Genomic DNA, 72089 nt, shown 5'->3' with positions numbered 1-72089 from the left:
CATATTTATAATAAGTTCATATGTGTTTAGACGATGTGTAGGTTATAAGTCTTACAATACGTATGTTCCAATCTGCTCAGTTGATATCAAATGAATTAGGTTTTCTATGTACAATTATATGAATTTTGGATGCTTTGTGAACGTAAATTAGTTAGAAAAAAACACAAAATCATCGCGTACCAGCGTGTTCAATACTCATTGAATTGTATCCTGGATTATTTTACGATGAATACAACGTGCATTCAGTCCAAAAAATCGAGATTCCGTTAAATTGGAGGAACCATTGATAATACAAAAAGTACAAACTTACCTCGTTATTGTCATCGCTGAATTTGCGTCTGAGGCAACAATGAAGCTTACATCAATACGTCTATTGAGTGTGGGGTACATACATCAAACACATGAAACAAATTTACCTTGATATTTTTCACGGTGTAAACGTCCGTCTGTCCACAGTTAAATTCGTTGTGAAAACGGGTATAAAGTTTGGTAGGAGGGGTCTCCAGGTCTTCTCCGCTGTGTAGGACAAGATAAACGTTGGCGTCGGTACCTGCTCGCGGACGATCACCCGTCTTCGCTGTTATCCGGTATCTAAAGGGACACAGAATAATGCATTAATATCATAATTATGTTACGTATGAATAAATTGATGTATTTCGCAAAATGTTGCGACTCGACAATGTTATTTATAAAACGTTTATGACACAAAACTTTGCCAAATTCATATTTCATCATATATGCTATTTAAGCTGGATCTAAGTAAAGTAAGACATGTTATGGCGTTGTTCTGACCTGTCAGATATTTGATCACTCCTATCATGTATCATGCATGATCTCAGTAATAGTATTTACAAAGTTTTGCTTAAATTAAAATGTTATACTACGATGAACGTGAAGTTAGCGGCCTAGCGGCCTAGCGGCGTGAAGGTAGCGGCCTAGCGGCCTAGCGGCGTGAAGTTAGCGGCCTGGCGACCTGGCGGCCTAGTGGCGTGAAGTTGGCGGCCTAGCGGCCTAGCGGCCTATTTTATTTTTCTATTTCCAAGCAATTGTTAATGCTTTTTTTAAAACAATGATAAATCAAGGTTTTTTTTATTCATATAGTTACATAGCGGCTTTAAATTGTTTTCTATTCAGAACATTTTTCTTTACCTTTTATGCTAAAACAATGTTAAATTAAATGTTTGAAAAACGCTTCAGAGTGATAATTTGTGCATAAAAACAGTAAATATATCATTGATTTAGAAGAACAGGCATGTTTAATGCTTTGAATTAGCTGACTGCTTTATCGACGTTTTTGAAAAAAAATGTTGATAATCGCTTCAATGTGTTAATGTGTGCATAAAAACAGTTAATATGTCATTGTTTTAGGATAAAATGCATGTATACATGCTTTGAAATAGGATTCAATTTTAGGCCGCTAATTTCACGCCGCTAGGCCGCTGAAGTGCTTGATCGACTTTTTTTTAAAGTTAAAACGCTTCAGAGTGATAACTTGTACATAAAACAGTTAATCATAATTATTTTAAATTAAAACGTATAGAAAAATGTTCTGAATAGAAATCAATTTAAGGCCGCTATGTAACTGTATGAATGTAACTTCACGCCGCTAGGCCGCTAGGCCGCTAACTTCACGCCGCTAGGCCGCTAACTTCACGTACATTATACTACGTAAGTTATTCATGCGTGCCATGTGGTCAGGCAATTTGTTTCTACATGGCCAGGCACATGTTGAATGTTCACCCTAAAAATTCTCAAGCTCCCTTTACCGAATAAGTGGTAGCATTCTTCTCGATAATCAAGCTGGTATTTAAAATAAGATCTCCTAATATTCCTGTTAAAGTCGTTATTGAATAATTAATTAAACAAAGAAACAACTACATATTTTCACGATTTATTATAACATCTATCATCTTAATATTTCTTCAACAATGAAACGTATACATCAGTAAAAGTTCTATGATCTAACAATAATTTATAACAATGTCCGAACTATCATATATAAATGTTTATAAGTTCCTAGATTATATAAAAAATACTTTATAGAATAAATATTTCCTATTAAAGCAATACTCAATTACATTTCTACTATTGAAATAATTTAGAAACAAAAAAATAATCATGGTTAATGAAATATGTCACAGCAAAACAAAAATAAACGCAATTTCCCATTTGATTTAGTGCGTGTAAATCCTTCCGTAGTTAAAATCTGACAAAATGCTGGAAATGAATATCTACTTAAACTTGAGTGTAAATATTCTATTGAATGTATATTACGCATAACTCCTAAATGAAAAAACGGTGCATGAACTATAATTAAATGTTACAGAAGTTTTAGTCATTTGATTTGTTATATGTTATTACATGTGATATTTATTTATAACCTGATTATATTACAGCAAATCATACGTGTGCGTTTTTTTATAAACCTAAAATGTATGCGTGCTCTACGTATTAAATAAGATAACTTCAACGATGCAATAACAAGCAAATATCTTTGCAAACACAACACATATAGAGACTACTAATAATTGTAAGTCAGCAACACGTCTATTTTAACGTTTTTGAAACTGGATTATTTTACTCACTTTTATGAACACACATCAAAAAGCAACTGGAAGATATCTAATGATCATTATTGTTTAAATTTAGGCCTCAAATCGTCGAGATGTTTATTAGCATAAGAATCATCTTTCAGCAATCAAGAGCACTTACAACCCTAGTCGTAATCTTATTAATATTTATGCAAAAATCTACAGAAACAAGCTCAGTAGTAAAAAGTTTAAACATAAACCCGGTTTAGTGGCACTGGGCAAACGCCAAAGACATAGAACCCAAAATCACAAACAAGAAACATAAAAGAACAGAACAAAACTCCACAAACAACACAGTGCATACACACTATATATTAAAAACTAGTTATGTTTATCAAGAATTGTTAGGTACCGCCTTGAAACGGTCAGTAAAATGTAAATTTACTGGGGATTAAACCAGTTAACGTGCACAGACCTCACTCTTATCCCAACAATCCTTAATAAAGATGAAACGCAAAGGTAAATCTTATCAAAGTATGCATACCACACAACACATAACAGGTTATCGAGAACAAGCACCGTGGCATAGAAACTTGCGTTGCAATTATATAGTATTGTGGTATATTATATAATATTTCTGCTATATCTAAATTCTGCAACTATACAGTTTTCCGCTTAACATTATAACTAGTATTCCGACACATAATACACATTCACTTACCGTTCGTCTAACGAAACGGCCGTCGATGGTCGTCTAAAATAAATCTGCAGGGACGAAAAACACTCGGGCATCTTGAATATATAAGCCATAGTTTGCATGGCTCGATGAGCAACCATTTCGTTTCGTAAGACAATTAACCGGATATTTACATCATCTTCAGAAACTAGATTGTTTTCCTCGTTTAATTTTGGGAAAACCGAATCATGTTTTGTATTTTACTTGGAAGGTGCAAGCAGACGACGTTTGTCAATTACACAGATAAAGATTACGCTTTGTAATCATGAGAGCGACGTTCCACGCCCCAAACTCCGAAATTTACACTTGTATAGCAATAATACAAAACACGTTGATAGCAACTCATTTCAACATGCAACATAAGGTAATGCACCAGTCAATTGTGACCACGCCACCCCCCCCCCCCCCCGGGGGGTATACCGGGGATAACCGGGAAAATGGGCCGTGTTTTTACCTTTCATGTGGCCCGACAGTGCTGGGTAAATGCGGTGGTTTTGTCTGTGTAACAAAAGTAGCCGGGAATGGGCCTTACTTAGAATCCCTGGGTTGCGGGGGCATTTGGCAGGGATTTTACCATCAGTTTGTCCCCGCACGACTGGAATCTTACCTGTGATTGGCTGGACCGAAAGTCAAAGTCCCCTATATTCCCCGGACCTGTGGGGCGTGGTTAGAATTGACTGGTGCATAAACGATAGTCTTTGTCTGCTGGCATCTCAGTCAATGTAAAGGTTGTTAGTAGGAATTGTTTATGCTGCTTTCTTTAAATGCGCACTTCGATCAAACTTTTTAAGTTTTATAAAGTCTTTCTTGAAAATGTTATATTTCATATATCATTTAATAGTATACGAAAGTATCTCAAATTAGTGATTTGAATGCTTTTGCGGAATAACGGATGCAGTGGATTTTATTGAATTTATTCATTTTCCAAGTTAAAACTTTAGCCTATCATGCATTCTTGCTCTGTTTTGCAAACATACAAAGTATATAGAAGAAGAAGAAGAAGAAGAAGACTTTATTATGCAAACAAATCTGACAAGATCCATAGCATAGCAGAATTAACAACAACGTATAATAATAATATACTGGTACAGATGTCATCTGGCATAGTAAGTTGACATAATATATTCAAAATAGCAATATGAAACTTCTATACTTGAAGGAAAAAAAATTCATGTCGGGAGAGACAACATATATTCGATTCAATTTGTATTAGGTAAAAGCACGTCAGTCATATACTAAATGGCGTCTTATTTTAAAGGCCTTAAAAGTGAATGTGGCAAGATTTTTTAATTTGACTGAACTTTCACTATTTATCAATTGCATAAACTTGAAGAAACTTGGATTACGCCAAAAGTAGTTGTTTATATATTTTTTTCTGATATCTTTATAACTATCGCATTGCAGAACAAAATGAAATTCATCTTCCAATACCCCGGATTTCATACATTTGCGTTAGTGATATGGTAAACTTTCTGGTCTACGCCACCTTCCAGTTTCCACAGCTAACCTGTGTGACGACAAACGTAATCTAGATAAAGCTTTTCTGTATTTTTGGTATGTTTACAAGGTTGAGGTACTCGCTAAACTTAAAATTGAAAATGTTTCTGTAAAACATTGACCTAGATGATTCATGTATAGTTGCATTTAGATTTTGGACGAAATTGTCTTGCAATCTTTGTTTAACTAGCAGTAAAAATAGTTTAGTACTCCCTACTACTTGATTTAACCAAGCTTCGTAAAACCCTAACTGGGAAAGTAATACTTGCACTTTCGAAGCCCAATTTATTTGGTTAGGATTTACATCAAGTGAATTTTTTAACATATTATACGCGTGTTTAATGTATTTGTTATCTCCGCACATACAAAGTTTTAACCAATACTTAATAATAGTATAATATCTTCCATTTATTACATTTAATCTTCCTGTTTCACCATAAATAAAGTCATTTTGCGTTGATATTTTAACGCCAAGAAACCTTTTGCAAAATGCTAAATGAGTGCGCTCAACCTGAGATCCAGTATCGAATCTCATACTTCACCTGAATAGTTGAGAATTGGAGTTATAAGTTTATCAAAAAGATCAAGAATGTGTTTTGGTGAAATATCGGTGAACTTATATAAGTATTTATTCATTTTAAAAATAGCCTTTAGTGCTTGGCCTCCTAGCATTTTATCAGTTTCATTGAATGAACCTCCTGTGGTGAATAAAATCCCAAGGTATTTGAATTTACTTACAATTTCTATTTCTTCATTCTTATATTTGAAAGACAAATTTTGTGGTAGTCTACCGCCTTTTTGAAAAACCATAACTTTAGTTTTTTTTAATATTTACAGACAGCTTCCATCTATCACAATAATCAGCTAAGATATTTAATGAATTCTGTAGTTCCTGAGCGCTTTTTGCGAACAATATAATATCGTCTGCGTACAATAACACAAATAATTTCAAATCTCCTAGTTCGATACCTTGCACTCCTTGTAGAATAAATGTCTCTTCTATGTCATTAAGATACATACTAAATAAAAAGGGTGAAAGGCTTTCACCTTGACGTACCCCTAAATCACATGTGAAAGAATAACTTAGGTTATCGCACATTTTGACTTTTGACTTAACATTCTTATATATAGATTTGATTACATTCAGTATGTTACCCCTCACCCCATATTTAAGTAATTTAAACCATAACACATCTCTTACCACAAAATCAAAAGCCTTTTGGAAATCAACAAATGTGCAGAACAGCCTACCGTTGTTACTTAAACAATTGCTAATTAAACAGTGCAGTATGAATATGTTGTCCACTGTGCTCATGCCTTTACGGAAACCTGCTTGAGCTTCTACATAAACTGAGTATTTTTCTGCCCATTCATTTAACCTGTTATTTAGAATTCGTGTGAATAATTTTCCTAATGTACTAAGTAATGTTATTCCTCTATAATTGCTTGGATCATTTTCATCACCATTTTTGAGTATCGGGACAATAATACCCTCAGACCAGATTTCTGGGAAATGTCCTCGTTTTAAACACGAATTAAATAAAGCATGAAAATAATGTATTAAATACTTTTCACCATATAAAAACATCTCATTCAAATATAAATCTACCCCGCCGCTAGTTTTTTTTCGTAATTGTTTAAAAGATTTATCTATTTCTTCTAATGTAATTTCTTTGTCTAACTCTGCAAACATAATCTGGAGTTCCCCATCCAAATATCTGTCATTAAAATTTAAAATGTCTTCGTCGGCTTGATAGAAATGATTTTCCGGATTATTAGCCTTGAAATACGCCGCAAAATTGTCTGCACTTAAGTTTGGACTTGACCTCTTAACTGAAGAATCCTTTAACATTTTCCAATATTGCTTAGCGTTCGTTAAACGCGCGTCTACTAATTTTTTGGTAACAGTTTTCCTTCTTTCATACTTTTTTTTCTTTATCAACTTTTTGTATTCTGATCGCGACTCTGATAATCGAATTCGATTTACATCATTTTTATTACGTTTGTAATTTTTCAGATGATCGTTAAATTTATTCCGTTTTGTACGACAATCGGTATCAAACCATGACTGGTTGGAAGAATTCTTCGGAATATACTTTTTGCCGGAACATTTTCTAAACAATGGCTCACACACATTACCCATTATAGAAGAAAACTCTAAAACATTTTGGTCGATAAAAGTGCCGTCCGGCGCACAATTAACTGAATCGATTAAACTATGTAAAGTCCTCTGGAAATCTTCTTGTTCTAACTTTAATTTGTAGTCATCTGCTTTATCATTTTTCCGGACATATTTAAAATCGCGTGTTTTGAAATCATCTTCATGTTTTGAATTATTTGAAGAACGTGTTTGCCCTAACAAGCTAAAATACACCGCGCAATGGTCCGACAATATGTTCGGATCCCCGACAGAAAATGATGAGAACATATTTATTAAAGATTGGCTACAAATGACGTAATCAATTAAACTGCTACCCAATTTTCCAACATAAGTGAATTTACCTATTTCTGCGTCTTGACCTACACGCCCGTTCATTATTCTTAATTGACTCTCTTTGCAAAAATCGATTAAATATCTACCATATTGATTCACATGGCTATCCTGGGATTTCCTTGGCAGTTCAATATCAGAAATGTACTCATCTGGCAAAACATTTACTTTAGGATCTGTAAAATCATATGGCACAAAATCGCTTAAATGCCCGACCCTGCTATTTAAATCCCCGATGACCATGAACGAGCATGTATCGTTTGTTTCGTTTGATATTTGCACCATATGTAATAATATCCGATCATATACACTGGCTTCGACAAAATGTTCTCGACTACTGCCCTGTGGTATAACATAGCAAAGACATACAAATAAATCATGTTCCACATTCAGTAAACGCTTTGAAATTTTAAGCCACAAAATATCATCACTATCAGATAAATACAATTGCACATACTCAGAAATACTATTTTTCACATAACAACAAATACCACCGGATGACCTTTTTGAACCTTTCAATTTTTCCCATCTATGTAAAGAATAAACGGTAAAACCGTTGTAAGTCATGTCAATTAAGTCACTTGACCACGTCTCAGTTAGAAAAACTAAATCGTTTTGGCTAAAAATATTCTGCAATTCTTCTTGCTCTAATTTGTTCACGTTTTTGGATATTAAACACTGTATATTTAACAAAACTAATCGTATAATCCGTCTCTCCCTGTCGTCCTAGTGGTCACTCATGCTTGACTGGTTCCCGTTAACCTGTACGAAGTCGTCTGCTCGCTGCTGATATAAATATATATAAACGAACAAACAACGCGTAAAAAGGAAAACATGGATTTGGCTTTACGTAATTACAAAATAAGTTTCAGCCTCTTCCAATAAGCGTGACGCGGTGTCAGTCAAACTAGCCGGACGATACCCGACTGACCAATCAGCATCCAGATTAGGCGGGGTTTATCAGTTGCCCGTTGCTATCCACCATGACCTCCGACAATCTGCACTTTTTTGACTTTCGTAAAGGAAATTAATACATGTTTTGTTTCCCTAAATTTGAGGTTTACCTAATAAAAATAATTAATTTAAAGATGAAACATTAAATTGTTTCTACCTGAATCAAGCATTGAATTTAATTGATTATAATTATTTAATTTAATGTTATACTAGCTTTTATTGCTATGTTTGACCATGTTCCATGCATTTTTTTATCTGATTGTCAAGTATAAATTCTGTATAATTATCGTCTGCTTCTGTGTTGATGTCGGAAGGCCCTAACTGTGGGGTCACGTGACACTGTATGCGTAGCCTTATCGTAATCGGCATGGTGTCAATTGCGTCATTGTAACATCAATTCCGTCAATTTGAAATATATTAAAGAATACACGTTAAAAGAAAAGTAGTATATGTTGGAATTGGTTTGATACCAGAATATGAAAAGAGTACATACATCTAACATCCCAGACCAATTTATTGAGATCAAAATAGCGGGGAATGGGCCTTACCTAGGGTCCCTGGGGTGCGGGGGCATTTGGCAGGAATTTTACCAGCAGTTCGTCCCCGATATTCCTCGGACTTGTGAAGAATATGATCTGGGAATAATAAGGTCATACAAAGCGAGCTCCTGGCCTCATGCCTCAGTTTCGTCTTAGCTCTCTAAGGTTCTGGTTCCCGGTAATCTCCATTTGATTAATCTACTAGCTGGGTACCAGTACCGAAAGCTAGAAACAATAGTATTAAATTTAGTATCGTTGGTTGAATAAGTAGCAATTCAACATGCTTTTAGCAATTAAGAAGAGCTTGATATTTCAATTTACTTTTTTCTCCGTAAATGATGTTTTCAATATGTTTTACAAAAAGTGACGACCTAATATCATCGGATATTTTCGTTTAGATTTTCATTGTTTAATAGAAGTTGTAAACTTGCCAAAACTTTCGCCCACCTTGTAAGTATTTTTATACTAAAAGAGGGACAAGCTTTTATGTTTACACTTACTAAACCCAGACTTTGTAGTTCCACCATACCGGCGTTTAAAGAAAGTAATTTATAGCACAGGGCTTCTGTCTGATATACAACTCAATGAGTTATTAAAAAAAAATATATTTTTTTTTGTCTTGGTTTTTTGCGAAACCACACCGGCCCTTCCTCGTCTTTGTTCTATGTGTAAGTATGTTCATTATAAGCCAGTTTTAAAAAGAATTTCACATGGCGTATGATGTAGAAGGGCTCTTAAATTATTCAGTTTAGTATTTAAAAAATGTAAGAATATCGCTACTTTAAGCATGCATTAAATACAATCGCAAAACAATACGAATCCTAATTAGATGGTTGAAATGATTTGAGTAGATATCATGTGTAAACAACGCATTAAGTACACAACAGGGTTAATTGTTTTCATGTTTTGGCAATTCAATCAATTTTTTGCCTTAAAAGGTAAAAATCTAGAGTATGCATAGTATCAGTGTTCATACTATACTGAATACATAATATAAAGCGATTGCTATAAATTAATAGAATACAGATCGATTTCGTTTACTAAAAATTTGACACCGGAATATAACTAGCAAAACCAACGGTGTGCACTTTATTACTCCCCGCGCTAAATAATCGACATATTTGTTATCATAAGTCATTGTTTTGCATTCGTGAGAGGTTAAAATCTAGATTAAGAGATCAGATTTTGTCAAAAAATGTCAAGAATTTATTATAAATTTAGGAAATGCAGATGACTTTCATTGACGAAACATTTGAAACCGGGAGATGAATAGCATATCCAACGATATGCAATTCATTCCCATCTGCGCTTAATAATCGACAAATATAATCATTTCTTCGATTGTTTACTCATTTATGCTTGAACTTAACATGTATTTGTTGTTGTTTTTCTAATTTTCCGACGAATTTATATGGTGTCCCGTCGGAACACCTTGCTTTAAGGCTCTGTAAACCCTCGGGAGCTCGTGACACCGTTCGTGTCGAACGCTGTTCTGATATTATGAGTGTATTTTAGGGTTAAACTTTGCTCGACATGTTATAGTTTGATTTATTTTCGTCCAACATAGACTTATACATGTATGCGGGTTTTTATGTAATCATTTTGGTGAAAATTCATTTCATTTAAAATGATCATCATTAAAAAATTAAAATACCCCAAACTAAACATACGCATGTCGCGTTACACTAAAGGTTAATGAATAATTTTATTTTTTTTATTTCATTGTATCATTATGTAACTCATTCAACGTTTATGATAAAAAAAACACCAAAACTATAAGATTTGTGTACAGTTAAAGAAAATAAATATAAGCCTTTATACTTTTTTCACTTAATAGCTACGTGGCCATACATTGTTTTGTTTAAACATCGCCAAGATATATACCAAAGTCAAAATAAGACTGTTTTTTTATTGTTTCCTTAACGACACGCACTGTCTTATCAAATGATTTTGCATTCTGGTTAAAATGCTTTTTTAAAGTAATACTTTAAATAGTCATGATTTTATTCAAAGGAAAACAATATCTTATGAATCTGATAATCTGTATACTCATTTACAATAATCAATGTAGCGTCTTAAATTCTTCTTATCGTTGAGCAAAACTTCCAAATTTATTTAAATTTCAAACAAAATTATTATTAAATAATTATGTGATATCTAGAACCTATCTGTTAACAAAAACAAAGAAAGTGCAAGCAAATACTTTTCAGCGGTACAACTATCATCCCATTCGGAGCTCCTCGGCCATTTTTATCGAAAACAACCTCGGATGTATTTGGACGGTTTACATACTCAAAATGTGGTACGTTTAAGTCCGCTGCAAGTAGATCGCGTAGTAATTTTATTTAGCAGCTAAACTTTACTACTTAACTCTTAAAAATCTTAATCATGCTTGCAATAATACACTTCACCGGAAATCAATTTAAACTTAGATCAATAAATACAACTCTTAAACACTACATTTAATTAATGATATAATTAAAAAAAATTAAAAACTACTTCAACTGATGTATCGGCATACATCCGACTCGGGGGTTGTTTTCGATCAAAATGGCCGAGGAGTTCCGAATGATATTATCCTGTTAGCCATGTTTTACCAGATTTGGAAAATAGCAGTAAAACATTTGTATTTTTTTTAATAATTCTTGTATCGATTTTTTATATATATGCCCCGGTGTCTTTGATATGTTGCCCCGGTGTCTTTGATATGTGGACCCCGGTGACTTTGATATATGACCCCCGGTGACTTGATATGTGGTACCCGGTGTCTTGATATGTGGTCCCCGGTGTCTTTGAAATGTTGCCCCCGGTATCTTTTATACGTACCCCCGGTGTCTTTGATATGTTGCCCCGGTGATTTTGATATGTGGTCCCCGGTTACTTTGATATGTGGTTCCCGGTGACTTTGATATGTGGACCCCGGTGACTTTGATATGTGGCCCCCGGTGACTTTGATATCCGGACCCCGGTGACTTTTATATGTTGCCCTGGTGACTTTGATATGTTGCCCTGGTGACATTGATATGTTGCCAGGGTGACTTTGATATGTTCCCCCGGTGACTTTGATATGTGGTCCCCGATGACTTTTATATGTTGCCCTGGTGACATTGATATGTTGCCAGGATGACTTTGATATGTTCCCCCGGTGTCTTTGATATGTTCCCCCGGTGATTTTGATATGTCGCCCCGGTGATTTTGATATGTTGCACCAGGTGACTTTGATATGTGGACACCGGTGACTTTGATATCTGTCTTCCGGTATCTTATATACGTACCCTCGGTGTTTTTGATACGATGCCCCCGGTGTCTTTGATATATTGCCCCAGGTGTCGTTTATACGTACCCCGGCGTCTTTGATATGTGGCCCCCGGTGTCTTTGATATGTTGCCCCCGGTGTCTCTGATACTTGCCCCCGGTGACTTTTATACGATGCCCCGGGGATTTTGATATATTGCCCCCGGTGACCTTGGTATATTGCCCCCGGTAACTTTAATATCTTGCTCCGGTGAATTTGATATGTTGCCCCCGGTGTCTTTGATACGATGCCCCGGGGACTTTGATATGTTGCCCCCGGTGACTTTGATGTGTGGCCCCGGTGAATTTGATATGTTGCCCTCTTTGTCTTTGATACGATGCCCCGGTGACTTTAATATGTGGCCCCCGGTGAATTTGATATGTTGCCCTCTTTGCCTTTGATATGTTGCCCCGGTGACTTTGATATGTTGCCCCCGGTGACTTTAATTTGGGACCCCGGTGTCTTTGATAAGTTGCCACCGGTTACTTTGATACGATGCCCCGGGGACTTTGAAATGTTGCCCCGGTGTCTTTAATTTGTGGCCCCGGTGTCTTTGATAAGTTGCCCCCGGTTACTTTGTTACGATGCCCCGGGGACTTTGATATGTTGCCCCGGGTGTTTTGATATGTTGCCCCGGTGTCTTTGATATGTGGCCCAGGTGACTTTGATATGTGGCCCCGGTGTCTTTGATATGTGGCTCCTGTGTCTTTGATATGTTAACCCCGGTGATTTGATACGTTGTCATCGTTGCCTTTGATATGTAGCTTATAGTGTGGTCAACGGTGTTTTTGATATTTTTTTATCATTTTAATTTGTCATTTAAAATGACGAATTTGTAATGAATATGAATGGCGCTCCTTGAAAATATGTTTGCATTATATATTTCACTGGTCTTTCTTTTCACATTAATAAACTGAAGACAAGCGTGGTTTGTAACCCAAATCTAAAATTTGATGGAATTACAGCTAGAGGGTTTTAATGAACGTACTTGAGAAACTATCTAGAGAGTTGAGTTAAAAATAACACTGATATGGTTTTGCATTTAATTTGACAACGTTGCATTTTAACTATGTCCGAAGCCGTAGTTGCCATATATTTTGTGTTCGCCTTGACAACAAGCTTAATCACCCTCAGCTGGAACACCTTTCCCTTCATGTGTAAGGCCCGTTACTTCTCCGTCATTAGGAACGGATTGAATACTACCTTGTCCGACAGGCATGTCACCCATGTATCCGTCTTTCACTCCACCATGTCCAATATCAAAGTTCCCGTCCTTCTTTCCTCCTTTAATTATGCTTTGGGGAACGCCATTACCATCTTCCGAAACGTCAATTTTTCCATTCTTACCGACAGGGTTAGCTCCATAATAACCGCCCAAACTACCATCATTTCCAAATGCGTTCAGTCCGCCTTTTAAGCCTCCATATCGTTCGGCTTGAGGAAATGTATATGTTGCACTTTGTCTGCCAAACGTGCCTGCATCATTAAAACCATCTACTCTTCCAACATCTGGAACACTGAAGGCTGTCCTAGAGTGACGTTCATAGTAAGGAATTGTATCCATAGTTCCATAACCGTCACTGTTGATTGCATCATGTACACCGCCTTTATTTGGGCCACTAACAAATATATCAGAATGAGCTGTTTGACCAGCGTAAGCTTTGTCGCGATGAGAACCGTTTTCTTCTTCATGACTGTCAGTTAGCTCATTTCTAAATTCGCTGGGACTGCCAGATGGCTGATTTTCAAAATTGCCAGGACTGCCAGTTGGCTCAGCCTTATCTATACCGCTAGGAACACCAATACTTGCAGCACCATGACGTTCAAATATGCCTCCATCACGATAACCATCACCTGTTGGCAAAGCTTTACCAATAAACGGAGGAAATCCAAATTTTGCTTCTTGACTACCATATTCCCCCAAATCATGAACACCACCAGGTCTTGCTTCATTGCCAAAATCACGATGACCGCCTGTTCGCACTGTATTACCGGGAGGATTATCATTTTCTCCACCATGACTTTCAGTTTTTCCTCTCCAGTGTAATAAACCACCGGTATGACCGATGTCATGAGTTACGTTATCTCTGTCGTCCTGATCAATGTCATTAGCAACGCGACCAAATACATGAGAAGCGCCATTTACCCGATGACCTTTGGCATCAAAACCGCCTTGAACACTATTGTGAATGGTTTCATGAACAGTAGTACCGCCTTCTGCACCACCACCTTGCTGCTCATAATAATTGCTATTGGAGCCATCTGCTTGACCGTAGCCACTGTTTTCAGAACTAGAAGGGTTGTATCCTTGCATATTCATTCTGCTATGTATATGTGCTTCGTCGTCATCGTCATCATTATTAGGAAAAGGTCTTGAATGGTATGCCTTTACTGCTATAACACCAATTATAATAACCAGCGCAATGCTGTGTAACTTCATTTCGATCCAGCACATTGGGAAATAATGCATCATATACCTGCTAGTCTACTTTTATTGGCTTTTGAAATATATGCAAATCATTGGCGAAATACCAATTATTAATTAGATGCGTACATAATATCACGATGGCATACACATTTTAAAATGAAGTGTTATGATAAGCGATAATAACAAGTAAGGTATTTCATGTAAACACAAGTTGTAATCACGATAAAGTAAAAACTTTGAGCTTTATTTCAATCCAATTTATTAGATGTATTTGATTGTTACGAGATAAACATTGATTATGTTTAAATTTGTAATTTCTGAAAATTGTAAATTTACATTGAAAAACATTTGTTTAAACCAAAGGTTGTCCTAAGGTAAGCAACACGATCACTTTTAACCAAAATTGTTCTTTTCAAACATTTTATTAATTGAAAAGTCAATTACAGAAAGCATACCATTAAGAAGAGGCACAATGACACTCTCAATGTCATATAATACGGCGGAAGTATTTTTTAAGCTTTAATTGATTTGATTTTATATATTACGCAAAGCAATGGATGTTTTTAAATTAGTGGAGCCTTTTGAAAATTATATTTTGATAATACGTATCAGTATCGTTCATGTGTTCACTGTCAAGACCGGAGAGTATATAAATAATCCAAAAGGATGCTTTCGGTAAAAGCGTCCACGTATCATTATTGTCCCTGGGTTTGATTTCAAGATTCAGATCGCTAACATATGACGGGTATTGTTTTTTGGAAAAGCTGAAATCGTTTTCAATATCTCACCACAAGGCGAGAGCGTCATTGCTTAGTGATGTAATTAACGAACCGAGCAGTAATTGAATTACCAATTAAAAAAATCCCATAATTATCGGGGTTTTTAATGATTTTTGTGATTGCAAACTCATTATAATGACTTGCAACTGGCAATTTAAAAACATCTATATCCCTGTGAAAGCATTGATCAGGGAGGTAATTGGTTGATCACTTTACACAGTGACAGCGAATATTTCGCACAATGCTTATAGGAAAGAGGAAATAGCAGACTTTAGATTTGTACAAATATTTTACACGAGGTAAATTTAACCGGTGCACCGGATATTGCTACTTCGTAATATAATTTCGCGGTCCTGAAAATCGCATATATCTCCTTCCACTGACTCAATTAAGCAGAATTTTGAGTAAGAAAGTATTGTACATGATACAGGAAGAGGCCTCTCAGTACGTGGGATCAGTGCTAACTACTAACATTGCAGAAAAGGTCAACTCGATGGACTCCAACCAAACACCCAGACACTCCATGCTGTCGTAAACGACCTCTCTCTCTGGTGCCGATGAAGATGAAAGTGAGGAACAAAGTAAGAAAATCAAAACCAAAACTATTCAGTGTGATGCCATAACTGCCGAGTCGTTTGATACCAAAGCACTGTTACTATTACTTTCTAGATATGTGAAGCTAGTTGCAGAAACAATCAATCATAGAATAGACATGTTAGAAGAGAAGATCTCAGACTCAGAAAAACGTATACCTGAACAAAATCACAAAGGTCTTCGATAAGCGTATGAGTTCCGAAATGTCAAGAATGAGAAAAGATATGGATAATAAAATTGGAGATTTACGTAAAGAAATATCAAGTGAAATTGAAGGATTAAATGGAAAAATGGAGGAAATAGCCAAAACCCCTCCAAATAATCCTAATACCGAAGACAATAAATTTGATATAGTCATACGTAACCTTCCATTTAATGAATCAGAAGATATTGACAGAAAGTTATCAGATTTGCTCAGAAATGGGCTGAAATTTCAAGACGAAAATCTAGTCAAGGTGGAGCGGAAAAAAGCGTTGTCAGATAGCACCCCTGGGGTGGTAGTTGCAAAATGCAATAGTCTCGAGGATAAAAATCGTATTATAACGGCGAAAACCCAGCTTGGAAAGACTCTTTTCTACAAAAAAGTATTTATCCACAGCGATCAGACCAAAGAAGAACGGCAGCTTGCATCAAACATGCGTCTTATTGTGAACGCGATCAACAATGGGCATTCCAACCTTAGAGTCCAGGGTACTAGAGTGGTCAACAATAGGAATGAGGGTACGAGAAACCGACAACCTTATAGTAATGGCAATCACGGTGGTTTCCGAGATGAAAATCATAGTGCTAACAGTGAAGGTGCAAATAACTCATGTTCCAGATCCAATGTTAACAATGACCGTAGTGCCAACCGGGGGCGTGGGGCCTGGGAAAATGGTGGATATGCTCGTTTCAACAACCGTGGTGGCAGCAGAGGGCAGAGTCAAGGCAGTAGAGGAAACAGATTTTGATTTAAATTAGGATTTTGGAATGTAAATGGTTTTAATAATGATTGTAATTCTGATAATTATAAGATAAGAGAAGTATGTATTAATAGTCTTAACTTAGATATTGTAGGAGTAGCTGAATCGCATTTGAAATGTAATGAACAAATATTTTTGAATGGCTATAAATGGTTTGGAAATAATAAAGATGACATTTATGTTAATGCCTGGTCAGGATCAGACGGAGTAGGTATATTTGTAAAAGATGACATTTTTGCTGAATATGATGTATCTGTGGTAGATCCCTCTTTCGTCGGTATTTTATGGGTTTGTCTTAAACATAATTTTTCAAAAAAGTGTTTATATTGCTGTGTTTGTTATTTACCTCCAAAAGCATCAACACGATTAATTGCTGCTAACACATTTTATGACAAGCTACTTACAAGTGTGTATGAATACCAGAATGAAGGCGAGATATGCATTTTTGAAGATTTCAATGGTCGTTGTGGTGAATTACCTGATTTTATTGAGGGAGTAGATGTACTCCCACAAAGAGATAAAATAGATTATACTTGCAACAGGTATGGTGAAATGCTTTGAGAATTCTTAATTTATGTAAACTTTGCCATGTTAAATGGAAGGGATTGCCTGAAAGATGATTTTACACGTATTCGGCCCCAGGGATGTTCTGTAGTGCCCTATAATAATTACTAAACATTAATTATGAAGACAAATATCCATCTAATTAAAAGCTAATTTTACCGTAACTAATATCATTATGTTACACAACGAGACATTGTATTCCTATCAAAACTACCACTTCACTGCCAACCAAAGGAAGCATTCTTCTAATGCACAATTTAAACGACTAATGCAACACTGATGTTAAAGTTAGGATAACAATCAAGCTACAATGCCATAACATTTTATTTTATTATCAAAACATGATGAATCCTGGAGAAATTTCCAGTGAGATATGGATTTGATTGAATTTACCATTTTCCCCAATTGTCGATGGCAAAAAGAACAACACACTTGAGCTCTGATTCTCATCCCTGTATCCACAGTATATATTTCTAATAATGAACTTATCTCATATGCCATTTTTCATTTTCCAATTCTTTCCAATGACTTTTCATATTGAAAAGGGAACTACAGGGATTAGCAGTCGTCAAACACCTCATATTACTTGTTAAAATGCACAAGGATCGGAGGATACATTACAAACGGACACACCCAAACAAGGCACGCAAAATACAATAATCACTCACAATGTACTTCGATATCAATTGAAATATCAATATAAGTTCAGTTCATCGCCTAAAAATGGTAAGTTATACGAATCCATGCTCGAATTTTGCACAACAAAAAAAATACGTCTATTCCAGGAAACCTAATTGCAACATTACATTAAATCATATTGTACAATATCCGTTTGTTTTGTTCTGACAAAAACAACCCTATAAATGTTGTAACAATCGCGTGTCTGCTCAGTATAGTTTTTGTAAGAAATCCTATTTGACTGTTGCATAATGAGACGTTCAGACGATGAATAAACAATCTGAAAGAAACAATGCAATAACACCCACAAACTATAACTTCGTGATAGGTTTAGCCAAGAAAGATCTTTACAAAACTCGGTAAAATGGACATTAAATTTGCAATAAAAGGCATCGAGAATTTGGTTCTAACTGGTGCAGGAACATCCTGTCTAACGGTAGTTTCGAATTGGTGGCTGTCAAAATTCTGGAGGTAAATTATGGAATAATCTGTCTCATAAATTGTAGCAATGCGTTCAGTTGAAATGCCAGTTTTCTGCTCAAGTATTACATTGAATCTGCGTCGAGGCTAAAATCCCGTTTTTCTGCATGTTTAAAACATATGAAATAGTTTAAGCCCGGAATTATAGTTATTCGGGTTTTCCCAGCCTAATCCTCCGGTACAAACAAAATTAAACCGTTGTTAAATACACATGTTACTTCGGAGAAAATAGATTTGGCAGTATATTTTACAATTCTCTCATCAGATAAGAGGAAGCAAACCTTTTCAGTACCATTATAGGAGTTAAACATTGAGTTAACACTACTAGCTTTTTGAAGCAGTAACTGACGAATTTCAGCATATGTTGAACAGTTAAGTATCACATGCATTTCATCTTCTATATCAATATTACAAATTGGACAGATCCTATCATTAACATCTAGCCTTTCATATCTACCGGTCTCTTACCTTATTGGCGCAACGCCACTTCTGAACTTTGCAAGTGCTGATCTATGACTATGTGGCATTAATATATTAACATAGTGTTCAGTTTCACAGTCAAGTTTAAATTTCTGGCACAACCTTAATTTGTTTGTACCGTGGCCAGTTTTAGCCATAATACAATTTACTGATACAAGCCACTCATCTACACAGATATCCATTGCGGCATTTAACAGTGTTTTTAATAGTATATTCTTGTTCAAAGGGTTAGTGAAGTCTACATTATCTCCACAATGAAATTTACAGAGAATACTGTTTACTCCAAAATGCCAATTTTTACAATTCCTATTGGCAGATGAAAGACAATATTCAGAAATCTTGAAATTTAGTCTTGACTGATCCATTACTGATAGCCTACACCAAAAAATTGCAACACATTTTAACTGTTTAACAAACACTGGCTCCCAGCCCATATCTCCAGCAACAGCAGAGTTTGGTGTGGATTTTCTTGTTCCTAGAAAGAAACGCATAGCTCGGTTTTCGATGGCTTCAATACATGAAATTGTTTGAGTACCCCAAATGGCTGCCCCATATGCTATTACTGGCCAGACCATGGAGTCATTTAGTTTTTTTTATAAACATGATGAGGCATACCACCAAGGAGTTTGAACTTTGCAATCAATACTCCCAAGGCTCTGCTTGCTGCCTGTGATACAAACTTGGCAGTAACGTTAAAGTCCAGATGTTCATCAAGAACTAGGCCAAGATACACATATATTTCAACAATATCAAGTGACATATAACCACATAAGAAATTAAAGTCTGTTGTACACATATTATTATTTCTAAAGTGTACAATTTTACTTTTCATATCATTCACAACCATGCAAGTTAAATTACACCAATCTGATAAAGCATTTAACATCTGTTGCAGATCATTTTCATTAGAGGCTAATAATACAATATCATCAGCATAAAGCAATATGGAAAAATTTTCTCTGTTGCCAACGTCTATTCCTACGTCTAGGGCTTTTATTTTTCATTGATAAAGCAATTAAATAAAATTGGGGACAAAATACACCCCTGTCATAAACCTAGTTTTATGTTGAACCATTCTGACAGCATGCCATTGACCTTGACGCAGCAAGTCACATTCTTATAAACTGCCTATATTGCGCGATACATGTTTTCATTAATATCCAAGGTTTACAGCTTACTAAATAATACAGATCGATTAACATAGTCGTACGCCTTATTAAAGTCTATAAATTCTGCAAAAGTTGATTGTTTTTTTCTAATCCTGGACTCTACTACAGAACTAAGTGAAGATAAATGATCAACTGTGCTTCGCTTCTAACGGAAGCCATTTTGTTCTTCTACAATTTTACTACTATTATCTAACCATTGAGAAAGTCTCTCATTGAGAACTGAACAATACAACTTATACATGGTTGGAGCAAGATTAAGACCCCTATAATTCAGTGGTTCCCTTGGGTCAGCCATACCTGGCTTAGGAATTGGGTTCAGAACCCCCTTGTTCCAATCTGACGGAGTTGCCCGTTTGGTAGCAAACATTAAAGAAAATGTGTAGAAATGATATTGCCATATCGTTTATAAAAACCTCATATGGATTGTTATCAAACCCCGGAGCTTTTTGCTGCCGTGCCTTTTCAACGGCTTTACTGACTTCAAATATACAAATATTATTTTCGAAATCTCCACCATTTAAACCATTTATAAGTGTATCATTACAACTATCAACTGAGAACTCATTATTGAGCATGTTACTAAATTTACATTTCCAGTGATCTAAAACTCTTAAAACATCATATTCTATAGATCCATCATTATTAACAAACTCCATAGGTATTCTATGCATCATTTTACTTGCCACACCAGTTTTTCCAATAGTTTTCCAAAATGTATTTGAATCGTTTTCAACAGATTCAAGCAACTCACACTGCATTTTATACCAATATCTATGTTTACTTTTTTGTACTTCCTTGTCAAATAATCTACGTTTACTACAGTACAAAATTTTCATGGTCGTCTTACTAGATCTATCAGAGGCTTTGAGCCAATATTTTTCATGTACACATCATTCCATAACTCAGTTAAAAATTCACTCCATCAAGGTTTGTATAATTTCCTTTTCCTATTATTAACATAGCTCAGAGACACTTTTTTCCTATGAGGCACTCGATCAAACAATTTACCCTTTATCAGTGAGCACAGTGATATATAGGATTGATCAATGTTTTCTTGAGTTTGAAGGCTTTGTTCTAAAGAGTTTACTGTTTTAAAAAGCATCTCACATACATCACCAAATATAAATCATTTGGAATACTATTTGCCCGAAAATGACATTATCTGCATCAGGCTGACCTGAACTTGGCACACCAGATTCCCTAACATAGGTATTATCACAATTATATTCCCAAGTTAGAAATGAGTGATCTGGAATATCTAAAAACCCGTGCATTTCTGCTTTTTGTACCAGTTCCCTGGCCCGCATTACTGAAAAATTACAAAATAGGTGTAGCGTTTCATGGCTCACCAAACAGTAATCCACTACAGAACATCCCTGGGGCCGAATACGTGTAAAATCATCTTTCAGGCAATCCCTTCCATTTAACATGGCAAAGTTTACATCAATTAAGAATTCTAAAAGCATTTCACCATAGCTGTTGCAAGTATAATCTATTTTATCTCTTTGTGGGAGTACATCTACTCCCTCAATAAAATCAGGTAATTCACCACAACGACCATTGAAATCTTCAAAAATGCATATCTCGCCTTCATTCTGGTATTCATACACACTTGTAAGTAGCTTGTCATAAAATGTGTTAGCAGCAATTAATCGTGTTGATGCTTTTGGAGGTAAATAACAAACACAACAATATAAACGCTTTTTTGAAAAATTATGTTTAAGACAAACCCATAAAATACCGACGAAAGAGGGATCTACCACAGATACATCATATTCAGCAAAAATGTCATCTTTTACAAATAAACCTACTCCGTCTGATCCTGACCAGGCATTAACATAAATGTCATCTTTATTATTTCCAAACCATTTATAGCCATTCAAAAATATTTGTTCATTACATTTCAAATGCGATTCAGCTACTCCTACAATATCTAAGTTAAGACTATTAATACATACTTCTCTTATCTTATAATTATCAGAATTACAATCATTATTAAAACCATTTACATTCCAAAATCCTAATTTAAATCAAAATCTGTTTCCTCTACTGTCTTGACTCTGCCCTCTGCTGCCACCACGGTTGTTGCCACGAGCATATCCACCATTTCCCCAGGCCCCACGCCCCCGGTTGGCACTACGGTCATTGTTAACAGTGGATCTGGAACATGAGTTATTTGCACCTTCACTGTTAGCACTATGATTTTCATCTCGGAAACCACCGTGATTGCCATTACTATAAGGTTGTCGGTTTCTCGTACCCTCATTGCTATTGTTGACCACTCTAGTACCCTGGACCCTAAGGTTGGAATGCCCATTGTTGATCGCGTTCACAATAAGACGCATGTTTGATGCAAGCTGCCGTTCTTCTTTGGTCTGATCGCTGTGGATAAATACTTTTCTGTAGAAAAGAGTCTTTCCAAGCTGGGTTTTCGCCGTTATAATACGATTTTTATCCTCGAGACTATTGCATTTTGCAACTACCACCCCAGGGGTGCTATCTGACAACGCTTTTTTCCGCTCCACCTTGACTAGATTTTCGTCTTGAAATTTCAGCCCATTTCTGAGCAAATCTGATAACCTTCTGTCAATATCTTCTGATTCATTAAATGGAAGGTTACGTATGACTATATTAAATTTATTGTCTTCGGTATTAGGATTATTTGGAGGGGTTTTGGCTATTTCCTCCATTTTTCCATTTAATCCTTCAATTTCACTTGATATTTCTGTAATTTATTTATACGATATGCTTGTCCAAGGCACAGCCTTTGAAATCTGGAACTATATTGAATATCCCTTTTATCCCTCATATTTTGAAAAGATATTTAAAATAACTGTCTCCCTCTTTTCCATGATAAGATATATATTCGATACATGTACGACCATAAAAAAAAAACATAACCATTTTATTTCCGCCACTCGAGACAAAGTCATCCTTCTTCGCATTAGTATAATTAAGTTTTTATTGACACTGCCGACTAAACTTATTTGTCCTCATGTTTTCATGTATGTATGACCTGAGTGTAATAAGGAAACCATTTTTTCCAGTAAGAAATCCTATTTGAAAAAAAATTGTGTTATTCTAGATAACATCTCCTCACTTGCTTTATATTTTTATCTTCAAAGAGAGAGAATTTTCTCTGTTTCGGACCAATTGCTACAGCTGATAAAAATACAACGCTCATATGGTAACAGTAAATATGTAATTACCTCGGTCACATCGCGGTGTTTCAAATCCGCACGGACGTCGTGGGATGCCCGTACATGCTCTACATAAGCATTTGCGAGCTGCTGCGGACTTTGAAAATTTGTAAGATATCGGCGAGAACTCGGGACCTCGGCGAAACATTTTCATCGAGTCCTCTACGAGTTCAAAAAATCCGTACGATCGATGCTCGCAAGAGTGAACGATGTCCGTGCGGACTCCGTGTGATTTTGCGAAATCTCGACAGAAAACCTTCTCGTGCGGAGCTCGTAGCGTTGATGTGACCAGATTATGAAGAGACAATGCTTGCATTTTTGTAGTTCAAAACTAATATAGTTTTATATTCGTTTCGCAAACATAAACAGTATAAACCATCAGCTGTAATATAAAGGATCGAGATCAAAATAAGCATTTTTACAATACACCTTAGTATCCAAGAGTTTTTCTCTAGTTCTAAATGGTCTTACATGGATACTCTATCATGACTGGATTTTATTGTACTCAATACACATCGCGAATCTTGAATAACAATACAGAATACACCATGCTCGTGTGTCCGATATTCTTTTGGCTAATATTGAATGTTGATGAAGTATTATGATATAATTATATTTGATTGAAGTTACTCAACCTAAACCATGTGTACACGTTGGTGAACAATATGCAGTGTCTCTTCGAATCGTCTGTCTACTGTTGTTTCGTGTCTAATCCCAGTAAAATCATGATGTAAATGGCATGCAATAAATTGGTAGGAAACCTCATAAATTATAACATGACGTTAATAGTAGCTACATGATTTAGTGGTTATTGTTTTACGTCGAAACAATCGTCAAACATTAAAAGAAAAAATAAACACAATAGGGACTTATGATAAATTTTAAGAGAAAAAATCGGATGAATAAATTACATACAGAATACTGAAACAGCAGTTTTGGTTTCATTGCGACCTCAGTAGCAGACAACATATTGTCAACGCCCCCTAGTGTCACCTTCAAGAGAGGGTATTACCCCACTCCCTCCATGCGCACCCAAGTCTCTTCCATAATCTGCCTGAATACAGTGGAACAATAATATTGCTTTATTTTTGCGAGTCTGCTTAACGAATAATAGGATACCAACTTTTGATTTTCTGCGTACCGAGTACCACCCTCATGAGTCCCGAGTACTCCTGACAGAGCTTCTGAAATACCTCGAACCAAAACGGGGGTGGGGGGTAGCCTCTGATATCTTATATTCATAAACTATCGAATTCATAGACGTGTGTTTATTTTGTTTAACCCAATTAGCATGCATGAGGATAATCGCTTTTTATCGTCCATTTAAAAAGTAAATGTCATTTACGTAACAAAGATTGATAATGCAAGACACCTTTTTTCCATCCCAGATAAGAAGATCCAAATATTTGGCCATGCTGGAAATTCTTTTCTCCCACCTCAAATAAGTATATCCAAATATTTAACCTTGCTAGAAATTCTTATCTTGCCCACGGGCAAAGATAAAACAAGTACCCGTATGGAACTCCTTTTTAATGGTCATCACATTGTAATTACCTCCCTTGTTTAAGACTGTCGTCCGGAGCATCATGGAAACCTTGTTTTGTGCCAATATTTAGAATAATAATTCATTATTTCTCGCTTCAAATGTCACCAAAAAGTTTTCACGCACCTTTCAAGAAATTATGCTTCACGCTCCTGAGAACTATTAAGACCGATTTGACTATTGACATTATCTGAATCAACAACAACAACAACAAATATCTTTATTACACTCAGGTCATACATACATGAAAACATGAGGACAAATAAGTTTAGTCAGCAGTGTCAATAAAAGCTTAATTATACTAATGCGAAGAAGGATGACTTTGTCTCGAGTGGCGGAAATAAAATGGTGATGGTTTTTTTATGGTCGTACATGTATCGAATATAACTTATCATGGAAAAGAGGGAGACAGTTATTTTAAATATCTTTTCAAAATATGAGGGATAAAAGGGATATTCAATATAGTTCCAGATTTCACATTGGGAAATTACACTGGCTGACATGCGTTACGTATTAAATGTTTCACAAATGAGGCTACTCCTGTCAATAGTTAAACATGTGTGCAAGTTAACAGTTCCTTGTATTTAATTGTATTTGGCCTATTGAAATAATAGGTTGGTAGGTATTTTCTTATGATATTTGAAAAGGATGGGCAAACTAGTAAGTAGTGGTATTCATCACCAAGGTCTGACCTACAAATATGACAGTATCTTTCTGCGTAGTCAACATTATTTTACCTTCCTATTTCTATCGGGAATTTGTGGTTCGCCATACGGAATTTACTCATAAAGAGTTTCAAATTAGGAGCAAGATTTAAAAAGTATTTTTCTAATTCGAGGGTTTCCTTGAACAGTGAGTAGTTTTTGCCTTTAGAAGAGTTATTCATTACAGAGTGCCAATCTTGTTTAAACTGGTCGATAAGGACTTGTTTAACACATTTATGTAAATTAGGGTTTATATTTGTAAATTGTTCTAACCATACATTGGAAAACCCAGTATTATCTAAAAAAAATAGATTTGATGTGATCTGTCCATTTAAAAAATCTGGAATTATCATTTTGCATAGACTTATAGCAAATATGTGATAATTTAGTTTGTTTACCTCGAAGAATGGATATCCAGAATTTTATCAAGTTACATTTTATTGTAATTTCTAATAGGTATCGTCCAGTTTCACCATATAGCATATAAGCATGCGTGCTTATTTTAGTTTTTGTTATTTTTCTGAGAAAACTAAGATGAACATGCTCAATATTTTTTAGGTTTTCATAGCCCCATACCCATCACAGTATGCTAGTATTGGCAATGTTGTATGGTCAAATAATTGTAATTATAAGTCTGTCGGTAAATCTAGATTGTAAATACGTTTATATAGTAAGTGCATTGCCTTTTTGGCCTGTTCAACTAAATGTGTTTTTGCGTTAAGAAAACTTCCAGAGCTTGAAAAGAATACTCCTAGGTATTTATATTTAGTAACCGTTTCTATTATATTTTCTCCTATTTTGAAATTATAGCGAGTCGGCCTATTAGTGCCAAAAACAACTACCTTTGTTATATCGATATTGACCTTTAAATCAAAAGTACTGCAATAATTATCAAAATCATCAATCATTTTTTGCAAATCTGTTTCAGTTTCGCTAAGTAGCGCTGTATCGTCAGCGTAAAGTAGGGCGAGTATTTTTAGATAGGTAACCAAATTTTGTTCGTTGCGTACACTTATTTCAACTCCTGTATTGTTCAGATTAAGAAGGTAGGATGCCAAATCATTCCGAAAAATTGCGAATATTACCAGTGACAAGTTTTCTCCTTGTCGGACCCCCTTTTTACTTTCAAAGAATGGTGATAGTATGTTATTATCACCGGAAACACAGGATTTGATATCGCTATACAAATTGTATATCATACGAATGACTTTGCCTGATATGCCATACTAGAGTAGTTTTCTCTACAAATTAACTCTGTTAATACTGTCATATGCAGAGGAAAAATCAACATAACAGCAGTATATTTTTTTTCTTTCTAGCACGTAGTAGATCTATAAGTTTATACAAAACAAACTATGCATATTTTGCTCTAAAACCAGCTTGATTTTCTTCTTGTATAGAATTTTCTTCCAAATATTTATTTAATCTATCATTTAACAGCGATGTGAATAAGTTTCCAAGATGACTTAGAATTGTTATTGGTCTGTAATTTTTACAATCTTGCGGACTTCCTTTATTTTTATAAATGGGCCGAATAATACCCGCTGTCCAAACTTCGGGTATATGACCGGTCTCCAAGATAATATTAAATAATTTTACAAAAATTGGCATAAGTGATGAGCAAGTAGATTTAATGTGTTCGTTAAGGATGCAATCAAATAGAGACGGACATTTTCCGTTATTCAAATTGTTAATTCATTTTTTAATTTCACAACGGGAGAACGGCCGATTTAGTATGTCATTATTTACTGTGCGGTCTAAGGGAGGCAACTCGAAAACTTCTTGATTGCTACTATCATTCAGATTTTTTAAATGATTATACATATCTGATAAGGGAGGTAGAGCACTGCGAGTTTTTTATTCACTCTGTTAAGATACGACCAGTACTCTTTGGGTTTGTGGGTTTTTAAATTACAAAGTTTACGCGCTGTTATTTCTTTATGCTTACTTATAAATTTATTCATCGTACTTTAATAAGCGTGACTAGCATTTCTTAAGGAACGTTTATTGCGCAAAGATCGTCTTCCTTTATATTTCGATTTAGCCAAATTATATGTACATCTTGTTTTATGACATTCTGGACCAAACCAAGGTTTATTATTATTATTATTATTATTGACGTTATAGTGGGTTTTGCATTTTGTAAACACCTTTTTAGAACTATTAATGAATAAGCTACTGATTTCGTCAACTACTACATTTAATTCATCTTTTCCTGTTTGAAAATTCATTTATTCTACCATTTGTATAAGAACAGCCAAGTGTTCTTTATTAATTTGGTTACAAAACATCTCCTTTTTATCAGTTTGCAATTTAGGGCATGTTTTAAGGCTGTGCTCTGACTCAGGTTCGTTTATCGTACTATTAGTTTTTAAACGTGAGCTTACTGCCAAAGAGACACTTGAAAGTGAGTGGCCATCTGACAATAAGTTGTCAGGCTCTTTAATTTCAAAGTTAGAAAATTTGTCTAGCAACAAAATGCTTGAAATGCAGTAGTCAATCACAGACAAGCTTTTAAATGTGTATTCACCAACGTTTTTATCTGATGACAACCTTCCGAGAATCAATGTGCGCATATCCATGTTAACCACGAATGATCACATATCCATACATATGTATTATTCTCTATGCAAAAAAGAGTTCCAGCAAAAATACACTTTTACTTAATTTTTTTAACTGAGGTGGGAGAACAAGCATCTATCATAGCCGCTCGTGTAAGATAGGTTCATACCAACCCTCGCGCAGGGTGTTTTGCGGAAACTCGGTAAACCTCGTTTCCGCAAAACACCCTACGCTCGGATCGGGATGAACCTATCATACACCCTCGGGCATGGCAGATACTTATAATCTTGTCCACGGGGAAAAATAAAAAAGTACCCGTATGTAAAAATAATGTTTTATACATTCTTACCCTATTTTGTTTAACTGAGGTGGGCGAAAAGATATCTAAAATGGCCGCTCGTTTAAGGTAGGTTCATCCCAAGCCTCGCGCAGGGTGTTCTGTGGAAACACTGTAAACCTCGATTCCGCAACATCCTACGCTCGGGTAGGGATGAAACTATCTTACACTATCCGCCATGGAAGATACTTATAAACGTCAAATAGTGTAAATCATTTCGAGACAAATATCTCATATAATTATAATCAATATAAACAAACATAGTTTATCAATTGATTCATTTGACTCTATAAGACAATATAGCTATGTATATAACTGTTGTCATTAAAAAGATGCGTACTTGAAAGGTAATGAGGATATATCCAAGACCTATGTCGATCTCTGGCTGTGACGGTTTTTGTTTCGTTCTAAATGAAAAAAGTCAAGTACCTGCCGAAATCAACCAGTTTTTATGATGTATCATTTGTTTCGGAAAAGTTATACTTTCGTTTGCTTTTATTGTACAGTTTAGTATATTCAACAAACCATGTAGGTCAATGTCACGGATAATCGGGGGATAGTTCTCAGATTCAGTTTCAAATCCAAGTATATTTATGTAAAGGTTCCCTGTTACAAAATAATCATGCACCAGGAGACTAGAAATTGTGGTTAAAAAGCCTTAAATTCACCCCACAAGGGGCGTTGCCCCCTTGACCTTAACTGTGGGAGGACACCCAGACCCCCCCCCCCCGCCTACTTTTGGGATATTCCCTGCTACTTAAATTAATGTCTACACCCCTGCACTACGGGCCATTTGTAAAATAACATAACAGTTTCCGTAATGTTGAACTATTGTGTAATAGTTACTTAAAAGGACCCAACAGAATACAATTTAGATACCGTTCGCCTATGAACAGCTAAACTAGAGACGGAGAGGTTTTGTAACTTAACTTTACAAAATGTATTGCAGAAAAGAAATCAATGAAAACTTTTTACATAAGGGAGATAATTATTATTAAGCAAGCAGACAACAGATATTGCAGACCAGAATAGCTGTTTAACAGTTCCTACCCCTTTACAATGTCGAATAGACGAATAAATATAATAGAAATAACTCTTCTTGTACATGCTTTGCAAGACATGATATGAATATAATTGAGTTTCCTTTGCTGGTAATCAAAACAAAGCAAACTGCTAGGTTAATAATACAACTACTTATTTATTTTTGTTTTATACTACATCAGCCCAACATTGGCAAGATGAACCGATATGCCGACTTTGAGCCTACATCGGCCCGATGTGTGTGTGATAGCTTGGAGTTTGTTTTAGTGTATGATCGCAATAGATTTTCATCTCGTGAATACCAAATATAAATTTATTTCACTCATGGCGGAATCGGTTTAGTTGCTGAACAAACTGTGGTTCAGTGACCTGATTTTTTTCTAATATCTTAACAGAAAGATAACTGAAAAGAGTCCGGCATCTACTCTCCAACTTGCACTGAGGCTCTGTAGACAACAATATAAATAACCGGCGGCTCAAACAAGTGAAAAGATCGAAAATGGATTAAAATTATTGAACATTCCAAAAATACTATAAAACTACAGTCACTAGCCCAGTAATAAAACAATTTACGATGACCCCGTTTAAAAGGCACATGGTCAAAGCCCAAAAGACACAAAACGCACAGAACAAAACAGACATACTATACATATATCAAAATATATATTTTATATATCCCTAAGGAAACAACTTCGACCTTGTATTGATAATCATATTTATATCCATGTACATTTTAAGACTTTGTCTTTGCGTGCCTTTTGTGTGTTTTTCGTTCGTGTTTTGCCCATTGATCCTAGTCCATCTAAAATCATAAGTGTAAGGCTTTTAAGCACTTAAGCATAGTTCCAGTAGTTCCTATTTGTTAGCTGAAATGTATTTTGATATATACTAAGCATATCCTCTTTTATATCATAAATGACGTCATCATCATATATTAATGGCATGATACAGTTTTTATATAAAACTAGCGTTCAGATACACTTTTTCGCGCCTTTCGAAAAGACAACAATTAAGTATCATTTTTATGTACTTTTATGTAGTAATAACAAGTCTAACATCGCAATAATATTTCGCCTCGTATACACTACTTGTGGCTATGCCACTCTTAAAATATAGCTTTTGGTTATCACCGGGTGAAATATAGTGCGATCTTACATTGATACTAATAAACATGTACAGTTAACAAATATTAATATCAACACCACAATGTCTATTTGTTCCATAATCGTTTGCTATAACTATAAAGCATGACCCATTGTGTTGAAGTTGAACATTGCATGATTAGCAGGTCAGGCTAGTTTCATTTTTGTGTACACATTGTGCGTATTTAAACATATAATCTATATACGATACGAAATTATAAGAATGTGAGGGTATTGTCATATTCCTGTGACAAAAAGAAGCGCCCTTTTCTATCATTTCTTACTCTTAAATGCTTATCGAGTTTGGAATTTCCGCCGGATCCAAATACGGATAGGGATATTCCCTAGTCTCGTTTCGGCGCTTGATGACGTCACTGACATTCTTGAGCTGCTCGCGAAATTCCTTCTGTATTTGCACCGCAGGAGGGTCGTAAACGTAGTCGACCTCGAAATCCCCAAGCGGCCTTGTACTGCGCTCACTCAAAATCTTTGAAACCAACATCACTTTCATTTGAGCCTTTCGTGGATGTATTGCGTTTAAAATGTCTCTTTCTGTCTTTGCAGATTTGTCCTTCGGAGGATCACCCTTCAGCCACGAAGGGTAATTCATTGGAAATCCATATTCGTCATATTGTTTGAAGTTCACAGATGCGTGACCAACACTACACGTGTATATGATGCTTGTCAGAACCGACACAAGCTGATCACGTGATGTGAACTTTCCATCACTTCCCGGGACTCCTTTGACTCCAAGGCCGCCAGCCTCCATTGGCAGGTCAAGGTCGCGGCGCCACGACTGAATTTCTGGATCATTGATAAGCACGTCGTCGGCGGCATAGTAGAGATGTACGTACTTCGTTACGTACGAAAGTATGGCGTTGTAAGAGAGCAAGGCGTCATCACGGCAAGGGTAGTCAGGTACTACTTCTTGGTCATCCACTCCGCGGGCCTTAAGATCTGCTGGAAGGGTACCGTCTACGTCCAATCGCCATAATGGCCGATGGCGGCCAATTAACTCGACCCCACCGTCTCTCCCCACGCTGAGTGTGTTGTCAATATGGCCGCCAGGGTTCATTAGCTTATCTATAGCGCGGTGGTTGATGGCAATCAGGTATAAAAAATGCGGTGCCAGCAGTTTAAATATGGGATGCGACTGGGAAAGATGACGGTGAGCAGCGATAATGAAGCCTTCCATGACGATATGTGTGAATCCAAGATGCGCGATCGACTGATGAATCTGTGCGTCCGCGCAGTTAAACCACATTTTTGCCAAGATCCATGTGTATTTCGGATCTGACAGTAAGAACACGGGATTGTCGGGCGCCGGGTGCTGAAACAGTTGGATCGCTACAGGCACAATCTTGCCGTCATCCCGTCGAAAGAAGAGCGCAATAGGAGCACAAGAGAAAACCCCCGGGCGAGTGGGCACTCCATTCATGATGCTATGATCAATCACAAACATTCGCCTTGACTTGATCGCCTCCTCAAGCGATAGGCCCTGTAGAAAGGGACGCATCATTTTGTCATCAACGGCCATCTTCGGAGGCACCTCTGTACACAGACGAATGACCATGCTGTTCAAACCGTCAAAACGCTGTCGTCCAAACTTTTCGTCACTAAGCCACCTTCAAAGTTCAAAATATGTTATAAGTACAAGAAATATGTTAAATCAATGCTTTTTTTTATTTTGAAACACAAGATCAAATGGGCAGCAAGATTAATTTAAAGGTCGCATGCTTGTATTTACTCTATTGATTCAGTCAATAACTTGACAATAGTATCGTGCATTATCTCAATCTAATTGAAGATCTCTGTACATGTGTGGTATAGTGTGCTTTCTTCGAAAAAACAAACAATCTACTTACACATAATTATGCAATATTTTATGAAACGTTCATTAAATAACGTTGTTTTAAAAGATCATTTCACATGAAGGAAAAATTAAATTTTTTGAATGAAGTCATTTTGATCACCAACCTGATTACTTTACACCAAAGGAAAATAACCGCTGTTTGACGCCATAAACCAGATGGCAACTCACACCAATTTCAAAGTCTGTGCAGTTACAGTTTCTTTTTAACAAAAAACGGCCTTCGATACGCTGTGATTAATTAAGCAGTTTTCTTCTTTTTTTTATAAAATGTCTAGTTTCATTTGTAAGGTAAAACATACCGTCATACATCAGTTGTAAAACAGTAAATCAAAAGATCGTTTGTATTATATTAGGTCGTTTATAGCTTAATACTGAAATGATTGCTTCATTTAATTGAAGTATGTTTTTCCTCAACTTTTCAGTTCGTTTCTCGCAATCAGATACCAAGTAATTAGAGATTTTAGTTGATAAACATATCCGGTTTGCCGTACTTTTATCTTGTGCGTTTTTCCAACATCATTTGTTACTGTAATTTAATATGAATTTTTCACAATATGAATGAATGTACAGTAAGAAGGCAATTAACGTGGACAATAATACATTGAAAACTACAGGGACAAGCCCAATAGTCGAACATTTACAACTAAACCCTGTTTAGAGGCATGCACAACGGCCAAGCCAAACATTAAAAAGTCAACCAAAGTTTATACTTGAAGTGACTCGCTCATGCTTTTGGACCAAATATTAGTTTTCCCGGTTATGCATCTGAAAACAGTTATATTATCATTATTCTACTCTATGATATCTTAATTGCGGATAAAAGTACAGATATAGCATATAAAAGTTATTTGGGCTGTAGTGGGGTTCAAACCCACGACAGTAAAGTCAGGAAAAAGAGTAGAACACATACTGCTAGTCAACAAGGCCATCGAGACTTTAACTAAAGTAGTAGGATATGTTGACCTGTTAATGATATATTAATAATACCACGTGGTAATGTCATTCAACCAATCACACAACACCACAGCCGTTATTAATTTTCGATCGCGTTATAAACGTTTATGAAAATTGTGGTCTTCAAAGACGATATTTGAGCAAATATCAACATTTGTTGCAGGGTTCCAGCTTTTGGTATTTTTGTTTTAACACTCCTTATGATTTGCCACGCTTTATTTCGTAATTAAAAAAGCGCATTTTACAAACCATGAGCTAGTCACTTTAATGATGATAATTCAAGGTAAGCCAGTGAATGGTCATGTGTACCTGGTGCAGTCGGATGGGCGAGGGAACATTTTATCATCATAGATGCTCTCGACGTCTTCCACCGACTGCCAGTCACCGCGAAACAGCGTCTTCAACTTACTGGTACCCATGAGAATCAACTTCTTCTTCGTGATGTCCCACTGGTAACTAAAGGTCCAACACAAAAGGACGTCATATTTCAGTTTAACTTAAGGTAAAACACATTTTGACCCCTGCTATACTGTTACGACAATTCGGTACCTTTCGACGATACATTGACGTGACATCGTAACAGTGTCAATGGGGTATTGGATCTAAAAGGGGGGTCTTAGCTACATAGCACTGGGTTTCAAGAGAATGTATCGTAAAAAAACTAAGGCATGCAAAACAATGTACGGAACAAACATGTCAGCTGTTAAGTTTAATCCCCTCACGTGCTGGACTTTTATTAGAAGTTCAATTAAATTTGAGTCGTTAATGTTCGTCCAAATTTCCCTTCAGTTGACTTTTGTTATGATATTTACACAATTAATTTCTATTATTTAGTTCACCAATTTTCAATTTCAACCAATCCATCTCTAAAATATTTTGTTAACCCGATGTAACAATTATTATAATACATGTATGAAACCTGAATGAAAACTCCTCATCTGGGGGAACTTTAAGCGCTTGTACTGGAAATCCTGGTTCCAACTGCGAGTATTCATACAATGTCCGCTTCTCCTCAAGTTCTCGAGTGCGTTGTTCTGGGATAAAATAAAATCGCTGTGGGAGTGTTGGCCTCAAATACAATGAGAATTGGAATTGTCTTTACATTTAAACAATATTGAATTTGCTTGATAATTTGAACATGTTTACCATGTGAGTTTTGTTAAATGTACTTCCTACCTGGAAAAGTGTCGTCCTGGGGGAGGCAGGTGTCATATGGTCGGAATTTGTAGTGGACATTCGACTTGATCCAGCGGAATACTGGAAACACTGCATCCCAGCCGCCCGAAAGGTTTTCTATCTTGACCGTGTCAATGTTCCATTCCGTGTACCAGCCAGCGTCGTCCTTCCATATCTCCAGCACCGACACTTTCTCAAACTGGTCATGAAATACAAAACATCACAGAATAGGATCTAGCGTCTATTTTTGAGGGGGCTGACGCACTCCCACCCCTCTCCCTAATATTGTCTGAGTGGCAATGTCACTAAGGTAGGACAGATATGTATATCTAATGTAAGACCAGAATGCGCCATTATAGACTTTAAATTTGCGCCTCCAAGTTATAAACCTGTGGATTTGCAGGATTTCCATAGATACGATTTAAGGCTGTTTTAGAGATATTATGTACGTTAAACGTCTTTCAAACTCTATTCTTTTCAATCCAAATGATAAAGATTTAATGACTTTTTCAATAATAGAAATAATATTTTGATAATAATTTATACATACAATGCGTTGTCTTCCAATTTAGGTATTTAAGGTATAAAATTACCAAATGTGCATTTAACACAAAGAGAATGATATTGAATGGTATATCAAGAGTTCAGCACGTGAAATTTTAATCATTGATCAAGTCTATATATTCCCGAAATGAATCATGTACAGTATGATACTTTTTACGGACTCCATGAGGCACGACGGATCCTGTTCATCAACTAATGCATCTTTGTATTATTAAGGTTTCTAAGTTAATGCACTTTACAAATATGCTTTCTAAATATAATAAATACTTCGTTCTATCAAGTTTGATGGAAAAATAGCTATTTTCGGTTTATTTTTCCAAGCTCCCTTTGAAAATAAGGTTCATACAGAATCCCAGCAAGTACGATCGCGTTATGCATCAGTCAATCGTAACCACGCCACCCCCCCCCCCACCAGGTCGGGGGAATACCGGGGATAGCCGGAGAAATGGGCCGTGTTTTTAACTTTCAGGTGACCCCGCCGTGCCGGGTGAATGCGGTGGTTTTGTCTTTGCGCCAAATATAGCGGGAAATGGGCCTTACTTAGGGTCTCTGTGGTGCGGGGGCATTTGTCGGGGATTTTACCAGCAGTTCGTCCTCGCAGGACGGGGAACTTACCCGGGCTTGGCTGGACCGTAAGTCAAAGTCCCCGCTTTTCCCCAGGCCTGAAGGGGCCGTGGTTACAATTGACTGGTGCATTACGTCAACCAAACATAAATACCCATGTTCTTTTGGTTCGTCCGTAACATTGACCATAAATTATTTTTATACATTTGTGAAAGTATGACCAGCACTCAATTGAAATGCACAATGACGAGAATAAAACCAACACCAGCCAGGGGCGTACCTGAAACATTTTGAGTTGGTCCCAGTATGTGATGTGGAAGAGATCGTAGAACAATTTTTACGGTAAGAGTTACTGCCCCGACTTCCCGAGTTATTGAAATCATTAAAAAGCGCTAATCGCCAAGTTATGGTAGTTTGAAACAATGTAAAAGAGTACACCCGGGCCTATTAGAGTACGCCTTGTTACGCCTGTGTCTGTTTAGGGTAAATATAATGATGCTCTTGTATTTGGCTTTGAGGCATAACGTTATCACTAATATAATAGCATTTCTCACTTTGTTCCGTAACTACTGACAGACAAAGAATAATCTTCAAGCATGAACATTGTTTATAAAAACCTTAATTAATATTGACTCGTATGACGACGTGACTCCCCTATGCCCTGTTTCAGTATTTTGCCATCCACATCATGTTTTTCTTTACCAGCAGATTTGGTTTTAAGCGTTAACATGGTAAATGGCTTTCCGCTCAGGTTCAATGCGTTAATTAAGTAGGTAAAATATAGTTTCCCTTTATGGCTCTTTATTTATCGATAAATATAAAACATGATGACTATCTTAACCTCCTTCTACATTGTACCTGATAGACTGGAACAAACTATTCCCATAAAAATATACGGATAGCGCGAGTCGCAATACTACTATGTGAAAGGCATTATGATGACTGATGTGAACATAAAAGTACCATAGTGAAACACTTTGAAGCGTTAAGAAATACATATGTTTACAGCAGTCCATGTATGCAGAACGGTTAAGATATTGTCTGCATATATATATATACTAGTGCAGTAGCGGTCATATCATATTGGTAACGTTATGATAATGCTTAACCATGCAATTTCACAACAATTAACGAAATAGCTACTTAGCATGCACCTCTCCATGTTTTGCCTCACCGGTGATGGACACACGGGGCAGATTATAAATTTTGTTATCCAACCCATGCAGCAGGGACATTTCTCAGATAGGTCTAGGCTTTATAATCCCATTATTTAAACATTTAGGCTAAGAATATTTCCCGTCGGGCATTCTCACCGGTCATGTCCAAATCCCTGTCTCTGTCTAAAGTCGACTATAAACCCGTCTTCCCCAGCTGCGGATTAAATGAAAAATGTGACTATTATCACTGGATCACCCCAAAACCAGCTGATCGTCGAACCACTAAACTTACTGATCGCCGTGCCACTTAACTTACTGATCGTCGTGCCCCTGAACCAGCTGATCGTCGTACCCCTGAACCAGCTGATCGTCGTGCCCCTGAACCAGCTGATCGCCGTGTCACTTAACCAACTGATCGTCGTGCCACTAAACTTACTGATCGTCGTGCCCCTGAACCAGCTGATCGTCGTGCCCCTGAACCAGCTGATCGCCGTGTCACTGAACCAGCATCGTGTCACTTAACTATTTGATCACCGTGTCACTCAACCAGCTGATCGCCGTGTCACTGAAGCGGCTGATCGTCGTGTCACTGAACCAACTGATCGTCGTGCCACTAAACTTACTGATCGTCGTGCCCCTGAACCAGCTGATCGTCGTGCCCCTGAACCAGCTGATCGCCGTGTCACTGAACCAGCATCGTGTCACTTAACTATTTGATCGCCGTGTCACTCATCCAGCTGATCGCCGTGTCACTGAAGCGGCTGATCGTCGTGTCACTGAACCAACTGATCGTCGTGCCACTAAACTTACTGATCGTCGTGCCACTGAACCAGCTGATCGTCGTGCCCCTGAATCAGCTGATCGTCGTGCCCCTGAACCAGCTGATCGCCGTGTCACTGAACCAGCGTCGTGTCACTTAACCATTTGATCGCCGTGTCACTGAACCAGCTGATCGCCGTGTCACTGAAGCGGCTGATCGTCGTGTCACTGAACCAGCTGATCGTCGTGCCACTGAACCAGCTGATCGTCGTGCCACTAAACCAGCTGATCGTCGAGTCACTAAACCAGCTGATCGTCGTGCCACTAAACCAGGTGATCGTCGTGCCACCAAACCAGCTGATCGCCGTGCCACCAAACCAGCTGATCGTCTTGCCTCTTAACCAACTAATCGCCGTGTCACGTAAACCAACTCAGGCATTTGATCGTTGCGCAGCTTTATATATAATGTTAATTTATAAAATGAAAAAAACAACTTACCTGGATATTTTTCACGATGAAAACGTCCGTTTGTCCGCGCTCGAAGTCGTCATGAAAAAATGCATCCAGTTTGGTGGGAGGGGTCTTCAGGTTTGCGTCGCCGTGTAGGACGACATAAACATTGGCGTCGGTACCCGCTCGCGGTCGATCACCAGTCTTCACTGTTATCCGGTATTCGTACATTATCTGCAGGGACAAAGAACTCTCCCAACTAGTTATTGTACTCCAAGTGTTGGAAATAACTCGCCTTAGTAATACGAGGTATGTACGTTTACTTTTTGATGTTGATACAAATGTTTTTGAAATGATAAATTTGATCACAAATGTCATGTAAATATGATCCAAGATTCCAGATTCCAGATTCATTCATGATCAATGCATATTACATGTATGTGATAATTAGTTTAAACATATTTAGCATACAACGATTGTGAAACAAGTTATTACAACATTATATTAATCACTGTTGGCACGATTTTACATGAGATTGTGGTCTTTTGTTGTGGGGGAAACCGGAGATAACCCCACTTGTCCGGATTGGTGACCACAAACCAAACTCACATGCATGTGATAATGACAAAGAACAAATGTATAGTCACAACATTAACATGTTTTAGTTTGTATAATTATAAAAATGCACATTCCAACAAATAATGATATTTATTAACCAAATAATTACAGATATAAACGCTGATTCCGTTCCGTTCAATGTTAGGATATATTCACTTTCTTTTCGTAAACCATGCTTTATAGTTGTAATACTGAGTGTTGCGTTGTTCTAATAAGTTAAGACAGCACACCCATAATGAAAACCTACACTTGAAACTCTTCAATTTTAATGCTTAAGCCTATGTTGTTAAACTAAGGACAACAACTTTTGAGGGTTAAAATGTTCTGGTTCGAATCCAACTTTAAAGAAGCTTACATTATAGTTTTCGTTAAAAAATAACTAAATAAATTTGTACACATGAAGATTTCATTACTTGCAGACCCGACAGAAACAGCTGGTTGGGATTATTAAATTATATTGATTCTTTTTAAATACAGACGGAAAATCATTGTGATGTGTTTTGGGTAAACTGTTTTCAAGATGTTGAAGTAATTTACTAATAAAGAACTGGTCGTGAATAAAACTTGTTGATTTTGCTTTACGCGTCGATGTTCCACTGTTTTTTTTCTTGTCGCGGTGATGGCGCTATTATAATTTATTGTCAAATAAGAGTAATGTATTTCAAGTTTAAATCAAATTGTTCTTTGACAATAAATTGCTTTGATTTTTGTTGTTGTTGTTTTTTTAATCCAGGAAATGATAAATATTAAGATATTATCGAGTTGATCATGGTTTAAAAAGCCGCCCATGAGGGTATAACTACCTTAAATTGTAAATTCTATGATTCATAAATGCATGAGCGCAGTACCGGACTCAGAATGATATATGGCAGACAGACAGACATTTTATTAAGACTTTTACAAACGTACATCGCCTAAACCCATAATAATTCATTTTAAGGCAAGTGCATAGTTGAACAAATATGTTAATTACATCAAAGGCACATTTAGAGGTGACATCTGTTAAACAAACATTTGGACTTTGGTGAATTAGTTGTTTAAATTCTTGTTCTAGCAAATTGTTAATAACAAAATGTTTTTATATAAGCATTCTAGATTTACCTTTAATTGCAAACAAGTTCACTACTACTGATTAACAATCATTTATCTTTTTGTTTACATTTTATTTTTATGCTTCCCGCTAAATTTTACCTGTTTGCTCGTAAACTGTTTGTATGCTATATGCATAATTGCCTGAATACATTAAAAGAGGTTGTTGTTGTTGTTGTTGTTGTTGTTGTTGTTGTTGTTGTTGTATGACTATCTTAAATAAGGTATAAACATATGTATGTTTATAACACAGTGAAATAACAGTATGATAAACAGTGTTGTTATAGAGGATGAACAGTATTATGTATATATATTAAGAATCGCATTACGAATACAAAATGATTATTTTACAAAATTACAGAAATTAGTCAGCTCAACTCTATTAACAGGGTTTAACACTTGGTTATATCTATACACATATACGTATTGTTTTGATAAGTTATATTTGATCTCATATGTTATGCATTACCAGAAGATAATCAGAAACATTATTAGAACGATGGCATTTTTGTATTACGGTTTAATAAAAAAAGAGCAAAACTGAAGCAATTATGAAAAGTCATTATCATTGAAAACACATCACAAATTTAATATTGTAATACTTACGGCACTAATAAAAGTCCGTACAAGACATAACAGATTGACAGATCATGTAGTCGTTAACGAGAAAAATAGCGTGCTTTAGTTATAAAATTACACAAAACCTTGATATGCGAGTATAACTATTGTTCGTATTGATCCTAAAGAAATCAAGTTTTTATGAACAAATTGCTTCGGTAATGCATGAGTGACCAAGTGACAGCTATCATAAAGCTCACTGTACATTAAAGTCCCATTACGTTTTAGTAGAGTAAGCTTATTCATTTGTATGTTTATTTAAATGCCTTCTCTAAACCTTCAACAGTTTTAATCCCACCCCCACCCCACCAAAAAGCATTTCATCGCCTTATTTCCATGTAACCTTATTTCCTTTTAACCTTATTTCCTTTTAACCTTATTTCCTTTTCTATATAACCTTATTTCTATGTTACCTTATGTCATTGTTACCTCATTTCAAACCTTATTTCCATGTTACCTCATTTCCAACCTTATTTGCATGTAACCATGCAACTTCCATGTCGTTTATTCACGTTTCTGCGAAATTAAAATACAAATAAAATTACAGTTATTAAATCCATGTATAAACCTTCCAAACATAATAATTGCATCATAGCAAACATCTCACTTTCTCCCACCTCAGATAAGTAGATTCAAACATTTGACCATGCTAGAAATTATTATCTTGCCCGCGGGCAAAGATAAAACAAGTACCCGTAAGGAACTCCTTTTTTATTGTCATCACACAATTACCTCCCTTGTTGAAGACCGTCGTCAGTAGCATTATGGAAACCTTGTCTTGTGGCAATATTTAGAATCCTCATTAATTATTTCTCGCTTTAAATGGCACCATAAAAAGTGTCCACACACTGAACTCTCCTCAGAACTATTTTAAGAACGACTTGACTTTTAACATAATATGCAAGTTTTGCTTCAAAATCTTAATAATAAGGGAGATAACTCTTGTACCTCTAGTACTTTTAATTCCTTTTCGGTAATTCTTCGCTTGATTTCCTTAATTTAGCGCTCACATTCATTGTTAGAATTTAAGTCGCGGGAACGGTCGTCGAATATTTTTATGTCGCAATGACGTGACCTTGTCCGTCTTCGTTTTTTTTTTTGTTAACCTTAAACACGGTGGAGAACCCACGTGACTTTTTCAGGTCAAGTGCACGGCAGTAGATGTCAACAAGAGTCGATTCAGGTTTTTTAAAAATAACTTTCTTAATACTGGGAGAATTTTTGTGAAATAAAGACCATAAACCCCGCAATTAAGAGCACTTTCCACGGTTATAAAGAACTTTCTCTAATATCCTAGAGTTTTCCAGAAAATCTTGACCAACTGATTTCTCGGAGCTGTAAATTTAGGCAAAGTACACGACTCATGACAAATCTATAACTAAACTTGGTGTAATTCATAAATAATTATATAATAATCTTATTTTGAATGCATTTTATAGGTTTCAGCGCCTATCGTTTTATTTCTTATAGATATTTCACAGGTGAAAATGAACAAAAACCAAATTGATAAAGTACACGGACATTTTAGAATTGATAAAGTACACGGTCGTTTTCCAACCTTCAGTGAATATCCTCATTATTTCACAGACGGGTGCTAAAACGCTTTATTATAATAACATTTATTATTTCTATTCGTTAAATTCGTTGTTAAACATTGTTTCCTCTTTGGCGCATTGTATAGAGTGGCAATGAAGAAATGAATGCGTTTTAACATTCAGACAAACAGTCATTCTAGTAGTGTTCATGTTTTTTTTATTTATTTAAGTTGTATTAAGAATGTTTGCATAATTACGCACACCTGAATAACAAAATGTTTAACAATTATATTTCATATGCAATTGAAATATTGTCTATCAATTTATTCAAGAGAAAGTCTGCCATAATAAGTTCGATTACTTTTAAATATGCAGTTCAGCAATTGCTGTCATCATACATTTCTTTCAAAAAAATCAGGTAGTTTAACTTGTGCATATTATCTGAACTGACGTCGAATAAAACATATCTGTAGCTAGTGGCCCGTTTGTGGCGATTTTTTGAATGCTCCTATTTTTATATGATATATACAATTGAATAGGCATATCACAATTAGCCACAGTGCGAAAAATCTCCGCTTCCTAACACAGCCAAAAAAGAAAAGGAGTGTTAAGTTTATTATATGATCGATTTCAAGAAATGCCCCAAAACAATTCAAACTTGAGTGTTGTTATCATTCACGTCCGTTGTATGTCGTAATGTTTTTAACAGAACTCCTATTTTATGTTTCAATATTTCAGCTGAATGATATACCTCCTGTTTTTTTCATTTTGGCGTTCTCTCTGATGCTTAAGATACAAATTATACGTGTCACACGGCAGTTTCAGTCAAACACCGATATGGCTTGACAATTTTTTATACAACACGGTATTGTCAATTCTTCCTATTTAAGTCTCACACAGCCAGATATTTTAGAATTAAAGCTTTGATATAACAGTTTATTAGTTCAAATAAAAAATATTCTCAAACATCAAATTAACCTGTTCATCCGTTTTCATATTTTGTTTTCAATGTTTTTGCATTTAAACATATTACCCTTTTTATCTCTTTCCAAAGAAACTTCTTTCAATATGGCAAGAACAAAATAAAAATTATCTTTGAAAAGGAAAAAAGTAAGAAATCAGTGTTTTTTGTTTTTAAATGCCATTCCGCATTCTTTGCATACATTCGGAGTCTCCATTTTCTGACATTTCACAGAATTATAATTATATCTAGTCAGCTGTCAATCTCTACTTACGAAGACATTAAAAAGTACAATAACACTTTCATTCGAGGAATTTGACAAAATGAGGAGTTAACAAACAGTTATGTGCTACCGTATACACGTATAAAACATACGAACATGTACTGAAATACATGAAACGCAAATCAAGTGGAACCCCAAAAAATACAAGTTCTTTATATATGTATTGCTATAATATATCAAAATACTAGTCTGAATTTTATTGTAATGCCACATGTGCCCATCTTTCACGAAAAAAAGCCCTGTTTCCGTGACTCCGTCGGTCTGAATGTTAAATACGCTTTGACAAATCAATGTGGAGACAATAATGTTGTTTTACCGATGTATAAGAATGACACATCTCCTCTATGTCCAGTTGTCGCATAAAGTAATTTGTGTAATATAATCCAGCAAACTAATTAGAGCTTCGGTTTAGTGTCGAAGAGTCTCATTCTTTAGTTCCTCTGAATGCAAGTAAGCTTGACAGAACTTTTAAATGCATCATGAAACTCACTTCTGTATATGGAGCCTCTGGGTATACTTTACATTCTTTTAGAAGAGGAGGTGAATCTTTTTTCGTTAAGTGTGAAGTTCCAGGTGAACTTGTTCTTTTATTTGGCAACTGGAAGTCGGACTGCTATTTACGTTATTTACATTTTCTAACGAATGTTTGATTCAGGCCGCTAGACATGTAACTCTGTCAATTTATTTATTTTTTTGGCCGAGTTTTTGTTTTGGGTGATTTGGCTGCTATTGTTCTGTATCATATGTGTGTAATAATTATGCAGCCTTTTTTCGGCCAAAATAAAATATATATTCATATCATTTGTTTTATTTATTCCCGAAATAATTTGCAATTTTTGTTTCAAAAATCTTAATTATAAGGGAGATAACTATTGTACCTTTAGTACCTTTAATTCCTTTTCGGTAATTCTTCGCTTGATTTCCTTAATTTGGCGCTCACATTCATTGTTAGAATTTAAGTCGCGGGAACGGTCATCGAATATTTGTACCCTCCCTCCCGCCCTTCATGCACTGTATTATATTGTAATTTTATCTGTTATTTGTAATTAAATGTATTGTGTTTTAATTAATATTTCCCCGATTTAAGGGTGATTTGGCTGATTTGGGTGATTTTTCGGCCAAAATAAAAAAATATATATATATTCATATAATTTGTTTTAATTATTCCCGAAATAATTTGAATATTTGCGCGTATATCCGTGACAACCACGAATTATCACATATCTATACGCATTTATTTTCATTACGCACAAAAGAGTTCCAGCGAGATGGGAGAGTTCCAGCGAGATGGGAGAGTTCCAGCGAGATGGGAGAGTTCCAGCGAGATGGGAGAGTTCCAGGGAGATGGGAGAGTTCCAGCGAGATGGGAGAGTTCCAGCCATCGAGATGGGAGAGTTCCAGCGAGATGGGAGAACAAGTTTGAATACCAGGCTTGTCCCTGTAGTTTCTAATGTTTCAGTGCTACTTCTCAAATACTATACAGTCGAACACCGGTCGCTCGAACTCACAGGGGCCTGCGAAAATACCTCGGAAAATTCGTGCCAAGCGGTAATGTTTACCTTCAGTATAATAAAGAAATCAGTCATCATCTTTTTTGAGCCAACGAGGAATTCGAGCTAAGCGAGTTCGAACCTACGAGTTTCGACTATATACAAAGGAAAACAAATTCCCTAAGTTATCCGCAGTACAAATTAGCTTGTCATTCCATTCAGCCATTGGCAATGAGTTTGTTTTTTTTTTAAATTTGGATCCCTGGTGACACCATGTAATTTTGGTTTTATTTGAAAGGGTTATTGCTTACTGATTACAAGTTTACTACTGATGTGTGAAATAAATGACCGAGAATACATTACAGATATAGTATTTTTATTTTCATTTTAATTGAAATCGGAAGTGAAATTATCTATGTTTAATGATTCATGGTCAATACATCGTGAGTACATGTTGTTATCAGTATTGACTTTTTCTTCTTTACACATTAAATCCCTTCAAGTGATAAGCAAATATTATCTGGTCACCAGGCATTCAATAATCACATTGGTGTACATCGGTTACCTAAAATATCATTAGCGGATTCAGTGGGGCGCACCCGGTGCATACTCCCCCTATAATCGTCCCTTTTTGTAAATATAGGAGAAAAAAGAAAAACATACGCTCCAAAATGCACTATTTCGGACAAGAAATTGTTAATATGTTCTTGGGGGATCACCCCCCCCCCACCCACCCCTGCCAACACTTTAAACCAAAACAATCTCGGTTCTGAGGGAGGTGCGCAAGTAAAAAAAAACAACATATTTTTAATTTACCGAAAGGGAAAAATATCGAAAACAGTGGTTCTTATGAAGGATACCGTGTTTAATCTAAGTGTATAAAACGCGGCATAATTACCTTAAGAGACGATAGTTGAGTGTCGTAAATCTTTATTGATCTTTAATATTTGCGCGTTTTCAGCTATTAAACACACGGTTACAAATTTATAATCAGTAATTGATAGTTTCCATATATGCATTATTAAGTAAGTAGTAAAAGGTAATTCACTCAAAATTTATGTTTATTGTATTGATTTTAAAAACGAGTATTCCTTGAGTAGTTCTATAACCTCATATAGAAAACAACAAAAACAATTATTTTCAACAGTAGTATTTTGGAAGTATCAGAGAAGCACTTGGGGAAAATATGAACACATACAACACGAACTTGCAACATGAGCAAAGTAAAAACCCTCCTTCTGGAGAAAACTCAGAAACCTCTGCCCGTTTGGCATCCAGATTTACAGGATTTGTCTTGTACCACTAGATGTCGGGCCTCATCACCCATTAGTTCCTTAACAATGATGTATAGAAAATATATCATTTACACGAGTCATGTGTAAGTACTACATCAAGTTATACAAGTGAATATTTCATCGCTATGTTCTCTGTAGACAAGTGAAAACAAGTAGAGCATTCATATGATGAAATTGCGTAATAACAGAAAACTTTCACAGTAGACATTTGCATATAAAATTTTAACAATCAATTGAATCGATGTGAACGTATCGGTTCCCCAAAGTTGAATGCCTTTACATTCATATGCGCAGAAATACTCGTGCATATGAATCACTCGTGCTTATTAAACGCCACCTGGCGGTTATTCCATTATAAACAAGTGAAAATAATTTCCTTCTAATTCGTTTTACTCAAACGTAGGATGTTATATTGCCTTTAAGAAAGCAGCCTGACTTTCCACCAGCCAACTTGAGTATATGACATGGGTATCGATGTACGTCAATATTTTATGAGTTGGCTGTTCTATTAACGTGCGTCCCTATGAACTAATTTAGCCAATTAAGGATGCTGACCACCCGGTATTGTTAGTTTCGATACCGGTTATAATAACTAGGTATTCTAAGACAAACTAGTCTTAAACAGACCATAACTTTCTTCTCCGTTACTTTAAGTAATACGAGTTGGATTAATTCTATAAGTTGTAACAGAAAGTAATTCAACTGATTTTTTATTATATTTTATAAGATCGCAACATAGGATTTAGACGGATATGAAAGTGGATAAGAGACTATGACATGTTATAATGATGATAAAAGTGAGATCACCTTGTTAGAGCTTGCACTAGTCAATGTTTAACATTAAAGCAACGAAGTGGATTGTTGATACAAAAAGGCTAGTCAAGGCTGGTAATCAATATTGGTCTTAATTGGATCCACGAAAGGTGTAGCTAATCGGATTTCTTGTTATTAATAACTGACCAACAGAGTGAATCAATTCAACAATGGATTACCATAAGATAAACTTAAGTTGAGTATAGAAAACAACCCCTGGAATCGATTGCAAACTTACAACCTTTGCGCACTTGAAGAAAAGGAGAAGGTACTATGGCAGGGGTGAAACAGTTTTTATACACACTCATGGCTCCTATGGAAGTTAAATTTATCCTGTTAGGCCTGTGTCTTGCAGTTTTGCTGGACATTTCAAGACGAATCGGCCGTGGACGAAAATTTAGTGTGAATAAGATGTTTCGGCGTCTCCGGATGTTCCGTCAAAATCAGAGATTGATAATGCCGTCGTGCATCAGGCATGAACTACATTGAGTGGTAATTTCATTTTCATTGCAAGAAATAGGAATAGTCACCTTCTTTATGGGGAATGGCGGGTCGAAGACAATAAGATCAGCTGAAAAGACATCTTAGAATACATGAAATAAGAACACAGATTCGATAATTAGGTAGCAATGTTTTATAACTTTCCAGATCGGCATAAGCGAGTGAAGTAGTGATATCTTATATATATTTGATCTGACAATAAGGTATACTGGACATTGTCCGTCAGTGATCATATGGAAGGGAAGTCGATACTACACGTTTACATTAATACGTGTGACATGGAGGTACATGGGTATTTCCAAAATGTGTAAACGTCGAAATATCACGTCACTGATGACGTCATTCAGATGAAATAACAAACAGGAACGATATACAGGATATCATGCAACACTTTGAATCTGTTATCAGCAGCAGTGTATAAAACTGTTGGCTAGTTGACTCATTAAAACGAATGATTGATTAGTAGTTATTATTATGGATATATATTGACTGATCAATACTTATTTTGAATAACTTTGATCAAACCAAAGACGTAATCGGCTTAATACAATAGGCTGCAGTTCTATGCCCCTGTTCTTTGAAATCGAAATCTTATTTGTACAGGATACACCACTACCCACTTTGGGATAATTATTCATTATTTACAAGGTTTGCTGAAACTTCAAGTTAAAACTGATACTGACTGTCCTGGTTATCTTATTTTGTATTATTAGACGTATGCGGATACCTATGTTATCCCAGAGAACTGGTCAAGAAGGTTTATAGTTTCAACTTGCTATCCTATGCAAAATACATGTACAAAAAAGACTTCACTCGCTAGTATCTCTGCTTTGGACCAATTGTTACCTGAAGTAGCGCTACGTTCACTCCGCCCATTCTTCACCATTAGGATATAACATCATGCCATCTAATTATTACTTAATGGCAATGGAAAGCTTCAAATTTACTTCCTTTTTAAAAATAATTTAACTAGTAAGGAAAAGTCCGAGAATGACTACCGACGAACTAGAATTTAACCCAATTTGTACATATTATTCGGAACAATGGAAAACAACAATATGTTATTTATAATATGCTATCCGGTGATTTATAAAGATTTATCAGCGAATTAAATTTAATTGTTTCGCAAACAAATCGGCACTATTTCTTTTTGTGATTGAAAAGGTACAATTCTATGTAATTTATATCCTTTGTGTGCATATGATTTAAAAAAAAATGTTTGAGATCGTAATAGATTTTCACATGGAGAATATCAATAGAAAATATCACTCATTGCGGACTCTTATAAGTTTCTGAAAAAGAGCTGAAGTTCAGTGTATAGAAAAATATATATAAAATCTAAGGTTGATAACTGAAAAACACTGCGAAAAGTGTCCAGCAACAGCTTGCCAACTGGTATTCTCCAAAGACAATATTGAGTAGCCAAACAATGTACGATGACACTGTTTAAAGGCGCACGGCCAAACCACAACCGACACTAAACGAGAGACATAGAACGTACAGAACAAAACAAACATACAACACAAACATATAAGACATACATGCAACACAAACATACAAGGCATACATGCAACACAAACATACAAGACATACATACAAGACATACATACAACACAAACATACAACACATACATACAAGACATACATACATACAACACAAACATACAACACATACATACAAGGCATACATGCAACACAAACATACAAGACATACATACAAGACATACATACAACACAAACATACAACACATACATACAAGACATACATACAACACAAACATACAACACATACATACAAGGCATACATGCAACACATACATACAACACATATATACAAAACATACATACAACACATACATACAACACATACATACAACACATACATGCAACACAAACATACAACACAAACGTACAACACATACACACAACACAAACATACAATACATGCATACAACACAAACATACAAGACATACATACAACACATACATACAAGACATACATGCAACACATACATACAACACAAACATACAAGACATACATGCAACACAAACATACAAGACATACATACAACACAAACATACAAGACATACATACATCACATACATACAAGACAAACATACAATACATACATACAACACAAACATACAATACATACATACAAGACATACATACAACACATACATACAAGACATACATACAACACATTCATACAAGACATACATACAAGACATACATACAACACAAACATACAACACATACATACAACACATACATACAACACATACATACAACAGAAACATACAACACATACATACATGACATACATACAAGACATACATACAACACAAACATACAAGACATACATACAAGGCATACATGCAAAACAAACATACAATACAAACGTACAACACATTCATACAACACATACATACAACACAAACATACAATACATACATACAACACAAACATACAACACATACATACAACACAAATATGCAACACAAACATACAAAACATACATACAACACAAACATACAACATATACATACAAGGCATACATACAACACAAACATACAACACAAACATACAACACATACATTCAACACAAACATACAACACAAACATACAACACAAACATACAACACAAACATACAACACAAACATACAACACAAACATACAACACAAATATACAACACATACATCGAACTATATGTGTATGTATTTCCAAAGCGACAACCTCGACCTTGTATTGATATCTATGGGAGTAAGTTTTGTTGTCTTTTGCGCGCCTTGTGTGTTTTTCGTTCGTTATTTGGCCTTTATCTAAACAAGTAAGTATTAGGTTAAGCACTAGGATATTTCCAGTAGTTTCTTTTTCGTTATCAGAATTGAATTATTACATATACTACGCATATCCTCTTTTTATATCATATACGACGTCATTATCATGTAAAATGGCCCTCATTCCTGTCAACAGATCATAATATGAGTGTTCGTTTTCGGTCGTCTGCAGTCTCGCAACTTCAAATAGTTCGCTTTCGTTAGTGTCATGTTTACTATTAAAACAATTACAAAATGTTGGTATATAATTTTATAAGAATAGCGCGTTATATTCACCACAAAAAACAGATATTTTAATCCATGTGTGTGTATTGTTCTGCACTCAAAAATGCAACAAACAGGTTCGCCGGTGAATAACTTTGAAATGTAAAAGATGTAAAATTATCGACTTAATTTCGCAAAAAATATCCGACTAAAAACTGTTGAAGATATAAGAGAACCTTTGTTACAGCGAATAGTGTCACCGAAATATAAATGTTTGTCTTTTTTTTTATAACGTGAAAAAGTAAAAAAGGTAGCGATCTATTTCATATGCGGAGAGGCAGAAACCAACTTTCGCAAAATGGTTGGCTAAGGCTTCTTTCCGGTCGGAATATAAACAAAAACAGCCATTTTTTAGTTTTACTTTATTTCTGACGCAAGAAAGAATAAAGAAATGTAAATACTAGGATTGAAATCAATGTTTATCATAATGTTTGCTTAGAAGTTGCTCCCCAAATGAATTAGTCATAAATAAGATGTAGGAAAGATTCGAAAAAATAGACAATAATACAATAAAAAATACAGGGACAAGCCCAATAGTCGAAAGTTCAAGAATAATCCCTGTTTAGTGGCACAAGGCAAGGGCCCAAACGAGACTGAACTATAGACACATACATATTAACATCACATACTTAAATACAAACAACACCAACAAACCATACCCTCATCAAAATGGATTAACCGTTGAATAATGGGATTACCGCCTTGAAACGGTCAGTGAAACAAGAATTCACTGGAACCCGAGTCTACTGGGGGCTTTAACTAGTTAGCATGGCCATACCATCACATCATAAATTACCACGAAATGATTTTTTATCCTTAATAAGAGTGCGTTAAAATTTGGATTTATCACATGAGACATTTAATAAAAGAACTGTAACGACATATCAACCAATTCGATGCGCTGTTTCAAAAAGTGAAATAACAATTTAATAATAGTTTCTGTTTGGAAATTTAGCCAGCTCTCACTTCCAAATCAAAAGTCATTGCGCACATGGCTTGGACACAATTTCAACGACGTCATTTACGAAATGGCGTTAGGTCCGCATACAAATTGGCGTGCTTTTCTGAAATACTACAATTGAGTGCCAGTTTATGTACTTTCATTAAATAATGTACTAATTAATATCGCAATATATATTTGATCTCATAAACACCCAAAGTAAATAAACATTTAACTCGTGGCTGCGACACTCGTAAAATATGGCTTTTAGTGCTCACTCGGTGAAATTAAATCCGAATTTAAACTGAAACTAACAATTTTCCATTATATATTTCACAAATATCAATATCAACGAAACGCACATAATGCGTTGCTTGATTTCAACGTGTTTTATACATAAAATACATACTTGTGCTATTCGCATGTGCAATGTATTCATTATGATCCACTGATTTAAAGATGAAAACAAACAAGAAAGAATTATTAAAATGCATCGGTTGTTGCGTGAATTGTTAGTCTGATTAAGTATATCTACGGGAAAACATAGTGCTAAGTTAAAAATGTACGGTACGATATTATAAGAATGTGAGAGTATTGTCGTTTTCCTGTTTCAAATGATAGTATCACTGTCCATTAACGTTTGATCTGAAATGCTTATAGAGTTTGGAATTACCGCCGGGTCCAAATAGGGATAGGGACATTCCCTAGTCTCGTTTCGGCGCTTGATGACGTCACTGACATTCTTGAGCTCCGCGCGAAATTCCTTCTGTATTTGCACCGCAGGAGGGTCGTAAACGTAGTCGACCGCGAAATCCCCAAGCGGCCTTGTACTGCGTTCACTCAAAATCTTTGAAACCGACATCACTTCTCTATGAGCCTTTCGTGGATGGATGGCGTCTAAAATATCCCTTTCTGTCTTTGCAGATTTATCCTTTGGAGGATCACCCTTCAGCCATGACGGGTAGTTCATAGGAAATGCATATTCGTCATATTGTTTGGAATTCACAGATGCATGACCAACACTACATGTGTATATGATGCTTGTCAGAACCGTGATCAATTGATCACGAGTAGTGAACTTTCCCTCACTTCCGGGGACTCCTTTTATTCCAAGCCCGCCAGCCTCCATTGGGAGATCAAGGTCGCGCCGCCACGACTGAATTTCTGAATCATTGATAAGCACGTCGTCGGAGCCATAGTAAAGCTGAACATACCTCCCAACGTACGAGCGTATGGCGTTGTAAGTGAGCAAGGCGTCATCTCGGCAAGGGTAGTCAGGAACTACCTCTGGGTCTTCCACTCCGCGGGCTCTAAGATCGGCTGGAAGGGTACCGTCTACGTCTAAACGCCATAATGGCCGATGGCGGCCAATTAACTGGGCCCCACCGTCTTTGCCCACACTGAAAGTGTTGTCAATGTGTCCGCCAGGGTTCATTAGCTTCCATACAGCGCAGTGGTTTATGTCAATCAGGTACAAAAAGTGCGGAGCCAGCAGTTTAAATATGGGATGCGACTGAGATAGATGACGGTGGGTGGCGATAACGAAGCCTTCCATGATGATATTGGTGAAGCCAAGATGAGCGATCCATTGATGAACTTGTGCGTCCGCGCAGTTAAACCACATTTTCGCCAAGATCCATGTGTATTTGGGGTCTGACGGCAAGAACACAGGATTGTCGGGCGCCAGGTGCTGAAACAGTTGGATTGCTGCAGGCACTATCTTGCCGTCATCCCGACGAAAGAAGAGCGCAATAGGAGCACAAGAGAAAACCCCCGGGCGAGTGGTCACTCCATCCATGATGCTATGATCAATCACAAAGGTTCGCTTTGACTTTATCGCATCCTCAAGAGAAAGGCCCTGCAAAAAAGGGCGCATCATTTCGTCATCAACGGCCATCTTCGGAGGCAGCACCGTACACAGACGAATGACCATGCTATTCAAACCGTCAAAACGCTGTTGTCCAAACTTCTCGTCACTGAGCCACCTGAAAAAATCCAAATATTCATGAAGTGCAAGTTTTATTTTAAATATAAAGCTCTTCTTATTTTGAAGCACAAGACCAAATGGGAGGAAAGATTCATTTAAAGTTCGCAATCTCCTGCGCAATGATATCAGAGAAGATCTCTGTAACTACGTACGAAAATAGCTAAATTTCAGCTATATATGGTTGCTTGTTTTTTTAACTTTTTACACATAGTTATGCAATAATTCATTTTACTTCCATTAAATAACGTTATTTTCAAAGTTTAAAAGTCAGAAATGATTTCAAATGAAAGAAAAAGTCTAACTTTTTGAATGAAGTCACGTGATTTTGATTCATCATATCGAAAATGCGTGACGGCAATGATTACTTTAGACCGAAGGGAAATAACCGTTGTTTGATGGGATCGCCAAAACCAAATCGCAACTTTGCTCGTGTATTTAAATGGCCTACTTTTATTTATGAGGTGAAAAAAAAACGGCATACATCGGTTGTAAAAATGATAAGCAGTTAGGCGTATTTTTTTATTAAGTCGTGTATAACTTATTACAGAAATGATTGCTTCATTTAACTGAAAGTGTTTTTTTCCTCAACTTTCAAGTACGTTTAACCCCAGGTTATTGAAGATTTTAATTGATAAACATATCATGTATGCCGTCTATACTCGTATGTGTTTTTCCAACATCAGTACTTAAATAAAAACAAATCACCAAGTGAAGTATAATATGAATGCAATTTACGGGGTCAATAATACGATGCTTGCTACAAGAACCAGCGCAGTGGTCTAAAGTTTGAAATTGTACCCTGTTGAGTGGCACAAGGCAAGTGTCCAAGCCCTACTTTCAAATAGTCATCCAAAGTATACATATCCAAAGTTAACATTTATATTATATTCACGGTAAGCCATTGAATGGTGATGGTGACCTTGTGCAGTCGGAGGGGCGAGGGAACATGTCATCATCATAGATGCTCTCGACGTCTTCCACCGACTGCCAGTCACCGCGAAACAGCGTCCACAACTTCCTGCTCCTGAGAAACAACATCTTCCGAGTGATATCCCACTGGTAACTAAAGGTCCAACAAAAAAAATCCTTTTCGTATGGTTTCAGTTTGATTGAAGGTAAAACACAATTTAGACCCCGTCACACTCTTACGACGTTTCGGAAACATCCGACGCTACGTATGTCTTGACACGACGTAGTAACAGTGTGAATGGGGTATTAATGACTTTCCATAGCACAGGGTTTCAATATCACATTTGGCAATAGAGAATGTTGCGTACATTTGATTTAGCCATAGACCAAGACAGGCAATACAATCCAGGAAACAAATTTCAACTATCAAGTTTAATCTTCAGTGAAGTACTGGCTCTTTTGTTCTTTTAAAGTTCTATCGAATATGAGTCCTGAATGTTCGTCCAAATGGCCAATCATTTGAGTTTTGGTTTGATATTTACATAATTAAGTTTTATTACATGTACTTTGTCAATTTCCAGTTTGAATCAATCTACCCCTTAAGTATTTTATTAACCCGTTATAACAATTATTATAATACATGTATGAAACCTGAATGAAAACTCTTCATCTATGGGGATTCCAGACACTTGTACTGGAAATCCTGGTCGCAACTGCGAGTATTTATACAACGTCCGCTTCTCCTCAAGTTCTTGAGTGTGTTGCTCTGTGATATGAATCATTAATGTTAAGTTAAGTTAACTCGCTGTCACAACGTCAGTAAATGGTTTATCTGTATTAAAAGTCTGGTGAATATTTTATGTACAATGCAATATGATTGTTTCATACATCTAAATCTTGAATCTGCTTAATAATGTAAACATTGTATCAATTTCAATTTGCTTAAATGTACTTCCTACCTGGAAACATGTCGTCCTGGGGAAGGCAGGTGTCATTTGGTCGGAATTTGTAGTGGAAATTCGACCTGATCCAGCGGAATACTGGAAACACTGCATCCCAGCTGCCAGAGAGGTTTTCAATCGTGACCGTGTCAATCCTCCATTCCTTATACAAGCCAGCATCGTCACTCCATATCTCCAGCACCGACACTTTCTCAAACTGCAAATAAAGTCCAAAACATCAAAGATTATAGACACTAGCGGGTCAAGGGGTGTGGGGGACCTGACCCGCCCTAATATTGTCTAAGTGAACTGTCAATGTCAAAAGGGTAGGATAAATTAAACCAGAAAGTGCAATTATATCAGTTTGCGCCTTAAAGTTACGCTACGTTCTAAGGTCATATACTGGACCTGTCCATGCAGATGTTCATGTAGTAGTGTGGTTCATTTAATTGTTTCAGTACTTGTGAAATTAACATAGCGTATGCAAAATTCTCATGAATGTGTACCTCTAAATTTGAGTTTTTGATAATATGATATATTATTAATCAATTATTACATTTTTGACGAGATACGGGGAGAATCCTCCGTTTTGATTGGCTACAAAACTCGCCCAAATAGGAATTGAGAAATGGACAATTTTCATTGGCTGTGAAAACTCGCCTAATATGAGAATTATGCTGGAAATGTTTATAAAAGGTAGCCATTTCGTCTTCCGTTTTCTGACTGTTTTGAAAATTGTGTGCTTCGTATAAACCTAATTGGAATACTTGAACTTATTAAATACTTGAACCACGTTTGATATTACAGTTGTATTTAACCCGTTGTTGGATTTTACGACTATTGTGATTTTGTACACCGACAAAATGGACGACGAAGGTGAAACGAGGTGAAATATTTGACGTTTTGGCAAACGATTTACGAAATAAAGACGAAAAGACATGCTTCCTCAAACTGTACAGTGTTTTATTCATAAGTATGTGCAATGTCACTTTAAGGATGCATGTCAAAATTAGCAAAGACAAGTCTAGAAAAACAGACACCATGGATGAATAAGGGATAAATACGTCTTCAATGTGAACTTAACGTAAGTTATTAGAATGTTTTTAACCAAAATGGTAATAGTTTATTAATAAAATAGTTATGAATTATGTGATTTCATATTAGCCGAGTTATTTGTTCTCGGTCAGCTGTATTTGCATTCGCCCTTTCGGGCTCAGGCAAATACAGCTAACCCCGGACAAATAACTGGGCCATTATGAAATCACCTTATTAATTACATTATAATATTATTATGAGATGAACGAAAAGAGATTCACCTCAATACTTAAGGCTGTTTCATTAAAAGATCTTTGTCATGACTTCTGTACAAACGTTTTAATTGGCAACACGTTTGTTGTTATGAGGGGTCAAGTTGAACAGGTTCCAAGTGTTACCAGATAAAGAAGCAGGTAGGCCGCTAGGCCTGCAGACTTTTATAACCGTATCTCGGAAATCGCATCGGCAGATCGACATAACATTTTTTTTACTTCTAGCGAATTAGTGCGCGTTAGGGCGTATCAACTCCAGCGCGGATAGAACTGCGGTGGTCACCGACCTAATTAACATTAAGATTTACATCAAAAATACCTAGTAAACAATCTGCTCAAATAGCTACGGACTGCGTTTTGCATATTAATTAGCTTGCTATAAATAGCGCTGTAATGAGTTTTCAATCTATGTTATGCGGTTAAAATAGTTCGAATAAGCTGCGTTTTGCATAATAAAACGCAATTGGAATTGTACAAAAAAAAACAACAATGATTTTAATATCGGCGAGTTACAGAACGCAATATAAAAAGCATAATCCGCAAATAATTTCAAAATGAACGCGTACTGAATCAATTTATATCTCACCTCCTATATGAATGACGCTATCCGATTGGCCTAGAGCGGTCACGTGCACGACGTGTATAATTCATACACCCCCTGTAATTTCCAGTATGTTTCATACCACCCCTGTAACTTCCATACTCCGCAGAAGACGTTACAAAATGGCGGCCGCAAAAAATTGTTTCTTCTCTCTCGGCTTATCTTTTTCACTGTAGGGGAGCTAACTCAAGCACGTTATGGAATATCCATTTTTTCAAGCAATCTGTTGAGTGTAACCGACTGTTTACATGAGTCATTGGTTACAAAATGGCGACTAAAAACGGTTTAGGTTACACACCACCATTGTCATTTCCTCTATAATTGAATGTAAAATGATTATTTTTAGACAACATTTAAAGGCATTTCGAGCGAATGCATACTATGATAAACATATATATTCTTAAAGTACAAGATTTAAATTACCTATTAAGCCAATAAAAAAGGGGGGTCAAGTTATTCTTAAGAAAAATCACTCCACTTGAAAAACAAACTCTAAAAATTGCACAGTCCGCCATGACAGTTCTTTCAAAATGACCTTTCAACTATAGGGCAGCAGTTTATGCTTAAATCTCTATTGTAAATGATAAATCAAGCAATAATATATACTCAAGGTATAAAAGTTTCAGGAATAATGATAGTTTTGATTTACAGTATTGAGCATGTGAAAACATGTCTATCAGTCATAAAAACATTATTTTTTATTGAGAATTTTCCACACAACGGAATGACATATGACGCAATGGTGACGTCATACCTTTACAAGTACAACAACTGACGAATCTGTCGAAAAAAGGTTAAAACTAAATTCAGAAGAGACGCTTCGATGCAACAAGAAATCTGCAAAAGTGTTGAGGAGCTACCTTCAATAAATTGTTAAAAATTAAGTGTTAAAAACAGTTAATTGTAAAACTGTTGCTGTTTTATTACATTTATTGACTGTGATACATCTTTCTTGTACAGTTTGAGAAAATATTTATATATGCTGTGAGACAATTTTATTCCTATATGTACAGTGTTATTGTATTTGTTCCAAATAAACATGAGAACATAACTTTTTGTTTTTCTTAAAATATAATTTTGAGAAAATATTTAAGCGTCACTGAATATTTTCATAACAAATACGTTATATCTTGATATAATCCTATTATTAAAAGTACTCGGTGAGGGGGTGGGGTATGTAATATACAGTACACCCCAAGTGGTTTCATACCACGCTCGAGCTTCGTATATCACATACCCCTCAGCTACTAACAGTGTAATTAATAATACAGTATCTATGCTGATATTCTATACAGATTTGCATTTTATATAACACATACATTATAACAACAGGCATATATTTATAAACTCATTTTAAAAGCAAATGAACATTATGCGTGTCAAGAGCATACTGTATAATAATTTGCTCTTTAAAGAAATAGCGACGTATGCATTTTGTTACAAACAGAAATGAAATCTTTAAGAATTACCAATAAGCATTTAACAAATGCACAGTGAGATTGAATGGTTTCTAATCTAGGTATTTAGGAAATAGAATTACCAAATGTGAAGACAAGAAAAATGATATTGAATAGAATATCAGGATTTTGACATATAAAAGTATATAGCACTTGTTCATGTCTATATATTTTAGAAATAAATCATGTATTGTATGAGAGTATGAGATTGCTCGACTGGCAAAACTACCGTCCAAATACCAGGTAACTGTGACTTTGATCAAAATTTATATTCATAAAAGACGCGAATGTATATGGAGGCCATTCGTTGCCAAAAGTCCAGACGTGTATGTGTGTATTTTAGGTTTGTAACATTGATGATTTACCAATTTACATTTTACAACCGCCAACTCATCGGTTGTATGTTTACATTTTACACTACACAATTTCGTTTTTATTGTACCGATTGGAGTTTTATTCTCGTTGCATCTATTCAACAGACGATTCAGTCGTGTTTATAAAGTTGTGTATGGTAAACACACGTCATTCTGTGAAAGTCACATGCCGAGTTTTACATTGCGGTGTGTAGAAGACAGATTTCAGTTTGTAGTTCTACAAAGTACATTGTATGGTGGTGACTTTTCATTCGCAGTTGAACATGTTTACGAGATGAATTTAATTTAAATTATAGTTTGGAAACAGGATGGATTATAAATTATTTCATGTCGAATATTATTACAACATGTTTTTGTCTATATAATAGTGATTAATACGCACATATGACATAAAAGGAGATGTATGCAAAATGATACTTGACTCAAACACAACCAAATGTAGGTCATTAGCATTAAATTATACTTCAAGAATGAAAAGTCCCATTGTCTTATTTTTCTTTTAAAGCTGCACTCTCACAGATTCCCCGTGTTGACAACTATTTTTATTTTTTGATTTGGAATGAGCCAATTTTTGCGTTAATGTCTGCATACTAGTGGTATAAGACTGCTGACAAAAGATCAGATATAGTTTTTCAGTTTTACGTTCGCAAATTGATGTGTTATGGCTAAAAATGATACTACAGTAACGTTTTAAGAAAAATGAAAAATGTCGGCAGTTTTCCAAACAATTTAGATCTGTTTTATTGTAAGTATCTTATTATTTGTATAGAAAGGATTGCTGCCAAAATCAGCCGAGTTTGGGACAAAAAAAGGTTGTCAAAACTGTCAATCTGTGAGAGTGTAGCTTTAAATTACTATAAACGCTATTTTAAATTATACCATTAGAGGACACTTTCTTGCCTTTTTGCAATGTTTTAGTTTGCAAGTAATATTAGATAATTTAAAATTTACGAAGAAAAAAATCTAAATTTTCATTAAGTTGAAATTATTCACTAAGATGCCCCAGAGGTTTATTACCTGGTAGCTGGATATGTATGGATAAAAAACACTAAGATTACAACTTCATATAACTCGTACATTATACTGTAACGAATAGTATTTTATAAGTAATTAATAAAGTATTTTAGTGATGAAGTCAATAATTATATAAAACTGGACCTAAACTAGAATTTAACATCATGGTCCGAAGTGTCCCTGAGCAAGGTCCGAAGTGTCTGGTCCGTATTGGTCGTGGTTTGAAATGTATGTATACATTTTCGTTACCGGAAATGAAAACAAGCTACTACGCGGCGGTCTTCTTCAAATATTTTATATATTTTCAAGCTTGAAAAGAGTTTCTCATTCGAAGGACAAGGTAAGTCTAATAGAGTGCAGTAGTAACAGTTTGTACTAATCATATAGATGCAATTTCATTTATTGCTAATAAACAATTATTACTTGCTGCTACCTTTTATACCCCACCCACACTCAACAGTCAGGGCTTTTTTCACATTTAGGTGAAGCGGCCCTAGCCCTTTTGGAGGGGAAAAATCGCGCGTTTGTTTTTCTAATCTAAGACTCACGATTTCTATTTTTTCATGTTCTTGAAATCCCCCACTTGATTGTTATGGTTCACAGTGGCAGATCCAGTAATTCATAACTGGGGGACACAAGTTGGTTGGAGGGCTGTTCTTCCATCCACATGGATATTTTGTTTCAATGATTTATTGAAATCACACGTTCACACCATACATTAAGATAGTAAATGAATAACATCAGACAAAACTAGGTGGATATCATTATGATGTCCATCAAAAGTTTCGTGGGTTTGCTGGAGCAGGTTTTGAACAGGGACTTGCGTTAGAGAGGCGTTACTTAGGGGTACAACTTTTTGGACATGATCCCTCGAGTGGGCATGACATTAATATGTTTAAAATGTGGGAAGTGGGGTTTAGGGGTAGTCCCCCTAAAATATTTTAAAAATTTTTAGTCTGAATTGGTGCATTATGGCGTAATTAAGTACTTTTTCTGAGAAGTATTGACAAAAAAATTAACCTTTAAGTTTACTTGCGGGCCAACTGGGGGGGGGGACACAGGCCCTAAAGCCCCCCCCCCCACACACACACATACAGACACTGAACGACCCACCCATGGTCCACTTACCACTTGTAAATAAATTAAATGAACAATTTTTGCTTGCTTGGGTATATAAGTAAAAAAAAACTGACAGTGGCAGTATAAATCTGGGTCCGTGAGCCCAGCTCAGTTACACCCAACTGCAATTGACTAAATAATATGGTGATTTGTAACCCATTTAGGAACATTGATCGTCAAAATAAAATAACTGATGAAGTTAATATTAGTTTTTATTGTGAAATAAAGAGAGAGTACTCGGACTTACAACCGGGAATTTACAGGAAGTAGGCGAAGATGTTATCACCCTTGCTTGATTCGACGGAAATAAATGAGAGAAAATCCGATTCGTTAGCTCCGCCCATTCACCTTCGTTTCTTTCCGTGACATTTACCATATAAGGTATAGGCGAAATCGTCTATCCTTGTAATTCTGAACTTGTCAATTCACTTTAGTAAACCTGGACTTGTTGGACTACAAATGTTCATTTTACGAATGCGAGTGTCGACTGTAGGATTGCAGTTTTACATATGCATGATTCGGCTTTCTAAATTACATCATCATAGTGTTAAAGGCAAGTTATACGATCTATGTTTTAGTGAGTTTATACAGGGTAGATCTGACAAATATACATTTTGACTACTATAATGACAAATGTCAAATCAATACGGAAAAACTAACGAATAGAAACAACAAATAACACGTCTACATTGACAAATGTAAGAGATATTTATTACGATTAAGAAGCACATTGTGGGAATTACACGTCTGGAATTTTGGCAACGAATATCCTCCATAAATGTATGTCCAGTACACATTTTAAATACCCAAAGCCTTGAAAAGGCGAATTCCTGGCAGTACCGTACCTAAAACCTTTTGAAATGGTCCTAGTATCTCATATGGCTGTAGATCGTAATGAAATTTGATAGAGGTAATAGTAACAGTCCCTACTACCCGAGTTATTAAAATTATAAAGAAGCCATAATCGCGACTATAAACCCGCCGTCCTCAGCTACAATTAGTCGAAACATATGACTATTGTCGTTGGATCGTCCCTGAACCAGTTGATCGTCGATCGTGTCCCTAAACCAGGTGATCGTCGTGCCACTTAACAAGCTGATCCTCGTCCCAATAAACTAAATGTTCGTTGTGCCACCTAACACACGAACAAGCTAAGGGTGGTGTCCCTTTACCAGCTGATCGTCGTGCCACCGAACACACAAAACCAGCTGGGGGAGGTGTCCCTTTACCAGCTGATCGTCGTATCTCTAAACCAGCTGATCGTCGTGCAACTAAGCCAGTTGATCGCCGTGACCCCAAACCAGATGATCGTCGTGCTACTAAACCAGCTGATCGTCGTGCCACTTAACCAGCTGATCATCGTGCCACTAAACCAGGTGATCGTTGTGCCACTCAACCAGCTGATCGTCGTGCCACTAAACCAGCTGATCGTCGTGTCACTAAACCAGCTTATCGTCGTGCCACTAAACCAGCTGATCGTCGTGCCACTCAACCAGCTGATCGTCATGCCACTAAACCAGCTGATCGTTGTGCCACTCAACCAGCTGATCGTCGTGCCACTAAAACCAGCTGATCGTCGTGTCACTAAACCAGCTTATCGTCGCGCCACTAAACCAGCTGATCGTCGTGCCAGTAAACCAGCTGATCATCGTGCCACTAAACCAGCTGATCGTTGTGCCACTCAACCAGCTGATCGTCGTGCCACTAAACCAGCTGATCGTCGTGTCACTAAACCAGCTTATCGTCGCGCCACTAAACCAGCTGATAGTCGTGCCACTAAACCAGCTGATCATCGTGCCACTAAACCAGCTGATCGTTGAGCCACAAAACCAGCTGATCGTCGTGCCACTCAACCAGCTGATCGTCGCGCCACTAAACCAGCTGATCGTCGTGCCACTAAACCAGCTGATCGTCGTGCCACTCAACCAGCTGATCGTCGTGCCACTAAACCAGCTGATCGTCGTGCCACTCAACAAGCTGGTCGTCGTGCCACTAAACCAGCTGATCGTTGAGCCACTAAACCAGCCGATCGTTGTGCCACTAAACTAGCCGATCGTTGTGCCACTAAACTAGCTGATCGTCGTGCCACTAAACCAGCTGATCGTCGTGCCACTAAACCAGCTGATCGTCGTGCCACTCAATCAGCTGATCGTCGTGCCACTTAAGCAGCTGATCGTCGTGTCACTAAACCAGCTGATCGTCGCGCCACTAAACCAGCTGATCGTCGTGCCACTAAACCAGCTGATCGTTGAGCCACTTAACCAGCCGATCGTTGTGCCACTAAACTAGCCGATCGTTGTGCCACTAAACTAGCTGATCGTCGTGTCACCAAATCAGCTGATCGTCGTGCCACTTAACCAGCTGATCATCGCGCCACTTTACATACAATTTTAATCAATGAAATGAAACAAACATACCTTAACATTTTTCACGGTGAAATAGTACGTCTGTCCGCGCTCGAATGCTTCATAAAAAACAGCATCAACCTTGGTAGGAGGGGTCTCCTGGTTTTCTTTGCCGTGTAGGACAACATAAACGTGGCCGCTGGTACCCGCTCGCAGTCGATCACCCGTCTTCAATAATATCCGGTATTTGTACATTATCTACAGTGACATAGAATTGTCCAAGTAGTTAATGAACTCAAAATGTTGCAAATAACTCATGCTTTAATACGAGGTATACCCGTTTGCATAATAACTGGTTAACGTAATAAGATTTGTGTTACCACTAACTAAGTGAAATTCGCAAGTCATAAGTAGTTAACCAGTTGTTTAAATATATTAATAGATAAGATGTAACACGAATCTTATTACGATTACCAGTTAGTATGTTACTTATAAGTATGCTTCGCAAACCATGATTAGATAGCTAAGTGGTAACACGCATCTTATTACGTTAACCAGTTATTATGCGACTTATTAAGTGGAATTCGCAAAGCATAACTAGATAACCAGTTACTGCTAGAAGCCAAGAGTGCATTTATAGCTAACTGGTAACACGAATCTTATTACGTTAACTAGTTAATATGTAACTTATTAAGTGGCATTCGAAAACCATAACTAGATAACCTGTTAATGTTGTTAATGTTGTACTGCTAAAAAGTGTAATAGGTTGCAGTTCTGGGCACTTTCAAGCCTGTTTTTGGTCTTTAGTAGTTATCGCATCATAACATAACTAGATAGATAAGATAAGATAAGATCATTTATTTTGATTTAAGCATATACAGCTTATCATGATATGTTGAACACCGTTAATCCGAAATCGCAGGAACCCAACAAATTACTTCGGAATAGTGGTGTTTCGGATTAACAATTTTCCGCAAATGACAGTGTTCACGAATTATAGATGACGTGAAATACTAAATCGTGAAGATTGAAATGTCGGTTACACGTTACCAATATAACACTTGGTTTGAGTAATCTTTCGTATACAAAAATATTTATTGATTTAGTGTTTAATGATTGACAAATAATTCGTGGAAAGTGTATTCATCGGTATGCCCTATGCTTCGGCGATTTTTGGTATAGATTTCATTCCACCCTCAACTTCTTTTAAATCGTCATACTTCACCTGGTAGCACCCGTCCCTTTCAATACCGATCCAGATATCCTCCCGGGTTGGTTACCGGGCCCTTCTCCGGATTGTTAGGTAGCGGATCGAAAGAGCAACGCAGCGATCGTATCTGATGAGATATGAGACATTTTCGAATGATATTCAGATTGTGTTAACCAGCAATTGACACCACGCCGATAACGATAAGACTACGCCTACAGTGTCACGTGACCCCACGGTAAAGGCCCTCCGACATGAACACAGAAGCAGACGATAATTATACAGAATTTATACTTGGCAATCAGATAAAAAAAATGCATGGAACCAAGAATATCAATAAATTGGTTAATTATTATAATTAATTTAATTCAATGCTTGATTCAGGTAGAAATCAGTTAATGCCTAAACTTTAAAATAATTAATTTCTAAATAACATCGGAATTTTGTTTCAGTAGAAAGGCAGTCTCTATTGTAGACCTCAAATATAGGGAAACAAAACATGTATTAATTTCCTTTACGAAAGTCAACAATAACGATGTTTGTTTAGATCAAATGGATTTTGCTGTTTTTCTTCCTTTCTCCATTAAAAATCACCTTTTATACAAGTTTATTGAACTATTATTATTGATTTAAGTACCGGAGTATTTCACTTAATGAATTAATATCCGTATTAAATGAAATGCGAAACTGTTCCTACAATGAACATATATGTAGGAGTGATCATAGTCATCATAAATGCACAGGTTTATAGATTGATTAGCGTCATTTACATTGATAATTTTGGTTTATCTATACGTATGTATTACAAAATAGATACTACTGTACAATATTGATAATAGTGTCTCTTTGTTTAAAGGCTTTAATTATATACAATGCTATTTTATGCAATTGGTGTTTATTTCTGACATTTAAAAGTCAATAAATTTAAACATGCTAGGCCTATTTATATAATAAGAAGGAATATATTCCCTCCTTAGATCACTTTATACATTACATACACTCATAAAATGGTATTCATCTTCTACCTCATTTAAATGACAAAGTTCGCATTTTCTATCTTGCCTCGCTACACCTGAATATCCACCTCTCTCAATGTTAAATTTATGAGAGGATCATCTTTTTTCGAGAAAGCTTGCCTGTGTTTAAAGTTATCTAATATTATCAAATAATCACTAATTTCAATGCTCGACTTCAGTTCACAAAATAGTGTTAAACAAGTTGACGTTCTAACGGTTTCTCTCCAATGGGTAATAAAAATGTCTTTAAGTCTCAATCTAAATCGAGCAATGAAGCATTTTACATTAATGACAGAGTCTCTTTACATCCAAACATCATTAATCCAGTCTGCTGTAACATATTTCTAATATTTGATAGCCAGTTCATCTCATTGTTATCACATTTTTGTAACATTTTAACATATATAGAATACAAAATACAATACTCATCATAGCAATTTATGAGATTAAACCAGTATTAAATCATGCGTATCTTTCTGCTAACTATTAACGGCAACCTGCCACTTTCTCCATACAAAGCATTATTACTAGTGGTCATTTTAACACCCAATTTCTGCTTCAAAAACTTTTTATGTAGCCTCTCGATGTTCTCAGCACTTGAGAACCCCCAAAGTTCACAGCAATAGCATTAAGTACTGATGCTACATATGTATCAAATAAATCAAACATCATGTTCACTGGTATACACATTTCTTTGATGATTGAATTTAATGAACACATGGATTTGAGTCCTTTACTGGCCAAGTTCGCAATACCCTTTCAAAATGACCCTCTCGGTGTCATCACAAACCCTAAGTAGTTAATATTTGCTACTACTTCAATCCTGTTCCCAGTAAAAATGAATGCCTCACTTCACTTGCGCTTTGTCAGTGTCAATCAGGGTCGGTCAGTATATTTTGGGCTGTCGCAAATCTTCGAGCATTTTCGAACATTTTCGAGCACAAATGTCACATCCACGATTCATATCGGTCAGAGTTACGTCAGTATTCGGTCAAAATGCGCCGATGTCGGTCGGTGTGCGGTAATAGCTGCGTTGATGGTGCGATGATGAGTGACAGAGTTGCGATGCACTAAGACACACATACGTCGATGTGGGTTAGTGTGCGACGCAGTTGTGTCGATGTTACGCCATGAGGTTCACAGAGGGTCAGACATGTTAATGGCTGCGATCTTTAAAATAGTGTGATTTCAGGCCTGAAGTGGTCCAATCAAGTCCAGTCCAGTCAAGGGACAGTATGAATGAGCAAGTACTAGGACTTTTCCAGGCTGATCTGATTGTTGATTGCATCATGCCTACATCCATGCCCAGACCGAGGTCCTGCAGGAAAGAAGGAGGCAAAGGGCCCGAAGAAGATATAGCAAGAAGCAGTTCTGAGTGAGGACCTGGTTAAGAGAAGATGAACGAGTCTCAGCTGGCCAGTACCACAACCTTATGGTCAAACTTCTCAGGTGTCTTTCTGTCGCTTTCATGGCGCGTGTTCCAGGATTGTGGTAACTCTTTAAGCCAGTCACAGACGGCTTGCTCTTGTTCGGGAGTGAGCACAACCTCTGCGGTCTTTTATCTTGGGCTGGAAACTCCGTGTCATCTTCTGAAGAAGTACCACCATTACTATACTCGTCCTCGTTCTCAGCACCAACGTCTGCCTCCTCCGTGGCCTCGGCTACAATATCTTTATCGCCACGTCTACGTCCACACCCTCTTTGATGTTCCCCGATTGTTATCACCTGGCCCACACCTTCAACAACTGGCTGGACCTCTACCTGGTGCTCATCGCCTCCTGTTAGAGTGTCTCCGGGCTGCACCACGGCTTTGCCCTTTATCTTCTTTATTGCCTGGATTGGTTTCTTTGGTGGCATGATGCTGTGGCAAACAATTGTACATGTATCACTAACCAACCGTGTGTGGCGCACCCGTATTTATAGCAACAGACATTGATCTACAACCCAAGCTGACCGAATATTGACGTAACATTGGCGCAGGCTGACGCAGCATGACCGAATGACGACCCATGTCTAACCCCGCTAGGCAGTGCATGACTGTTCCTGACATTGTTGGCTGACTGGATGTGACCAACTGTCGACGCAGAGCAACCGACTGTGACGTAACACCAACGCAGAGAAACGCACTGTTGACCGAGTCTGATAAAACACTCGGACGGGCAGGGTTTTAGGGTTTGTGATAGGTCGATGGGGGTTGCTATTCGTTAGACTTACGTTACCTTGTGATGCAGTTTGGCTGATGAGGGTTAGTACTCGGTCAAAATGCTATCTTGCCCTGACGCAGCCGATATTTATGCATGCTCAAACTTTGCCGGGGTCAGAAAATGTTCTCTAGGTCACTCTGCGTCAGTGGGGTTTCTCGACGTCACCCTTCGGCCAGTGTTTGGTTGATATTCTGTCAATTACGTTCCTGTCGGATGCTGTCGGATGGTGGCTAACCGACACCGACGCCGCCTGTCGTAGCGTAGTGAAATGCGCCCATAATAAGGCGTCCACCTTTTCTAAAGATCATTAACCTGGTCTTTTCAATGTTAACTTTAATTTCCACTTTTGACAGTCACTATCGAGGTCGAGGTGTGATTGTAATTATTGAGCGCTATCACTAAGTAGTGCGCAATCCATAGCTAGATAATTATCGCGGAAATCAAGTGGTTAACACGAAACAAATCGCGAACGTTAACAGGTTATCTTACGGCTGTTATATGACACCATAATAATCAATGTTAGAACTTAATATTGTAACATTTGTTCATCCTCTGATTTAGATAGATGATTTTTGTGTATATATATATATATATATATATATATATATATATATATATATATATATATATATATATATATATATATAAATACAAATTATTTTATTTTAACAGTAAACGTGAAGTATATTAAATTTATTTCTTATTTGAAATACTTCAAAGATATACTTACGGAAACAAAAGATTCCTCTGCTGTATTGGCGTTTCTTAAAGCAGTCTGTGTATATTCTATTAAATTCTTAACAGCACATTGTTTGTAATATTCTTCTGTGCAATCTACATAGTTCTTTTTGATTCATATCCAATGCAAATAATGCATTGACGAACTTATCAAATGCATAGGTTTTTATATAAAAAATTAATAGGCAGTAAATCTTTAATCATGAAAATGTTATAGCTTAATATATATCAACTGTATTTCTTTTTTATAGTATTTTATGCGGATTTTTTCCCGGCAATAATGCTTTAAGCCCGTAGAGGCAGCGCCTTAGTTAATAGAAGTATAATGTCTGAATAGTTCTAAATAAATAAAACGCAAAGGCCTACCAGTGTGTTGCAGTTCTGCATAAGTCCGAAGAAATAATTGCAATAGCTGCGGGTTGAAACACAACTCGGCCCGGCTGAATGTCAATACGTTCAGCCAATAGAAACGCTACACGCTGCAGCAGGTGAAGTAGTGATTACATTGCGAAAATGCATCGAGCTAAAGAGCAATATCAACTAATAAATTAAATCAGATAAGAGTAGTTGTAATAAAATCGGTTTCATATTTAAGGTAGCACACCCCTAATGGGGACCATTTCAAACTATGATCAGCTTGATTAATTCTTAATGTGTATCATTTCCTGGATTCAAAAACAAAAATAAATTTACCGTCAAATAACAATTTTATTTACATTGAATCACCCTACCCCCATTTCCGAACTGTCAATAAAAACGACATCACCCGAGAGACCAGAACAATCCTTTATTTCATTTATTTTTCAACATTTTGGTAATAATTTGGTATCAGAGTAACAAGAAATATATTTGCTTTCAGAATAATACATTATTGATCACATAACTACAAATATAATAATACTGTACTGAAAAAGTCATATTGTATTTCAATTTTAACATACTGTTTTGACCGCGTAAAATTGGAACATCGATGTTTAAAAGCAAAAATTTCAAGTTCTGGAAATACTCATAACCTGTTCTTTTTTAATAATTATCTTTAATCTTTTGGGGACATTATGCCAAAACATCAAAATATTTTACCTTCTCATTTAAAACAAAATAAAGTTTGTAATTCCCAACCACCTATTTCAGCCCTGCCTGCAAGTTATAAAATCTTCACAGAAGCTAATATTCATGTGTAAAAATGTATTTAATTACTTTTAAATGCGGATACAATATTAACTTTTGAAAAAAAAGTTAGCTAATGAAAACAACGAAGAAGAAAATAAAAAAATATTTGTGCTTCTGGCTGGATTCTAACCACAACCTTGAAACCCTCACACTATTTATTGTCCTGTGCTTCACAACATAGACTAAAGCATTAAAATTGAAGAGTTTCAAGTGGAGGTTTTCATTGGGGGGTGCTACCTTAAGTGGGTTGATGATCATCAAAGCTATAATTTATAAGGAATATTAAATCGCATGTTCCGTTCTACGGAAGCGCATTAGATCCAATTGAAATTTTACTAACGTCGCATTCCGACATGCTAACATAAAATATCGACCTTGTAAATTGTTTACAAATATTTAGAGTTGTATAACTATTTTCCATCCATTGTGCGCAATTTGGAAATGAATTGATGAAAGACATTTATATAGCTTGGTTAACACATTGTTTTGTTCCAAAACAATTAAAACTCTGAAGTTGTATTTAATCATTTTGCTCAAGAATATTCATTTATGTACAATCTAGTAAAATATTGTCTGTATACAAATTTCGAAGAATTATTTTAGAACTAAAACTCCTATAGCACCAGCTATTATTCAATTAAAACTAGTATTGTCCATCATTGAAATGCAATGTTAAAGGCATAAACCAAATATTCCATTGAGGTTTGAATACAATCTGTAGTGTGAATGTCATAGAAATGAATTATGAAAGTTAGGGTAAAATATTTGATTTCCAAATGATTGAATTAGCATATTCATGAGTTCTAATAAAAAAGTAGAAGAATTAACTCATAAGTCAACATACTGAATATGTTTACTTGGTTTTCAGTTTGTCACCTGCCATATAAACACACAAACATAAAATTTAACATATAAAAACTAAGATTTAGAACTTTTCATTAAAAAATTCTCTTATATCAATGGAATTAACGGAGTCACAAGTTGAATAAGTATGCACAATAAGCCCAGTCTTCGTAACTGAGAGTAACTGTCATGCCAAAAACAGCTCTGAAAACTCTGACAATTGAACACACGATTGCCAAGATAAATTTAAAAGTAGTTGTACATATATTCCAAATATTAGGTGGTTAGTTAGGAGAAAGATGCAGTATGTTTGTGAGTACTTACAAGAACCTTACAGCATCTAAAATTCATTTGAACATTGTGTTTACAAGAAGCCCTTCAATCTGTTTATATTTGGATAATAAATTTGCGCAATGCTTAAGATATGGCTGTGAAAGGTCCTTTAGCAATACCCCTAAGCCAGTGATTTAAGATTTTTTAATCTTCAACTTGCGTCAAATTCTGCACAAGCAGGCAAGTCTATAAATTTAAAAATAATTAATTGAAATGTGCAAAAGGAAGCCTTGGACAGGGTGTTTGTTGATAAATCGTCTGAATGAAATATGGCAAGGGTGTTCTAGCTTCATACAACCCAGCGAAACGTATTTATAGACCCATTAAAATCTCGTAAATATTTATGTCGATTCTTATCTGATGGATGACGCAAAGAGAAGATTATTACCGAAAACTATTTTTTGTTTTCGTGTCCAACCAGTAAAGGTATCTAATGTACAATTGTTTGAAGAATTGCTGCATTGTGACCCTATACTGTTTCGGTATTATTTGAAAGTGTTTAATACATTAAGGGAGATATGAAAATAATATATTCATACATAATATTGCAAACACCCTGTTTTGACCTTGTAACACTGACAATCGGTTATTTCACTCCCGATTTCAGCTTAATTCAGATTAAAAATCCAAATTGCCATAACTTTAATCCTCAGTAAATTTACATTTTAATGACCGTTCCAAAGGCGGTTCCTAACAATCCTTGATAAACACCTCTAGTTTTATATATTATATATATAATGTAGTATGTTGTTTGTGGAGTTTTGTGTTCTTGATTCATGTTTCTGGTTTGTCATTTTTTTTGTGTTCTACGTCATAGGCGCTGACCCTGTGCCATTAAACGGTGTTGATGTGTAAACATTCGACGACTGGACCTGCAATTAGGCAACTGACAATATTATTTTATTTTTTATTTCATTTTATTTGTTTTATTCCTGTTTCGCCGTATATCATGTAATTTTGCGTCGAAGGTTTCAATTTGAGAATATATGTTAAATATTTAAGTTCAATTCTTTCCAAATTTATCATTGTTTTCAAAAACCCAGATTTTTGTACCGTATTGTAAAATATGAG

At 36.2% G+C, this 72089-nt stretch overlaps 3 protein-coding genes across 3 annotated transcripts in view; all 3 read right to left on the bottom strand.

The window, feature by feature from the left end:
* LOC128227826 (lipoxygenase homology domain-containing protein 1-like) overlaps window positions 1-3323 on the bottom strand; it is a 4799-nt gene extending 1476 nt beyond the window's left edge. Inside the window, exons 1-2 of the mRNA XM_052938702.1 lie at window positions 3253-3323; window positions 417-591 (exon numbers count right to left, since the gene is read on the bottom strand). Coding sequence (XP_052794662.1) covers window positions 417-591; window positions 3253-3323 — 246 coding nt within the window. The remainder of the gene's footprint in view (window positions 1-416; window positions 592-3252) is intronic.
* A 27274-nt stretch (window positions 3324-30597) lies between these two features.
* On the bottom strand, window positions 30598-40642 carry LOC128238403 (allene oxide synthase-lipoxygenase protein-like). The gene is made up of 6 exons (XM_052954311.1): window positions 40517-40642; window positions 38252-38437; window positions 34710-34908; window positions 34453-34567; window positions 33843-33989; window positions 30598-32331 (listed from the first exon to the last, which is right to left on the bottom strand). The coding sequence occupies exons 2-6, from the start codon at window positions 38432-38434 to the stop codon at window positions 30993-30995; spliced, it is 1983 nt and encodes a 660-aa protein (XP_052810271.1). The 5' UTR covers window positions 38435-38437; window positions 40517-40642; the 3' UTR covers window positions 30598-30992.
* Window positions 40643-50924: 10282 nt separating this feature from the next.
* On the bottom strand, window positions 50925-69073 carry LOC128236825 (polyunsaturated fatty acid 5-lipoxygenase-like). The gene is made up of 6 exons (XM_052951948.1): window positions 69039-69073; window positions 63580-63765; window positions 55309-55507; window positions 55001-55115; window positions 54360-54503; window positions 50925-53438 (listed from the first exon to the last, which is right to left on the bottom strand). The coding sequence occupies exons 1-6, from the start codon at window positions 69057-69059 to the stop codon at window positions 52064-52066; spliced, it is 2040 nt and encodes a 679-aa protein (XP_052807908.1). The 5' UTR covers window positions 69060-69073; the 3' UTR covers window positions 50925-52063.
* Window positions 69074-72089: the final 3016 nt, after the last annotated feature.

The sequence above is a fragment of the Mya arenaria genome, chromosome 1 (genome assembly GCF_026914265.1).
Source record: "Mya arenaria isolate MELC-2E11 chromosome 1, ASM2691426v1".
NCBI classification, from domain to species: Eukaryota; Metazoa; Mollusca; class Bivalvia; order Myida; family Myidae; genus Mya; species Mya arenaria.
The sequence above is the reverse complement of the archived record's forward strand: the minus strand, read 5'-3'. Positions and strand labels throughout refer to the sequence as shown.

Coding starts and splice junctions, on each gene's coding strand:
- LOC128236825 (XM_052951948.1), bottom strand. CDS start 69,059: ATGCAGAACTGCAACACACTG. Junction 63,766..69,038: donor TGCAGAACTGCAACACACTG/GTAGGCCTTTGC, acceptor ATGTCACTGTAG/ATAATGTACAAATACCGGAT. Junction 55,508..63,579: donor TCACCGTGAAAAATGTTAAG/GTATGTTTGTTT, acceptor CTTTATTTGCAG/TTTGAGAAAGTGTCGGTGCT.
- LOC128238403 (XM_052954311.1), bottom strand. CDS start 38,434: ATGTACGAATACCGGATAACAGTGAAGACTGGTGATCGACCGCGAGCG. Junction 34,909..38,251: donor TCATCGTGAAAAATATCCAG/GTAAGTTGTTTT, acceptor TTTCATGACCAG/TTTGAGAAAGTGTCGGTGCT. Junction 33,990..34,452: donor GATGAGGAGTTTTCATTCAG/GTTTCATACATG, acceptor TTGGACCTTTAG/TTACCAGTGGGACATCACGA.